A 72,089-nucleotide genomic window follows, 5' to 3' on the forward strand; every position below is an offset into this window, starting at 1 on the left:
ATGCCCTTCGGATTGAAGAATGCGGGAGCAACGTATCAAAGAGCTATGGTGACTTTGTTTCATGACATGATGCATAAGGAGGTTAAAGTCTATGTTGATGATATGGTTGCAAAATCTAGAACTGAAGAAGAGCATGTTCAAGTCTTAAAAAGATTATTTTTTAGATTAAGGAAATTTTAGTTCAAGCTGAACCCAGCAAAATGCATGTTTGGAGTCAGTTCAGGGAAGTTATTAGGCTTCATAGTTAGTGAAAAGGGGATTGAGGTGGACCCGGACAAAGTGAAGGCAATCTGAGACCTACCTCCTCCACACACTCAGAAAGAAGTACGAAGTTTCCTAGGAAGATTGAATTACATTGCTTGATTCATCTCACAATTGACTGAGAAATGTGATCTAGTATTCCGTCTTTTGAAGAAGCATAACCCGGGTGATTAGGATGAGGAATGTCAGGAGGCTTTTGACAAGATAAAGCAATATTTGGCTAATATGCCCGTACTATCACCGCCAAGTCCGGATAGGCCATTGATATTGTATCTAACGGTGTTTGAGAATTCCATGGGATGCGTATTGGGCCAACACGATGAAACGGGAAAGAAAGAAAGGGCAATATACTATCTCAGCAAGAAATTCACTGGCTGTGAAATGAGATACTCATCAATTGAGAAATTGTGTTGTGCTTTAATCTGGGCAACACGAAGATTAAGGCAGTATATGTTGTATCATACGACTTGGTTGATCTCAAAGTTGGATCCTTTAAAATATATGATGGAATCAACTGCTTTAAACGAGAGAATGGCTAGATGACAGATCCTGCTCTCTGAATTTGACATAGTATATGTAAGTTAGAAGGCCATAAAGGGGAGTGCAATAGCTTATTTCCTGGCTAGTAGAGCCTTGGAGGACTATGAGCCTTTAAACTTCGATTTTCCAAACGATGACTTGACGATGTGGCAAACACTGAAGAAAATCCTCAAAGGGATCACGTATGGAGGTTAAATTTCGACAGAACTTCAAATACTACTGGTAATAGAATTGGGGCAGTCTTGGTATCCTCGAGTGGAGATCATTACCCTCTGGCTAGCAAGTTGGACTTTGATTGCACAATTAATATGGCAGAATATGAAGCATGTATTATGGGCATTCATGCAGCCATTGAATGGAACATCAAAATGCTAAGAGTGTATGGGGATTTCGCATTGGTTATATACCAACTCAAAGGGGAATAGGAAACTAGAGACCCAAAGTTAATCAGTTACAGAAAGCTGGTCCTCGAATTGATTGATGAGTTTGACGATATCACCTTCTGTTATCTCCCACGAGAGGAAAACCAAATGGCTAATGCATTGGCTATTCTAGCTTCATTGATTCAGGTGAACAGATTTGAGGTAATGAAGCCTATTCAGATCAGTATCTACGAAACCCCAGCTCATTGCTACAGTATTGAGGAGGAGGGAAAAGATGATCATCCTTGGTATCAGAGTATCCTACAGTATGTGAAGAATCGGGAATACCCTAGTCAAGCAACAGAGAACGACAAGAGAACTCTGAGAAGAATAGCCAGTGAATATGTCTTAGATGGAGAAGTGTTATACAAAAGAAGGAAGGATCAAGTACTGTTAAGATGTGTGGATGCCGTGGAAGCCAAGAAAATTTTGGAGGAAGTCCATGAGGGTATCTGTGGGACGCACGCCAACGGTTTCACCATGGCCATACAGATCATGAGATTTGGATACTATTGGTCCACTATGGAAGGGGATTGCATTAATTATGCCAAGAAATGCCATAAATGTCAGATTTATGGAGACGAAATACATGCACCCCCTTCACCACTTCACGTCATGACCTCTCCGTGGCCGTTTTCTATGTGGGCTATGGATGTTATTGGGCCGATATCACCAAAGGATTCTAATGGGCATCGTTTCATCTTCGTAGTCATTGATTACTTTACCAAATGGGTAGAAGCTACTTCATACGCAAATGTCACAAAGTCAGCAGTCAGCAAGTTCTTGAAAAAGGAGATCATTTGTCGATATGGAATGCCTAAGAAAATCAAATCTGACAATGCGTTGAATTTGAATAATAGCACAATAGCAGAGGTTTACAGCCAATTTAAAATCAAACATCGTAACTCGTCGCCGTATCGTCCAAAAATGAATGGTGCAGTGGAGGCGGCCAATAAGAACATTAAAAGAATCGTGGGGAAAATGACGGAAACTTACAAGGATTGGCATGAGAAATTATCATTTGCTCTCCTTGCTTATCGAACATCCGTTAGAACTTCTACCGGGGTAACACATTTTTCTCTAGTTTATAGAATTGAGGCAGTATTACCCATTGAAGTTGAGATCCCTTCTCTACGGGTGTTATCTGAACTATAGTTGAACGGAGCCGAATGGGTCCAATCTCGGTATGATCAGTTGAACCTAATAGAGGAAAAGAGGTTAAGAGCCATTCGCCATGGGCAAATGTACCAGAAACGAATGATGCGAGCCTATAATAAAAGGGTTCGCCCTAGAGAATTTTACGAAGGAGACTTGGTGCTAAAAAAGATTTTTCCTATGCAAAAAGACTTTAGAGGAAAATGGATGCCAAATTGGGAAGGTCCTTATGTTGTAAAGAAGGCATTTTCCGGTGGAGCTTTGATCCGAAGTGAGATGGATGGTAAAAGTTTACCAAACCCTATGAACGCAGATTCCGTCAAGAAATACTTCACTTGAAAGAAAAGGGGACCAAAGTGAAAACCCCGCAAAGGGAGCTTTGCTTCCTAAAAAAAAGAGAGATTTGGAGAGGCTAAGGTGAAAACCCGCAAAGGGCGCCTTGAGACCAAAGGGGGCTTGAGTCGAAAACCCGAAAAGGGTAACTCAAATATTGATCGAAATGAGGCATGAGGTGATTTGAGCTGCTCAAATTTAACAAGAAAGGGTATGCAACATCTTGGAGCATTGACAGAGTACTGCAGATAACCTAAACACACATCAAACTCAGAATGGTCTTTAGAAAGTTTGTACAGAGAAATTCAAGCTGCGATAACTGGGGCACCTAGTTCTTATTTTATTGAATGTGTTATTCTTGAAAATACCTTTTTCTTTTTTGCTAGGATACACATTCTCAATCAACTTCTTTGTTATTCTTCTTTCACTATCTTCGATATTTTATTTCTTTCAAGTTATGATCAGAACCAACTTTATTCTTATCCATTGTTATGATCTTTTTATAAACATGCTGCATTGGAATAATGATTAATGGACTAATAAAACTTTCACAAAGGAAGTTTTGCATATTACTCTGAAAAAGTTTCTAAATAATACAGTAACCTGAAACAGAGCTATTGTTTAGAACGAACCAGGTTTAAAGGTCAGAAATCTAAGAAAAAAGTCTGATTTTAAACAATCCTTTTTGGATTTTGTTGACAGAAAGCATCAATTGAACGAAATGTCAGCAATAATCATGAGTTAGAAAGAAGATATCTCTTTGGAGGAAAATTTTTCGTGCACAAACATTTGATGTGGCATTTTGAGAATGGTATAAAAACCAAAGATTTACTCGTTTGGTATCCTTCAATTGCGATGAAAAAGATAGAGAAAAGACCAAATCTCCTCATTTTTTGAGTTGCATATCAGACATAACCCAGTGAATCGAACTTGGAGGTTTACAGCGGAGGCAATTAAATTAAGTGTTTCGTTGAAAACACCAGCCAAGAAGGAGGGTGTTAAAGCACGGTTGTTACAAAAGCCTTAATAGATTTTGAGTAATACAGCGGCATCTTGCATTCATGCAAATACCTTTCACTCATGTCTAGTTAGGAGCATTTGATTCATTCTGATCATGTCATCCTAGTCATTAGGCATAATTAGGTTCATTATACATGTCATATTCCCCAGAGAACAGATCAGTAAGGATAGCAGATCTTATCCCCCTAAGCAGTAGTGGAGCAGATCAAAGACGGCAAATCTTATCTTTTCAAGATAGTGGGAAGCAGATTTAGGCCACCAAACCTTGTCTCCCTGAGCAGCAGCGGAGTAGGTTGAAGGTAGCAGATCTTATCTCCCTAAGCAGTAGTGGAGCAGATCAAAGACGGCAAATCTTATCTTTCCAAGATAGTGGGAAGCAGATTTAAGCCTCCGAGTCTTGTCTCCCTGAGCAGCAGCGGAGTAGGTTCAAGATAGCAGATCTTATCTCCCTAAGCAGTAGTGGAGCAGATCAAAGACGGTAAATCTTATCTTTCTAGGATAGTGGGAAGCAGATTTAAGCCACAGAGCCTTGTCTCCCTGAGCAGCAGTGGAGTAGGTTGAAAATTAGAAGTCTTATCTCTCTGAAGTTGCAGTAGAGCAGATGCATCAGACTTATCTTTAAAGTTGCAACAGAATAAGTTAAAGTTACAAGTCCTATCTCCCTGATGTTGCAGTGGAGTGGATTGAAGCATCAATTCCTACACCTCTGAAGAGGCAGTAGGGCTACCAAGGTCCGACACGACCGGGCAAAATTGACCCTTTTTAGTCTTTGCTTCATTCCCGTCACACGACAATGAGCAAAGAGGGGCAGCTGTAATAGGCCCAATCTGCCCGGCCCGTTAGTGAAATAAACCAAATAAACAAATGAATAAAATAAAACCAAATTAAAAATTAAAAGTCCAAAAAGTAACACAGTCCAGTCCTTTACATCAACAAGCCCAAATCCTAGTAGACCCAACTAGCCTAAAGTTTCAGGACCCACTAAGCCCAAACATTACAAGCCCAATACCCAGTCCAAGCACCGGAAACCCTAGCAGCAAAGGATCCTAGCGCCACAGCAGTGACGTCCCCTCGCTCTCCCTCCGCAAGTGACGAGCCCTCGTACGCCCGCGCCTTCGCCTCCGTATGTGCCACGTCCACACCTCAAGACACCTGCACTGCAAGAGACGAGCAAGCAAAGTGAAAACATAACGAACGAAAAGAGGGTAAATCGGAAAAGAGAAAAAAAGAAAAACAAAAAGAAATAGAAATTTGTATTCTTTTCATATTTATTATTTTCGGGATATAAAACCCCAGGGGTGTACCTTTTTTGAGAAAACAGACATATTCAATATACAAAAGAAATCGAGAATACAAAAACAATAGGTGATTTTCTGGGTTTTTGGTTCTTTTTTATTTTTTTTTGTTACTGTTGTTTACCTTTTTCTTTGCGTTCATGAAACGTTTATTAAAGAGGAAATAGAAAGAGAAAAGAAGGTAGGCGTACCTCGCGACTGGACCCTTTGCTCTCTCTCTGTCATCATCGAAGTTTGGGGGCAGGGTTCTAGAGTCTCTGAAGGAGGCGATGAACCGTCGAGCGGCACATGAGGGCCTAGGGTTCTCTTTTTTTTTTCTTTTTTAACTGTTGTTTTGAAAATAAAAGGGGAGGTTGCTGATTAGGTTAATAGGACGTTAAGGCGCGATGAAAAACGGCGTCGTTCGGTGCTGAGACCCGCGCGGTGACTCGACCCGAGGGCAGGATCCAAGTACATGGGTTTTTTCGATTTATTTGCGCAACAAGTCCCCTTCTCTTTTGTGTTGTTTCAATCTGATTTTGTTTTTTTTAAAAAAACTTGCATCACATTTAGTTTCGATTCCATTTTAATCCTTTTTAAAGTGGTGCCGTTTCCTGTGATCTGATTTGATTATGAGTTTGTGCGTTTAATTTCTTTATTAGTCCCTGTGATTTTAAGTGGATTTCAATATGATCTCTTTTATTCCATTTCATTGTGTATTTACTCCCTGACTTTATGTTTCAATTTCAGATTAGCTTTATATATATGTTTATTTATTATTAACTAAATACTTATTATTATTACAATTATATTTTTAATATTACTATCATTATGATTGTCGATAATATTGTTGATACTAATCTACACGTGTTTATTTACTTCTTTATATTTTTCTTGTTATGTATTAACATTAAGTTTTACATTATCACATATTAGTATATTATTTCATTATATTTTTATTTATATTATAAATAACCATTTTAAATTTATTATACATTCGCCTTAAAATCTACTATATGCCATCATTTTAAAATTTATTTTGTATTATAAATTGTTATATATTCATTATCACTTAGATTAACCATTTTCATGAAAATTTGTTATATCATATATACCTTCTTTAATATTTTATTCTATAATATGTTTTTTAATTTCACTCATTACATGCTTTATTTGTATAAAAGCTTTTTTTAATATACTATTATTATATGTATGTACATAATTATTTTAATTACCCTCCACTATTATTATATGTATGTACATAATTATTTTAATTACCCTCCTCTATATTTTATATATTTTAACTTTTACATATTATTATACATATCATTATTTATATTGAGTTTTCACCTTATGCGTACTACTTGTTAAATTAATAAATGTATATTACTCGTTTCAAATTTATTTCAAAAACCACTATTCAATGTTATTATAATTTTATTTCAAATCTATTTTAAGTTTATGTATAAAATTTTTTTAAAAAAACAAAAAAAAAGAACTTTTGTACATAGGATTCATTAAGTATAATTCCCTTTTATTATTTTGGTATATTTTTAGAAGGTTGTTCATTTGATGTTTGACTATTAATATTGGCATTTACATAATATGGCAAAAATTATTGTTGTTTTTCTTGTTTGAATTTATATATTGTCTACCTATTTTTTTGGTGTGTAATTAGATTACAAGTTATCCTATTACATTGTACATTGTAGTTCAATCACTATATTTGTTTGAAAAGTTACTTTTCACTAAAGCATTACAATCTTTTTATTTCATAATTTCCAAAAGAGCTTGGTGTTCATAGTTCTCGAGAGAATTGTGCCTTAACTTACTGGGCTTCAATTTTTCTCGACGAATTTAGATATCCAAGTGTTCATTTTATCGAAACCATACCACTTCTAAAAATAAATTTTTTAAGATTTCAAAATGTTGGATCCTAACTTACTGGATATGACATTTTGTATCTCGATTTAAAAATAATAATAAAGGCAATATTTGGTTTTTAGGAATTTTGAGGAAATCGAACCCTAACTTACTGGATTTTGATTTTCTCATTTGATCCAAATAATCAAATATCCTTCTCAAAATGCATAGCTTTTAAAAGTCAAAGATAAACTTAATTTTGAGGATTTGAAATGTTGCACTTTAACTTATTGAGTGTGATAATTTATTCCTTTGAAATAAGTGAGCCTTATCATCCAATCCATTTTATTCAAGATAAAAGGATCGTATTTTAAAATCTTTTCAAAATTTCGGTGTTAAGACATTAAAAAATCAATTCGGTACCAATTTTAGGCGTCACGAGGGTGCTAACCCTTCCTCGTACGTAACCGACTCCCGAACCTGTTTTCTCAAAATTCGCAGACCAAAAATCATTTTTTAATGGTGAACTGATCACACCTCAATAAAAGATCGGTGGCGACTCCCATTTTATTTTCAAAGTCGATCCCCGTTTTTTTTAACATGAAAAAAATGGTTTCGACAGCATGGATTTTCAAAAAATATATATCTATTCATATTGTATGATTAGCCTCCAATTATAGTAAATATGATATAATAAATAAATCATAGTAAAATATACTTAAGATTATTTAACATCATCATTATTACCTTGGTTGAGTGGTTAAAGGCTCTAATGATTACCTATAGTGCGCATGCCTCAATTAAAATAGCAGTAACTCTAGGAGGCAATCAACAATAGAAAAATTTTGGGATTTTTAGTGACTTATGGAGAAAAACAATTAAAAGAGAATCGTGCTGAAAACGTGTTATAAAATAAAAAGACAGAAAGTGTAACAACCCGTTTTTCAATGGTGGCAGAAATAGTGGCTTCGGGGCCACCAAATCTGGCAAGTAAGTTTGTAAATATTATATTTAATATTTACGAGTTCATTGTGATTTTAAAAAGGTTTTTGATATAATGATTTTTGTTGTATATTTATTTATTAAGTTAAAGTGGTTTTAAAAAATGAGGTGTCGAGACCTCGTTTCTATAAATCGAATAAATATTTATGGAGTGTAATTAAGGTGGTATTAAAATTTTGTTGGAAAATTTTATCGTTTTGATAGTTAATTAAGCAAAAAGGACTAAATCGTGTAAAGTGCAAAAGTTGTGTTCTATAAGCTAAATGTATTAAATAGCTATAGAACTTTAAAGTGGAAGTCCTTACATGGTAAATAGACCATTAAAAGTGTTAGTGGATGTCCATGGCTTGGCGATTGAGTAATTTTTAAAGTTAAGTAAGGGTAATTTTGTAAATAGGTAAAAAGGTGATAAAATAAACAAAAATTAAATGGCTTCACCTTTATTGTTTCTTCACCAACCGAAAATGCAAAGAAAAGAAGCCATGGATGCTGGAAAATTTCATCTAGTCAAATTTCTTGCATGTAAGTCGCTAAGCTATCAGTTTCTTGTAATTTTTATGTTTTTGAGATCGTTGCAACTAGGTCCAGCTAACTCGTACCTTCGATTTTGAAACTGTTAAAGATTTTGAAAGTTGCCATTGATGAATCTTGTGATTTTTGATGTAGATGATGAATTTGGAATGTTAATTTTTATTTAAAAGTATTTTGTTAAGTGATTTTGATGACTTTTTTTCGATTAGGGACTAATTTGTTAAATTAATAAAAGTAAAAGGATTTAATGTGAAATTTTTTCATAAATGGGTTGATTTGGATACCGTGAAAATTTGTATTAGCTCAATTCTAGATAAAAATGGTTAATTTGCATGTTTTGGGCTCGGGGACTAAATTGAATAAAAGTAAAACTTTAGGGGTAATTTTGTAAAAATTTCAAAATTGACCAAATTGTATGAAATAAATTTTTTCATTGTCTAAATTAATATATTGAATGAAATTATTAATTTAGATCGAGATCAGGTGAAAAAATTGAGGAAATAAAAAATTACCAAAATGCCTCTAAACTTTGGCATTTCTGCAATTTAGCCAGGTAAGTTCTTGTGAATTATACTATGTATATTTTTGATTAAATTGAATGTTATTGTATGAATTTTATTGAAAATGAAGTGATATATATGTTATTATACCATCTAAATTATAATGAAACGAGGAAAATTCAACGACGCACGAAGAATACCAAGCCCCGTTTGAACTTTAGGAATTCATAGGATACAAATGACATGCCATTAGGGTTATCGATTCCAGCTCTTATGAGCTTACTAATACTCAGCTCATATAAGCTTACCGTTATTCAGCTCGGAGGAGCTTACCGTTTATAGCTTGTATGAGCATACATGTATAGGAATTGACAAATTACAATTCAGTATACCTCGTGTGTACTACCCGCGTATCTAACGATATTATAAGTGGTTCAACGGGCATAATTCTGTTAAGAGACAATATGAGTTCGATACGAATTAATATAGGTATATACATGAAATATATGGAAATGATGGTACATGATATATTGATATATTGTAATGGATGATATATGTATATGATGAAACGGTAAGATAATGATATGTATCATGACATGTACATATATGAATATCTTTGATATGTTGATACATGGTAATTATGTAAGTTGAGACGAGTAATGAACTCAAGTGTGACATGTTGAGAAAATAAGGTTATCAATGTTGAATTTATATGAAATATGTTCAAGTATGCTAACATGTGTTGTTGTTTGATGCTTAGGCAAGTGCCAAGCTATTGGTTGAATGGTATTATGTTTACTTATAAGTCGTAATGAAATGGTAAGTGCTCAAATGAAAATATACTTGTACTCCTGAATAAGTGGTAAGGTTTAAATTATGCAAATTCTTATGAAATGGTTTATCATGTGATTAACTCTAAAAGAGCTATGTTTAAATGCACTAGCTTGTGGCTATGGTTGATGATAGGCTTGTGTCTTGTGTATTATGCATATGAAATGGAACGATGAGTTAAATTGATGATGTTATTTAAGCTAAATAAAGTAAATGTAATGGAAAGTAATGACATGCAAACGAAAGGAAGAAAATTGAAAGAGATTTAAAGTTTTTTATCAAATCCTACTTTGTTAGGGATGATAGGTATAAGTGATGTTGCGGAATTATTCAATTTGGTTTCAGAATCGTGTGGTATCAATATATGATTATTCCTGATATGTATAAATTTCATATTTGAAATGGATAGATATGATTAAAGTTTATACGAGCTTACTAAGCATTCATTTCTTACGTAGTTATTTTTCTTTACTTTTCAGACTATTGGAAGCTCAATTGGGTTGGAAGCTCGTCGGAGATTTATCACACTATCTAGCAATTATATCGGTAGATTTTGATATCTTGGTTAAGGTTATAATGACATGTATAGGTATTTTGGCTAATGTTAGCCTATGTGTTTTGGTTGTGGAAATGACCATTTGGTTAGTTTGCATCTTGGCCTTGTGTTGGTAAAATGATATATATATATTATAAGGTGTATATAAGTAGCCTTGTAATGGCTGATATATGACTTGTTATGGTTGAATGATGGTAGATAGCAAAGTAGTTGAATGTGCATATTAGATATGACATATAACTTGTTGTGAATTGGTGTTTTGCCATAGTAAGCATATATGTATTTTGATGCTAATGATTATGTGGTACAGTTGGTACCAAATGGTATGTTTTGGTAAGTGATTTACATGTTGTGTAATGATGCAAACTTAGTTTGAAGTTAATCAAATATTTTGGCCAAATTTAGTACATGGTTATACATGTTTTAATGTTGTCATTTGAGGTGCCTTTGGGCATATTGGTTGGATGTTATTGTACCATATGTGTTTGGCTATATTATGCATGGTTTTGGTGCTTTTTAAGGGCTTAGGTCTATGTAAAAGGGATTATAGGTACATATTGAAAAAGGAGAGAAAAATGGCTTGTAAAATAGCTTATTTTCGTCCACATGGGCGTGTGTCTTAGCCGTGTGTGATACACGGCCAGGTAACACGGCTGTGTGTCCCCTGTAGTTTTCAAAGGGTTGCAAGTCAAGTTTTACACGGCCTGGCACATGGGCGTGTGAGGTTATTTTGAAGGGTACACAGCCGTGTGAGTCATACGACCGTTTGACCCCTGCAATTTGTAAATTTTCATCTTTTCCCTGAAATTTCTATATGTTTCTGATTTAGTCTCGATTTGTTGCTAATGTGTTTTTAGAGACTCAAGTGCTCGTATAAGGGACAATATGTATGCTATTGATTGGTTTTGCTATGATTGATGATATGAATTAAATGTTTTAAAATTTTTGATAGTTCTAAAATGTAAACTCCGATAATGCTTCGTAGCCCTATTCTACGACGGATACAAGTTAGGGGTGTTACAGAAAGTAAAGAACAAAGAGAATGAGAGAGCAAAGAGAGATCAATGGGAATATTTTACAATGTTTCTCCAAAGTCTATATTTATAGACATAAGAAGTATAAATGAAGTAGACATTTAATTCTAATGATTATTAGAATTTAAATTACATGAAAACTTATCTTGATCTTGATAGACATCCATTTAATAAGATATTCATAACAAAAATAAAATATTATATATATTTAATTTTGAGATTTTAATAGCTTGTTTACATAAGAATATTTATTTGTTACAAATTTCTAATATTTTAGAAATTATAATTGTGAAAGTAAAAGCATTCTTAGCAAGTTACATATTTAAATTTAAATGTTTAAATAATAATAATAACAATTATAAATTTATGTGAAATTTTTAAAAGCCGACTATTTATCTAATATTTTATAAAAATTAAAACTTTATTTAATTTTAAAATATTTATACCATAATTATTTATTAATATATGATAATTCAATAATATAACATAAAATGTTTTAAAGTAATTTCAAACCATATCATAAGAAAGGCTTAAAAGGAGAAGTTGATAACTAACAACAATTGAAGGCCCGATAGGTTTAATTTTGCAATTGACTTCAGGTTTACTTTTCAAAATTAAATTGAAGCATATCAATATATTGGAGGATCAGACCCCCTAAATTAAACTGGATCCTTCTAGGATCCTTTTATCATGTATATTTAGGTTATGAGTAGGCACTAGAGAATATTTTGTTTATTTGGTTAGGAAATATTTTGTTAGTGCAAAATTTGTAAATAAATCGACTTGTTTTTTCAGTTTACATCTAATCTTTCAGGAGGAAAGTCTTAGAAGGAGACTGATCTAATTTAAAGTTGAAGTTGCAATTTAGGTGAATGAGTTAAACTTAAATCATGTGCTGCATCTATTGTTGATAGTGAATTCCTTTTTAAGTAAGGCATGACAAATGTAAACCTTTTTGAAATTGCATAAGCAATATTTTCATGTTCATCTTTATTTTCTTACTAATAATTACTTCGTCCAATTACAATTGAACAAATAATTAACAGAAAAAATCAATAAATTTTCATACCTAATTATCATTAGAATATAATTCTCATGTACTCTAAAAATTCTATTAACAAATAAAATATAAAAGATCGCATTTATTTCACAAGCCTTCTTTAAGAACTAATTTTATATTAGATATATATATATATAATTATTGATATGGTTTGATTTATTATGACACTTTTCTCCTATCATATCCTTAACAATACCATAAACTTGGAAAATCATGGTTGTATTTTGTGTTTCAAAATTAACCACTTATGTGTTAAGAAAAACTTTTACAGCTTTTAAATTTTGTTTGAACACGTGTATTTAGTTTATAATAGATGCACCTGATTCTTTTAATAATAATTTGATATACTCGTCTTTTTATATTTTTAGTTGAAATTAAACGTAGTGATTATTAGTAGGAAAATGGAGATGAATACTAAAAATTGTCTACACAATAGAGATGAAACTTCTTACTTTTGTAAGGTTTTCTTTAGAGAGTAATCCGCTATAAACAACAAGTACAATATATGATTTAAGTTCAATTCATTAACCAAGTTACTTTTCTCTTATACTTGAATTAGATCATTCTCTCTGAAGCTTTTCCTCTAAAAGTTTAGATGTAAACTATAAACACGAGGCAATTCACTTATATTTTTTATATTAACAAAATAATTCCTAATTGAACAAATCCTAAACAAGCTGTTCAATATATGAGCAAAATAGCCTTGTTTAATTACAATCAATAGCAATCTCTGATTCCCATAAAACAACCATTTAAAAAGGTCTGCAATATCTTGTTATCAAACTCTTTTGAAGACCAAATTTTCTATTTAAGGGGACTTGATTGTATTGAGAATCTGAATTCTAAGCAAAATCTTCGTTAATAAGTTGCTAACAATCCTCAAAGAATAAACAATTAAAGGCTCAAATAACTTTGGTCAAAATATGACAATTAAATTTTGTCAATTTTTTCTTAAGTTGCAATTGACGTTGAAGCTTGTAGTTATATATGATCTTAACGGTTATTATTTCTTCAAAAGAAGAAATAAATTATGATTTGAATATGAAAACTTGGCTCTATTAACATAAATATGAATTGATCCAATCTAACATGAATTTCAATCTAACCCAACATTTGGTTATAAAAACTTAATAATTTAAAGCCTTCCAATCGAACCCAAAATGAATCGAATTTGAAATGAATTTAACTCGAGATGGCTCGTTATGATAAGATTAATTGACAAACTCAAAATGATTCAAACTTGAAATGACACAACTGAAACAACCTAATTTCAAATTGCTCTGAATTTAAAATATTCGAAAAGTTTTAAAATTTATTGGAGAATTAGGAAATGATGAAACTTTTAAAATAAAAAATCATATATATTGAAAGAGTTATATAGGTAAATTAATTTATTTCAAAAATAAATTAAAAAATCTTCTTCTAAGGATTTAAAATTTGGTGAACAACCAACACAATCAAAATCTAATTTAACAAAAATATTCACATTTTTATTGCTTTATCAATAAGAATTACTTTTTATAAAAATCAATAATTCAATTTTATATTATTTTTATGTCTTTTCCTGTGTGAGTGTATTTATAATTTGCCTATATAGAGGAAAAACGGATTTTAATAACTAAGATGTACTAATTGATGGCAAAAAGAAGAAAAAAAAAAATAACAAAGATGAATTGTAATACCCATCAAGACGTTAAAACAATATATATATATATATATATATATATATATATATATATTCGAAACTAAGAGCTCCAATTCATGCCATGAAGTATAAATTGTTGCCGAGAAACCCCATTGACAAGAGATCCAACGATCGTGCCAGTGTTGAATGGAGCGTTCTGAGGCAACTGATGACTGAGCAAAGAAACGAACGATGAGTTGGTATCATCAATGTCAGGGCCAGCAATGGAAATACTATTTAAATCACCATGGAATCTGGGTTTCCCTGATTGTGAACCTGTTGAATTTGGTTCATTATTCCAGTACTGTGGACCTGCTATTGCTTGTTTAACTGGGATTGAATTTGTCGTAGTTGCTGATAAAAACACCATGGAAGACTTTGCTTTGAGCTGGAAGAGACTGCGATTTGTGAAATGGAACTGTTTTGCATGCTGCCTCCTGTTAACATCCCTTCATAGCAATTCTCTTCATGTTCTAGCAATGAACCATGATTTTGATGGCTAAAACTTGGCAAGGCTGAATGGTTTTTATCCCTTTCCATCAATCTTTGGCTATTGTTCTTCTTATAAATCCGGCATAGAACCCAATCATCAAGCTGAAGAGAAGACAAACAAGAAAAAGAAAATGATGAAAGTCTTAAATATATGGGACTGTTAACAGATTATAGATATCTTTGTACGTACCCGTAAAGAAGCTCTCCTGTTGGGTAAGTCAACAATTTGAGCCTTTGAATTAGAATTACTGTCGATGAGTCTATATTCATGCATAATCCAATTCGTTTTGATCCCCTTCGGAGGCTTACCTCCATAGAAAACCAGAGCCTTCTTGACACCAACCTTTTGATTTCCATTCGAAGTTATGATGGGCTTATCGGTCCCCGTGGCCTTCCAATAACCCGAAGTTGTCGCTCTATTAGGCCTTGCTCCGTTCGGATATTTCCTATCTCTTGGACTAAAAAAATACCACTCTTGCTCTCCAAAGCTTGCTTTATCTACAAAATATGCACAATTCAAAGAGTTATGCACCAAGTATTTGACTGAAATATATGATTTGATCAACCAATAAGCATGGTCTAAAATAAAATTTTTGGGCTCTTTATGTACTTGGAAGCTCCCATGGATCGAATTTGTAAAGATCAACTGCTGCTATGATTGTAACTGGTAAAGGAACCGAAGCCACCTTCCTTTTGAGGTAGTGAACCACTAGCTCTTCGTCGGTCGGGTGGAACCGAAACCCTGGTGGGAGCTGCGGGTGCGGCGAGGTGGATGATGAATCCGTACTCTCCATTAGTTTGCAGTATTTAACATTTTCTTTCTAATTTTTCATGAAATCTATAGAGTTCAAAGAATTGGTAACATGGTAGATGAAAGTAATGGACAAAATTTCGGATTACATGTTAGATGTTATAAGGTAAGGGGAGGGGGGAACAATGGGTTGGCTGACACCAATGGTCGGATGGCACGTAGGATGTTTAGTGGTGTGCTGACAGGTTGAGAGCATGGGTTGGTAGGGACCACATAGGCGGACAAAAGGCAAGAAAATTGGGAAGGGACAGGTTTCTGGGATCGTAGGTTTCGAGCTGTCTATACGCTTTCCATGTCATGCTTTTCCTATGTAAGAGCTTCAAGCTTAGTTCAAGAAAAACTAATTTTTCAAGAGAAAAAGAGTGTGAGAGGCGTGCATGCAAGCATGTCTGTTTTTGACCATTCTTCTTCTTCTTCTCCTTCTTTTTTTTTTTTTTTTCTAAATCTAGTTTAATATTTTTTTTGTCATTTTATTGACCGATATAGATTTCACCTATGTAACATGCTTAATTAATAAGGAAGCTTATCTTAAGATTGGGTTGTGAAATTTTTGATTTTTTTTACTTTTATAATACAAAAATAAACAAAAATATATGAAAATGGTATTCCACCCACATTATTTACCAAAATGGTATATTGTGGGTGGTGTAGAGGCGACACCAACCTTATATTTTCAACCCCAATCATTACTTTACTATTTAAAAAAATAATATTTTAAGGGTTGAGGGTGGTGTAGAGGCAGCATTGTTTTATACAGTAAAAGATACAAAATACGATATGAATTTGGCGGTGCCTTCTTGATAGGTAACACAGTTGTACTTTCCTGATAGGCGGTACTAGTCTGATTAGACCCATAAGCACTACATTTTAGGGTTTCACTGGAAAATAGGGTTTTGTAGTTTATAAATAGTTTTAGGGTGTTGAAAAAAAAAGATGTGCTTAGAAGGCTTAGCTTAGTTGAGAAATACAAGGGAAAGAAAATGGTTAAAAAAAAAAAAACAACAACTTAGTAGTAGAGAAGATACAAGAGGAAGAGAAAGGTAATTTTTTTAGTGTAGTGTTTATTGTTATTTTTCAATTTCAATTTTTTATTTTATTTTATTTTTGTTTAAGGAGGAGAGGAAGCAGCACCTAAATTGTTATTTAAAGGTAAATTGATTTTTGTAGTTATTTGTTAATATTTTTGTAATTAATTCTTTTAGTACTAAATATTTGTTTGATTTTGTAGTTTTATTTAGCTTGAAGGTACATTTGTAAATATTTTTATGGAAAAATTTAATATTTGTTTGGATTTGTGGTATTGTGTTTTTATTACTTTGATTTGTAATTTTAATTATTTATTTTATAGTTTTTTTTGAAATTGCATGTTGAGAAATTTAATTATTTTTACAGATTTAGTATTAAAGCAGGATAATTAATTCTTCACATGCGTTTATTTTGATGGAGTAATTTTGACAATAATAGTTGGATGTATATTTGAATGTCACCAAAAAATAGCTCTGAGGTTTAATATAAATGTCTGAGTTGATGAAATGAAAGAAAATGATAAGTGTAAAAATTGTTAGACGTTGTGGGAGAAGGATATTGAAACTATTCTACAAATGTGCAGTTTCATCAGATCCCATCAAATTCACCTAGGGGTGAGCAAAACTCGATTCGACTCGAAACAATCGAAAAAAAATTCAAATTTCGAGTTAAACGAATCGAGTTATTCGAATCAACTCGAATTTTTTTTTCAAATTTCAAGTTCGAATCGAGTTGAGTTTTCGAAGTCGAATAACTCGAATAATTCGAATAATTCGAATATCAAACTATAATATTTTACATTTTTACCCTAAACTCCCAAACCATTTTACTTTTCCCTCAAAACTTTTACTCCTTTCCACTTCCCTCCCAAAACTTTTACTCCCCTCCCCTCCCAACCCCCCAATCTATCCAAAATCCATTTCCCACCAAAATTTTACTCTCCCATTTACTTTTTCTCAAAATTTTACTCCCTAAAACCCTCAAAACCTTTTATTTTTTCCCAAAATTTTTACTCCCTCCCACTTTTCCCCTAAAACTTTTATTTCCTTCCCATCCCACCTCTCATCTACCCCAAACCCTCCCCCCTCCAATTTTTTTTTAATATTTTCCCTCTAAAATTTTACTCCCCCTATTTACTTTCCCTCAAACTTTTATTCCCCAAAACTTTTTATTTTCTCCCTAAACTTTTACTTCTCACCCTTTACTGCCAAATAAAAAATCAAAATTATCCAAAAAAAAATCACTAAACATAAATAGTAATAATTTTATTTATATATACTATTTATATTATTAAATTAAATTTCACATTTTATTATTTATATTATTGAATTGTTAAGTCATATTGAATATTTATATTAAAATTGAATTATTAATTATGCCATAAAATATTAGTGTTAAAATTTTATATTGGTATCAATTTCATATTTTATTTTTAAAATAACTTTTATTAAAAATCATATTTTTACATTTAATATATTTTTAATTCCAAAATACATAGTGACAAGAATCTGAAGATAATTGAAACAACTAAGCAAGCAAAGAAACTAAACAGTATATAAAAAATTAATAAATAAATTATGAGGTGATGAAAGTTAATAAAAATTTTGATTAAGGTGGACAAATTTTATTACGATGGGTGACAGTGGATACAAGGACCCAAAATTATGTTTTAAAATTTAACTCGAACAAATATATTCGATTCGATTCGATTCGAATTTCATCTCACTCGACTCGATTCGAGAAAACTTCAAATAAAGTTAGGATGATAAAATGAGATTCGAAAACTCGATTAACTCGAAAATTTTTTATTTGATTCGATCGAATGCTCACCCCTAAATTCACCGAGATGGAACTTGTAGACGACGAAGATGTGGAGACAATGGTCACTCTTTATTGTCGGAATCGGAGTCATCAAACTAATTCGATTAAGTTGTTTACTGAGTTAGCTGATGTGGCCAGTTGAAGATTTCACTCCATTAAGTGAAGAATATAAAGTTCAAGATCCATGTACGGTGATTTTGATAGCGTTCGTTGATAGGTGAACAACTATACGCAAGATCGACATCGATCTTAATGCTCCACCTGCGTTTGAGAACCTTAAACCGTGTCCCTGTTTACAAATATATTAGTGGTGATTGAGATCGATGCGAATGGTGATGATGGATATGATAATAATGATCTTTTTTTATCATGAGGTTGAAGATTTTAGTGATCCCGATCTAAATGTGGTCCCGGATGATATTGGTGATGAATGTGCGAATGACGATGAAAATGTTAATGCGTCTTTAGTTGGGAGCCTGAATCGAGGCATTGTAATACACAGTGATCTTAGGGCACACATGTGGAACATAGACCTCGATACGACTCATGTATTCGAGTTCCCGGAGGACCCCGATATAGTACCTGCTCACCGGTTGGCCATAGAATCCAGACGTGATGAGGTTTTTGTGGGCCAAAAATTCACAACCAGTGAGGAGTGTGTATTTTCTATTAAGTAGTATAACATGAATTTATTGGTTGACTACAAAGTCATCGTGTATAAACCGACATTGTATATTGGGAAGTGTTGATGGTTAGCAAAAGGTTGCAATTGGTAAGTATGAGCCGCATTATCCAGAAGTCACAAATGTGGGAGATTCAAAAATTTGTTGGGCCTCAGACATGCACTTCAAAACGTATGGCGCAAAGCAACGCAAACTTGATTCCAAAACTATTTGCACATGCATCATGCCAATGGTGAAAAATATGTCGACCATTCCTGTTTAATTATTGATTCTCGAAATGCAAGAATGATTCCAGTACCGAGTGTTATACCAGAAAGCATTGATAGCTAAACAGATGGCCGTGAAACAGTTCTACGGAGATTGGGATGTATTGTACAATGAGCTACATGGGTGGATAGTCGCTTTGCGAGAGTACGTGCCAGGGATTGTCATTAAGTTGGAGACACGACCTTATTACAGCCCGAACGACAAACTACAATCGGGAAGAAGAGTTTTCCATCGGATATTCTAGACGTTCGATCCACGCGTACGAGTATTTCCCCATTGCAAGTTGAATGTGCAAGTTGATGGGACATGGCTATACGAAAAATATACACAGATCATACCTATTACAGTTGTTAAAGATGGGAACAGGAACATGCTCTCGATAGAATTTGCCATCATGGACAAGGAGAATATGAAATCATGAGAATTCCTCCTAACAAACTTGCAGACGTATGTTGTTTGGAACGACAATATTTGCATCATATCCGATAAAGGTAAAGGAATAATTACTGCAATTAGGCATTCCGGTATTCCATGGAGATCCCGTTACTGCATCTAGCAAATCATGGCTATCTTTCACTAAGACTACAAGAATGCAGACTGGTGGAGACAACATGTGAAAATGGGTAAAATTTATTTTTAACATATGTTTTAAATGTTCTTGATACTTCAACAAACTAATTTGAGACCGTAACTTGTCTTTTCTTAATATATACACAGTGTACGAGCTAGAACCACACATTTTCAGGCAAAGGATGACCAGACTTATGGGTGGCATACAAGGTGAAACGAATATTCTTTTTCGAGTATGGTTGGGATCTATGGAGTCGTGGCAATAGACTCAAAGTTTCGATGATGGGGCTCGATATGTTCAAATGACCACCAGCCTAGAAGAGGCAGTTAACTCCATGTTAATGCGAACACGACATCTTCCAATTTCATTTGTATTCTTAGCTATATTCTACAGGCTGACAACCTTGATGCCAATAATGGGGTTGAAAAAAGCAATCAGATGGACGCAAGACACGTGTTTGTTGAAGATGCTAGGAAGACAATGGATACGAACTGTCGAAGATCGAGATCAATGATTGTAGAAATATATTCTTGACAGTTCGAAACTTTTCGAGTTACAGAGCTCATCGATCGTCGACCACGTATCCCACCTAGGTTCTACGGAGTTAATTTTTGAAACAAACGGTGCGATTGCGGGAGGTTCTAGTTACTTCGTTACCCCTGTGCGCACGTCATTGCTACTTGTGTTCAGGCCTCGATCAATGCTGAACAATATATTGAATAACTTATTAGTGTCGAAACCATTTTTTCAAATTTTGAAAAATGTGGATCGACTTTTAAAATAAAACGGGAGTCGCCACCGATCTTTTATTGTGGTGTGATCGGATCACCTTGAAAATAATTTTAGGTCTGCGAATTTTGAGAAAGCAGGTTGGAGTCGATTACATACGAGGAAGGGTTAGCACCCTCGTGGCGCCCAAAATTGGTACCGAATTGATTGTTTAATGTCTTAATGTCGAAATTTTGAAAAGATTTTAAAATACGATCCTTTGAAAAGAAAATTTTAATAATTGAATTTAAAATAAGACTTACCCACTTTAAAGAAATAAACAGTCACACTCAGTGAGTTAGAGCGTAACAATTTAATCTTCGAAGTTAGATTCATCCTTTCTAAAAAAAATACATTTTGAGAAGGATATTTGGTTATTTAGATCATTTGAGAAACCAAAACCCAATAAGTTAGGTTCAATTTCCTTAAAATTCCTAAACACCAAATATTTTTTTATTTAAAAGCGAGATAACAAAATGTCATATCCAGTAAGTTAGGATCCAACATTTTGAAATCTAAATAATTTTGTTTTTAAAAATATACGTCTTAGAAATAGATACTTGATGATATAAATTCATCGAGAAGAATTGAAGCCCAGTAAGTTAAGGCACAATTCTCTCGAGAATTATTTAACACCAAACCCTTTTGAATTTTGAAATGAAACGATTGGATAACGATACATATGATGTAAAAGAAGAAATACAATCTACGTTTAAACTAAGAAACAATTAAATAAGTGTTATACCAATACCAATATTAAATTTAACAACATCATATAAACTTGAACACTAATAAATACGCGATTAATAAATCCAATAAAATAAAAATGTTTAAACAATTAAATGATTATGTTTAAAACCATGTAAAAGAAAAAGGTTCGAAGTTAATACCACGCTTGAATACTAAATGTTTGCATATGAATTATATATATATATTTACAAAAGAATCATATAATTTTATAATGAAAATAAGATTTAAGTTATTCTAAAATTCCTCATTTAAAGAGATAAAGTAACTAATAGATATATTAGAAAAAACTATGGAAACAATTATAATACTAAATTTGAAAATAAAGTATACAATAAAATTTTGAAATAATATTTAATGAGCTTAATATTTTCAAAATAATAATTTGCAAGGATTTGTGTATTATTTTCTAAAATTATGCTAATAAAAGGAAATTTGAAAACAATATTAAGCTAAATATCAAAATAATGTTAAAAGATTAAAAATGAGAATTAATTTGCTTAAAAATATTTTTGAAGATGAATTTAAATATGATAAAACAATTTTAAGAATGATACAATAATTATAATAAAACATCAAAAAGTAGAATTTAAATAGAATTTGACATAAAAAAACTAAATTTAATAGATAAAATTATCAAGTTCCACCTAATAGTGTATAATGGATTTGAAAGTATTGATGATAAATCAAAATAATAATTTACTAAATTTTAAAACTATGGTAACAATATATTTAAAATATTATTAAGAGTTAAATATCAAAACATATGTCAAATTTTATAATAAATGAAAGTAAAACTGATTCTATTTTTTAGAAAAAATTGTTGAAGTTAGAAAGGAAAATTTGATTTGTATTAAATTGAAATCGATTTTAAAATTAAGGGACTAATCAGGCAATTAATCACAAGCATCAAAATAGTTTCAATCATCCACAAAATGGTGCCGTTCAAATCTGGACCTAAATGAACACGGAAACAAATATATGGTACAAATTACAAATAAATAAAAAAATCAAATTACAAATGCAGTAAACGCAGAGGGACCCGTCGCATAAATAAACCAAACGCTTCATAATCCCGCGGATCCTTCCCGGACCGGGTCACCGCTTGGGTCGGGCCATCGAACGATGCCATTTCAGTGCCATTGTTTGGGCTCTGAACAGCGTCGTCTGAATCCTATACTTAAGTCTAAGTAAACCTTAAAAGAGTGTTGTCTACATTAAACAACCTAAACTAAAGCAAAAAACTCTGCGCCGTTTTGACGAAGCCACGCCTTGGGCCTTTACCCACCATCCAACTCCGATTGCGACGGAGCAGAAGGAAGATCGGGCACCAGGTAAGGTTTCTGAACCCTCCCCCTCTGTTATTCCCTCCTTACTAATAATCAGCGAAACCAAAACGAAAAAGAAGAACGAAACAAACTGTGAATGAAAAAAAAAGAGAAGAACCCAGAAAAATCACCTCTTTTCGAATTTTTCTCTGTATTTTAATCGCATAAGTAGTAGTACCAATCCTCCTTTTGGTTCTTATATCCTCTTTTTTAACCGAAAAATCGTCGAATAAAATTGAAGAAAATAAAAAATAAAAAATAAAATAGAAAATCCCCTTCATTCGTTCCTCTTTGTTGTATTGTCTTCATTTTGTTTGCAGGTGAAATCGTATAGGGGTGTGTACGGAAGCCAGCTAGGAGACGCACACGCACCTGGTGGCACAGCATGCGGGGGGGGAGTTTGGCCGTTGCGGCGTTGGGAGCCAAAGCTGCTGAAGGTTAGGGTTTTTAGATTTTAGTTTTTAGGGCTTAGGTGTTTATTTTCTCTGTTTTGGGCTGTGAGTATTTGGGCTTGGTTTTTGGGTTTAGGCTAGTTGGGTTTGGGTTAAAGCTGTTTAGGCTAATTGGGTTTAGGTTAAAGTTGTTTTTTTTTTGGATAGTGGATTTGGGCCATTAGGCCTGCTATAATGGACTGTGGACATTTTAAGATTTTGGGTTTATTTTATTTGGTTTATTTTTGTTTATTTATTTCTAATTTGGGCCAGGCAAATTTGGGTTATTACAGCTGCCCCTCTTTGCTCATTGTCGTGTAACAGAAATGAAGCAAAGACTAAAAAATGGTCAAAATTACCCGGTTGTGCTGGCCCTTTGGTGCTCTTTTTCTACAAGTTGCCTCGTTCCAACCTACTGCATCTTCAGAGGTATGGGAATTAGTGTTTTGATCCACTCCACTGTAATATCAGGGAGATAGGATTCGTAACTCGTAACCTTAATCTGCTTAATTGTGAGGTTGGGGCGGTGAGATTTGCTGTTGTAGCTTCAATCTGATGCGATCTACTCTACTGTAACTTTAGAGAGATAAGATCCTTTGTTTTAATCCGCTCCACTGTAATCTCAGGGAGATAGGATTACTAGCTTCAATCTGCTCTGCTGTAATCTCAGGGAGATAAGATTTCTGGCTTCAATATGATGCGATCTACTCTACTGTAACTTCAGAGAGATAAGATCCTTTATTTTAATCCGCTCCACTGTAATCTCAGGGAGATAGGATTACTAGCTTCAATCTGCTTAGCTGTAATATCAGGGAGATAAGATTTCTGGCTTCAATCCGGTGCGATCTATTCTACTGTAACTTCAGAGAGATAAGATCCTTTATTTTAATCCGCTCCACTGTAATCTCAGAGAGATAGGATTACTAGCTTCAATCTGCTCCGCTGTAATCTCAGGGAGATAAGATTTCTGGCTTTAATCTGATGCAATCTACTCTACTATAACTTTAGAGAGATAAGATCCTTTTATTTTAATCCGCTCCACTGTAATCTCAGGGAGATAGGATTTCTTCTATCTGCTCCACTACTGCTTAGGGAGATAAGACTTGTAATTTCCAACCTATTCCACTGCTGGTTAGGGACATAGGATTTGTAATATTCGATCTGCTTCACTATCGACGTAGGAGGGCAAGATTTGCTATCTTTAACCAGCTCTACTGTAACTGATGGAGGCAAGGCTTTGTTTTCGATCTGCTTCGCTGTCAATGCAGGAAGGCAAGATCTGCTATCTTCACTGATCTGTTCTCTGGGGAACATGACCGGTATAATGAACCTAATTATGCCTAATGATTAGGACGGTATGATCAAAATGAACCAAATGCTCCTAACTAGACATGTGTGAATAGTGTTTGCATGAATGCAGAATTTTATTATTATTTTTTTGAAAATGATCCCGCTTAGGTTGTCATTACTTTGAATTTATCAAGGCATTAACATTGACGTGCTATAACACCTCCTCGCTTGACCGACTTCTTCAAAGAATCACTTAGTCAGATTGCCCCATTGTAAACCGAAAAAGTTCAATCCATTGAGGCGCAAGATTTGTACCATCATTCTCCCACTGCAATCCAAGAGTAGAAATAGGTGTCTTTTCCTCAAACCTCTCTTATCATGACTCAAGGATATAGGATCTGAAACGTTCTAGTTTCTTACACCATTCTTAGGGTGTCTTACCAAAAGGCTCATGCGCAAGTGAAGGTTCTCTTCTCCAAGGTAACCTCTTCCCATTTCCTGATGATCATTGCTTACTCGTTTATTTAAGCTTTATCATTAATATGACATCTTGTTGTTTTGTTCAATCAATGCATTTGACAACAAAATCTAAAGAGAAAGTCTAAATTTAGACTCTTCTTTCTCAAATTTCCAACATTTAAACTTGGTGTGTTCTAAACAATAGTCCTGTTTCAGGCTCCTATATTATTTAGAAACTTTTCAGAGTAATATGCAAAACTTCCTTTGTGAAAGTTTTATTAGTCCATTAATCATTATTCCAATGCAACATGTTTGCACAAGGTCATAACAATGGATAAGAATAAAGTTGGTTCTGAGCATAACTCAAAATGAATAAGTTATCACAAATAGTAAAGAAGGATAATAAAGAAATTGATTGGGAATGTATATCTTGGAAAAGAAAAAATATTCCAAGAATCAACAAAATTCAATATAAAAAATAGGGAAATTAAGTCCCCCAGATATCGCAGCTTGAATTTCTCTGTACAAACTTTCTAAAGGTCATTCTAAGTTTGACATGTGTTTAGGAGATCTTCAATGCTTTGTCGATGCCCCAAGACGTCGCCTATCCCTTCCTGTTAATTCAGGCATAGCAAGATTGCCACACATCTTGATCTGATCAAGATACCAGCTGCTCTAAACATTTGATGTCTCATTCTGATCAATATTTGAGCCGCCCCTTTCGGGTTTTCAACTCAAATCCCCTTTGGCCTAAGGTGCCCTTTGCAGGTTTTCCCCTTAGCCTCTCCATTTTAATCATCATTTTTTCTTTTTTTTTAGAGGAATCAAAGTGCCCTTTTTGGATTTTCACTTTGATCCCTTTCCTTCAAGTGAAGTATTTCTTGACTGGGTCTGAGTTTACAGGATTTGTCAAGTCTTTTCCATCCATCTCACTTAGAATCAAAGCTCCACCAGAAAAAGCCTTCTTTACGATATAAGGACCCTCCCAATTTGGCATCCATTTTCCTCTAAAGTCTTTTAGTATAAGGAGAATTTTCTTCAATACCAGATCCCCTTCGTAGAATTCTCTGGGACGAACCTTTTTGTTATAGGCTCGCATCATCCGTTTCTGATACATATGACCATGTTGGATGGCTCTCAACCTTTTCCCTTCTATTAAGTTCAACTAGTCGTATCGAGACTGAACCCATTCTGCTTCATCCAATTTCAATTCGGCTAATACCCGAAGAGATGGAATTTCCACTTCGATGGGTAAAATAGCTTCCATCCCATAAACTAGGGAAAAGGGGGTTGCCCCAGTAGAGGTCCTAACAGATGTTCGGTAAGCTAAGAGAGTGAAAGATAGCTTTTCATGCCAATCCTTGTAGGTTTCAGTCATTTTTCCCACAATTCTCTTAATATTCTTATTGGTCGCCTCCACTGCACCTTTCATTTTTGGGCAATATGGGGACGAGTTATGGTGACTGATCTTGAACTGACTACAAACCTCTGCTATTGTGTTATTATTCAAATTCAATGCATTGTCGGATATGATTCTTTCAGGCATTCCATATCGACAAATGATCTCCTTTTTCAAGAATTTACTAACTACCGATTTCGTGACATTTGCATATGAAGCGGCTTCCACCCATTTGGTAAAGTAATCAAAAACCACAAAGATGAAACGGTGCCCATTCGAAGCCTTTGGTGATATCGGCCCAATAACATCCATGCCCCACATAGAGAACGGCCACGGAGCAGTCATAGCATGCAGAGGTGAGGGAGGTACATGTATCTTATCTTCATAAATCTGACATTTATGACACTTCTTGGCATAGCTAACGCAGTCCCCTTCCATAGTAGACCAATAGTAACCAAATCTCATGATCTATCTGGCCATTGTAAAACCATTTGCATGGGTTCCGCAAATGCCCTCATGGACTTCCTCCAGGATCTTTCTAGCCTCTATGGCATCTACACATCTTAACAGCACTTGATCTTTCCCTCTTTTGTACAACACTTCCCCATCTAGGACATACCCAATGGCTATTCTTCTCAGCGTTCTCTTGTCGTTTTCTGTCACTTGATCAGGGTATCTTCGATTCTTCACATACTGTAGTATACTCTGATACCAAGGATGATCATCTTTCCCCTCTTCTTTAATGCTGCAGCAATGAGATGAAGCTTCGTATATGCTCATCTGAATAGGCTTTATGATTTCTAACTTGTTCACCTTAATCATCGAGGCTAGAGTAGCCAATGTGTCAACCATTTGGTTTTCCTCTCGTGGGAGATAACAGAATGTAATGTTATCAAATTCGTCAATCAATTCAAGAACCAGCTCTTTATAACTGATCAACTTAGGGTCTCTGGTTTCCCACTCTCCTTTGAGTTGGTATATCACCAACGCGGAATCTCCATACACTTTAAGCACTTTGATTTTACGTTCAATGGCTGCACGAATACCCATAATACATGCTTCATATTCTACCATGTTATTTGTGCAATCGAAGTCCAACTTGCTAGCGACAAGATAATGATCTCCACTTGGGGATACCAAGACTGCCCCAATTCCGTTACCTGTAGCATTTGAAGCTCCATCAAAATTTAACTTCCAGATGTGGTCTAATCGAGGGTTTTCTTCAGTGTTTGCCACGTACAATAAGTCCTCGTTTGGAAAATCAAAGTTCAAAGGCTCATAGTCTTCCAAGGCTCTGCTGGCTAGAAAATCGGCTATTGCACTTCCTTTTATAGCCTTCTGACTTACATACACTATGTCAAATTCAGAGAGCAGAATTTGCCATCTAGCCATTCTCCCATTTAAAGTAGTTGATTCCATAATGTACTTTAAAGGATCCAACCTTAAAATTAGCCAAGTCGTATGATATAACATGTATTGCCTTAGTCTTCGGGTTGTCCAAATTAAAGGACAACACAACTTTTCAATAGACGACTACCTCATTTCACAATCAGTGAATTTCTTGCTGAGATAGTATATTGCTCTTTCTTTCTTCCCTGTTTCGTCATGTTGGCCCAAGACGCATCCCATGGAATTGTTAAACAGCGTTAGATATAATATCAATAACCTATATGGACTAGGCGGTGATAGTATTGGAGCATTAGCCAAGTATTGTTTTATTTTGTGAAAAGCTTTCTGACATTCCTCATCCCATTCCCCCGGATTATGCTTCTTCAGAAGGCGAAACACTGGATCGCATTTCTCAGTCAATTGTGAAATGAACTGAGCAATGTAGTTCAACCTTCCTAGGAACCCTCGAACCTATTTTTGGGTGTTTGGAGGAGGCAAATCTCGTACTGCTTTAACTTTATTCGGGTCAATCTCAATCCCCTTCCTACTGACTATGAAGCTTAACAACTTTCCTGATCTGGCTCCAAATATGCACTTTGCTGGGTTGAGTTTGAGCTGAAATTTTTTCAGTCTTGAGAACAATTTCCTCAAGACTCGGAGATGATCCTCTTCAGTTCTAGATTTTTCAATCATATCATCAACATAAATCTTAATTTCTTTGTGCATCATGTCATGAAACAGGGTGACCATTGCCCTTTGATACGTTGCTCCTGCATTCTTTAATCCAAAGGGCATTACTTTATAACAAAATGTTCCCCATAGGGTAATGAAAGTGGTTTTCCTCATGTCCTCCGGGTGCATCCTTATTTGATTGTATCTAAAAAAGCCGTCCATGAAAGAAAATAATGAGTAGCCAGCCGTGTTATCTACCAAGGTGTCAATGTGCGGCAGCGAAAAATTGTCTTTTGGACTCGTCTTATTCAGGTCCCTATAATCTACACACATCCGTACCTTTCCATCCTTTTTGGGAATAGAGACGATATTTGCTACCCATTTTGAGTACTTTACCTCCTTTAAGAACCCAGCATCGAACTACTTTTTGACCTCCTATTTTATTTTCAGCACAATATCAGGTCTCATTCTTCTGAGCTTCTACTGAACGGGTTTGCAATCCTCTTTTATAGGTAAACGATGTACCATAATGCTAGTATTTAGCATTGGCATATCCTGGTAGTACCATGCAAAAACATATTTGAACTCTCGGAGTAACTCAATGAGGTCATATTTCGTCTTTGCGGTGATATCAGTTTTGACTTTCACCTCTTTTCCTTCCTCTAGGCTCACAATTTCTAATGATTCCTTATGAGGTAGGATTTGCTTATCCTCTTGCTCCACCATTCTCAACAAGTCCAGAGATACACCACGGTCTTCGTCATTTTCAAAGTCATGAGATCCTTCCAAACACATGTCTTGCTCAAAAAGAGACTCCGTGTTTGAGACAACATCATTCATGTCATTGATATCTGAGGACCTATGGGGATACACCAAAGAATATACAAAGTATAAATTTATGAATAATTATTTGCATGATTAGGTTATAAATGAAAAAATACTTGGAAAACAATTAATCAAATGGAAGATATTTACTTGCTTGGAAAGAATAAAAGAATAATTGCTCGAAGTGAATGTAAAGATGTATTTTATTAGGATAAAGATATTCAGACTTAAGCCTACTTCACAAAGGATTTCTTGTCATTCTTAGGCTAAAAACAACAATAATGTTTTGAACATTACTCTGCATAAGCTCTAAAGACTACAGGTATTTCTTCCGTAGTCCAATTGTTTAGCTCACTCCCAGGTTCGTATGGGCCGATCTCCAGCAAGGACCTTCTTTCAGTTGTCTCTATAGCATTGATATGAACTTTCTCCAACATCTCTTCAATGCCTTCACTTTTGGACACCCCTCGCTCAGGGTAAATAAACCCACCTGAGACAAAGGATTTAGATATGTGAGGGAAGGTCAAAGGCTCCCACTTGACTTCCTCTCCGCTTAGTCGTGCCCTTCTTCTCTCCTACCTTTTCTCCACTTCTTTTCTCCTTTGTTTCATATCTGTCCTGTAGCCTAAGCCAAAACGATCAAACTTTCCCTTCATCATGGGTGCCTCAACCCTTCCCTGAAGGTACTTTCCCAACCCTTTTCCTGGCGAAGCTCCTCTTCCAACCATCAACTGTAGACCCATCTCAGTAGTCTTGGATAACTTTGGTACTGTTATCCTATTTCCTTCAGTGATAAACATTGCATTCACAAATTCCAAGGACCGGAAAGAACATTCCACTGCCTCATTATTGGTCTCTACATAAGGCGCATCACCCGTTACCATTGCGATAATATCCTCCTCCTCACTTATTGTCACCCGTTACCATTACTAAAAAGTCCACCTCATAAGTAATTGGGCCAATTCTTAACATTATTTCAATTCTTCCTACAACTCTTCTTTCTGTTCCATCAAATACCCTTACTATATTCTGGCAGGGTTTCATATGTGAACTGTCCACAGGTAATCGATTAAGAGTGGACAAAGGCAATACGTTCAATGCAGATCCATTATCAATCAAAACCCCCGATAATGTGTCCCCCTGACATCGGGTGGTAATGTGTAGAGCCTTAGTAGAACCCCTACCTCCAGACAGTATTTCATCATCGTTGAAGAAGATAAAATTGTCAGCACTTATATTGTTGACCAAACGATCCAATTTATTGATTGAGATATCCTCGGCCACGTATGTTTCGTTTAGTACCTTCATCAGCACATTTCGATGTAGTTTCGAACTTAGAAGTAAAGCTAATACCGAAATACGGGCCGGTTGTTTGTGCAGTTGCTCCACAACACTGTATCCATTATGTTTTAAAAACTTTAAAAACTCATTTGCTTCCTCTTCTTTTATTGGTTCATTTACCAATGGCTCAGATTCCACTGCCTTCCATTTCCTCTGTTCAACCATCAGAGTCCTTTCTCTTTGTAGTTCTACTCGAGTGTCATAACGTTTCCCATTACGTGTATAGGAACCCCTTTCCTGGTATTATTTTACCATATTGCCCTCAACTTCTTTTCCTGAGATTGTCACATTGCATCCGTAATTCCACGGGACCATTTTGTCATCCTTATATGTGAAACTTGACGGTTTCGTGATTACAATTTTTGGTGTTACCTGAGCCCTAGCCTCATTACTCTTAGGGAGTGAGATAATAACTACAGGATGATTTATTTTCGGGGTCCCTGTTCCCGACTCTATCGCGCTTATGCTCCTCCTTTCTTCCGCATCCTCATAGAACCTCATCTCCTTATTATCCATCATGCTTTGAACCAAAGCCCTGAATCCTTCACATTCTTGGATTTTGTACCCTGTTTTACGGTGGAAATCACAACAATTTCCCATCTCATACCTTTCCTCTAAATCTGAAATAACTAACCCTCTTTTTGCCATCTCTTTCCATACCCGTTTCAATGGAGTTCTTACTTCAGCGATGTCAGTCTTGGCTCCTTCCCCCGTACCCTCGCTCAACATATTCACTCCCTTATCATCATGATTGGGCAATGGACCTTCTGTGCTGGGTGAGTCATCAAATTTGACAACACCCAATTTTATAAGTCCTTCTACGACCTTCTTGAAAGCGGTACAATTTTCTATTGAGTGTCCTGAAATCCCCGTACGGTAGTTACATTGAGTGTTCATGTCATACCATTTTGGATACGAGGGTTGTAGAGGACTCAGGTAACGAGGGGCAACAACATGTGCATTAAATAACTTCTGATACAACTCTTTATATGTCATTGGAATGGGAGTGAATTGGGGCTTCTCGGTATTTTACCTCATTCCAGATTCTTGTTTCAATGAGCCTTGTTGATGAGCAACCATCTTCCCTGATTGATTCACCGTAATTGATTTGTTGTATGTGTTCACATTGTTTACTTCACATTCTCTTTTCTTTAAAGCTGACCTTCGATTATTCTACCTACCCTTTATTTTTCCACTTTTAATAGCATGTTCAATCATTTCGCCATTCATGATTATATCCGCGAAACTCTTCGAGGCACTTCCTAGCATGTGTGTGATAAACGGCGCCTTCAATGTGTTGATGAAAAGCATCGTCATTTTTTTTCCAAAAGTGGTGGCTGAACTTGAACCGCAATCTCTCTCCACCTCTATGCATACTGTCTAAAACTTTCGTTTGATTTCTTTTCCAAGTTCTGCAAAGTAATTCTGTCAGGCATTATTTCAGATACATGACTGTATTGTCTCATAAAAGCCTACGCCAAATCCTTCCAAGTGTTGATTTTGGCCCGGCTCAACTGGTTATACCATTTAGACGCCGCTCCTGTAAGACTTTCCTGGAAACAAAATATTAATAATTGATCATTATTAATATACCCCGTCATTCTCCTGCAGAACATAGTGATATGGGCCTCGGGGCAACTGGTCCCACTATATTTCTCAAATTCCGGCATCTTAAATTTGTAAGGAAGCACCAAGTCTGGGAGCAGACTCAGATCTTTTACATCTATTCCATGATAGCTTTCAGTGTTTTCTATCGCCTTAAACTTCTCTTCAATCCATTTCCATTTCTCCTTAAACTATTTTGGTAATTCTTCTTTTTCTTTATCTTTCTCAGCTACTTCATCGAAGTCCGAGACAGCAAGGTTAACTGGGTTTTCACCAGGGTTAGAACCTGATCCAGCTTGGGAGTTCATTGGTATTGGAGTATCGGCCTGAAACCGTTGAGGCTTTATTGAAACAGAGGATCTACGCGGCGGTATCTCAGTCTGAACCTGCGCATGCGGAGGTGTAAAGCCTGGAGGATAGGTGGGTCTAATCCTGTCTTCTTCTTCATCATTGATCATAGGGCCTTTCCCCTTATTTAATCCTTTTAATAATTGCGTCAGCTCAGTCATCATATCCTTTTGAGTCTCCAGCATCTTTTCTGTCATGTCCTGTTGAATTTTTTCCAATTGTTCCTTTATTTGTATCTGAAACTGATCTTGCATTTCCTTTTGAAGTCGCTCCAACTTTTCCAATCGTTGATCCATAATTTTTGACTTTGCACGGGTACCGTAGCGGTGTTTGGTTGATGAGTTTCTGTCGGTTTCTAGATTAACTGAAGTACAATTTTAACCAATTAAAACCCCTTTTAATAATCTTAAATGCATATGATGTGATGCAGATGCATGAAATGAATGCAAAAAGGAGCATCAATTCCGATTCAATTTCTTTTTAGAAAACTTTATAGATAAACAAAATTCTTTACATAAAATGGATTACAGATATCGCTTTGCCCTAATGCTCAGAGCTCTAACTTCTTTCAACAATGAAGCTAACTCTTGACCCCGATCCGATTCTAGTTCGTACTTTACACTTAAAACATTAGCCTGAACCGCTATTGTTTGCAAATGATCAGCTCCCGAACCTCAGCAATATCTCTGCCCATAATGTAATCCCTGTTCTGAATTTGATTCTGCGAATGATGAAGTTGCTCCCTCCAACGCTCTTCATTTCCTTCTAAAGATTCGATCTGTTGCCTACAGCCTTGTAATGTGTACTCCAATTCTTCTATCCTCTTATTCAATTCGTCAATCTTGCAAAGACTTGTCCTTAATTCCACTACAGAATTACGACCTCTATACACAGCAAGCGACTTCTCGAGTTCCGGTATTCTAGCTTTCAGGTCCGCTTGATAATTTTGAGTTTCTAAAAACTGTTACTCTAAGGCCTCTCTCTGAACTTGAGTCTCCTGGGACTTTCTTTCCCACCGATCGGCTTTGCTTCTTTCTTCCTGGATCTCCTGTCGCCATTGCTCTGAAGTCTTTCCCAGCCTGGCAGTTCTCATTGATACTCGTAATTTCTTGTAGTCCGTCTTCAAGCTATCGAGATCCTCCTCTACTTTATTCTTCCCCTTCTTTAACTTTTCAGCTTCTAATTTTTGGACATCGACGTCTAGCCTCAAGTGCATCTTCTCTTCTTCCAACTGTTCTATTTTCTTTTCAAGCTCTAAATTCCTCTTTTCAAAATATTGTTTTATAATCTCTAACTCTGATGGGATCACTTGTAGATACTCTTCCATTGGTCGAGCACTCTCCAAGTTTAACTCCGGGATGTTATCATTAATTCTTTTACGTCGCCACTCACCATACTCTAGAGTTGTCATCGAACCTACAGCTAGCCTTTTCATCCTGTGAACCTGATTCCAAGCCTGAGAAATTTCCTTCACCTTTTTCTTGTAATTGTCTCCTCGGTACGAGAACTCACATTGAGCTAAACCATATGTTGCCGGCACAAACTGTCTCGAATTGTATTGTCTTAGGACCAGCAAAGGTGAATATCCGACGGCTCCCTAAATCCCGAGCAACGGAACCCAGTCGAAGCTTTCACAGCGGTAGAGAATTCCATCAGGAATCAACCAAGGAGCTCTCCATTCCACATCATCCTCTTGAAGATTTTGCAGAATTGCTATCCAATTTTTTTCTGGGGGTAGCCACTATTTCCTTTAACGGGGAATAATGCTGAGAAAAAACCCGATACGAAACTTTGTCCACCTTCTAGAAATGACTATGGAACCAGGCTATCAACAGTTGCGCACAACCTATAAATCTACCTTCACCAGCTCGCCTACACGCATTCAAAGATCTAAACATTTCAGCCAAAATCGCAGGAACAGGTGTGACCCCTTTACCCAACCGATTAACAAGATCTGAAACAGCTTCGTCAACATGCCCCAGTGCCCTCGGGAAAATCACTAATCCGTAGATACTCAAAGCGAACACATCAACCTTCTTTTTTTCATCAGGATGTGCTAGGATCAAGTCTCGCAAATTCCTCCATAGGATACATTTACACTCGCCCTTCTGTTTAATCTTGGCCATGATCCATTGTTCACTCATTCCCGTAATACTCATTAATTTATTCCAAAATGTTGGGACATACGCGGCTTTGGAATATGCTTTATCAACCTGAAGCCTAGGGCAGTGGAGTAAAGCCGTATATTCCTCTACTGTATATTCCCAAAAGTAAAAAAACTATATACAGGATTCCAATATTGAGCAAGAGCGTGAAACAGTCATTCATCCACCTTGATGCTAAGTAAATACGGCAAGTCCCCATAATTAGAGTAGAACAACTGCTTAGTTTCATCATCCCACCGATCCCCAATCTCACTCAACTCCTGAAGGATATTTTGTGTCACACTAATACGAGTGTAGTCCCAAAGCTCTGACATATAATCCTTAGCTAGACTGTCTCCCTTTTCCAATTGCATTTTCTCTGACCATATACGGATAATGGCATTGTCTTCCACTTTATCAAGAAAATCTTTTTCCATGACAATTTTCTAATTTGGTAACCGAACTCGAATCGACACTCCTTGAAATATGCAATGACATACAACATATCAACAAAACGAAAACAAGTCAGTATAACACCACAACAATTCAAAGCAAGTACAAGAAAACCAAGCACCTATCCAGGTAACTGCTAGAGGTTGGAACAATTCTAACCAGGTTGGTTTCTTAAGTCAACTACATGAGGTTTGGTTCTAGAGTCAAGGTACCTGAACCAGCAGATTCCTCGATCTTCACCCATTATAGGCTCATATAGACCGAGTTCAGTTCAGGGGAATACATTTCCCTATGGCTGCACGGAGATGAAAATCTCACGAAGACATAGGTACGGATGTATCCCGAAAGCGATTCACTATCCTGTACGGAGGTGAAAACCTCACGAAGGAGTAGCTTCTCACTCCTACTTAAAATGACAAGACTAAACAGTCTTATGCAATATGATGCGAAAATATACAACTCAATTTACAATAATCATGCAAGAAAATGCAAAAATTGTAATTTTTCAAATCAATTTTCGACAATAAGACAGAAAACAATCAATTTTAAGGTTTGACTCTCTTGGTTTCCCCAGCGGAGTCGCCAAGCAGTCGAAACCATTTTTTCAAATTTTGAAAAATGTGGATCGACTTTTAAAATAAAACGGGAGTCGCCACCGATATTTTATTGTGGTGTGATCATCACCTTGAAAATAATTTTAGGTCTGCAAATTTTGAGAAAACAGGTTCAGGAGTCGGTTACGCACGAGGAAGGGTTAGCACCCTCGTGACGCCCAAAATTGGTACCGAATTGATTGTTTAATGTCTTAATGTCGAAATTTTGAAAAGATTTTAAAATACGATCCTTTGAAAAGAAAATTTTAATAATTGAATTTAAAATAAGACTTACCCACTTTAAAGAAATAAACCGTCACACTCAGTGAGTTAGAGCGGAACAATTCAATCTTCGAAGTTAGATTCATCCTTTCTAAAAAAAATACATCTTGAGAAGGATATTTGGTTATTTAGATCATTCGAGAAACCAAAACCCAGTAAGTTAGGGTTCAATTTCCTTAAAATTCCTAAACACCAAATATTTCTTTTATTTAAAAACGAGATAACAAAATGTCATATCCAGTAAGTTAGGATCCAACATTTTGAAATCTAAATAATTTTGTTTTTAAAAATGTACGTCTTAGAAATAGATACTTGATGATATAAATTCATCGAGAAGAATTGAAGCCTAGAAGTTAAGGCACAATTCTCTCGAGGATTATTTAACACCAAGCCCATTTTTGAATTTTGAAATGAAACGATTGGATAACGATACATATGATGTAAAAGAAGAAATACAATCTACGTTTAAACTAAGAAACAATTAAATAAGTGTTATACCAATACCAATATTAAATTTAACAACATCAGATAAACTTGAACACTAATAAATACACGATTAATAAATCCAATAAAATAAAAATGTTTAAACAACTAAATGATTATGTTTAAAACCATGTAAAAGAAAAAGGTTTGAAGTTAATACCACGCTTGAATACTAAATGTTTGCATATGAAATATATATATATTTACAAAAGAATCATATAATTTTATAATGAAAATAAGATTTAAGTTATTCTAAAATTCCTCATTTAAAGAGATAAAGTAACTAATAGATATATTAGAAAAACTATGGAAACAATTATAATACTAAATTTGAAAATAAAGTATACAATAAAATTTTGAAATAATATTTAATGAACTTAATATTTTCAAAATAATAATTTGCAAGGATTTGTGTATTATTTTCTAAAATTATGCTAATAAAAGGAAATTTGAAAACAATATTAAGCTAAATATCAAAATAATGTTAAAAGATTAAAAATGAGAATTAATTTGCTTAAAAAATATTTTTGAAGATGAATTTAAATATGATAAAACAATTTTAAGAATGATACAATAATTATAATAAAACATCAAAAGTAGAATTTAAATAGAATTTGACATAAAAACACTAAATTTAATAGATAAAATTAACAAGTTCCAACTAATAGTGTATAATGGATTTGAAAGTATTGATGATAAATCAAAATAATAATTTACTAAATTTTAAAACTATGGTAACAATATATTTAAAATATTATTAAGAGTTAAATATCAAAACATATGTCAAATTTTATAATAAATGAAAGTAAAACTGATTCTATTTTTTAGAAAAAATTGTTGAAGTTAGAAAGGAAAATTTGATTTGTATTAAATTGAAATCGATTTTAAAATTAAGGGACTAATCAGGCAATTAAACACAAGCATCAAAATAGTTTCAATCATCCACAAAACGGTGCCGTTCAAATCTGGACCTAAATGAACACCGAAACAAATATATGGTACAAATTACAAATAAATAAAAAAATCAAATTACAAATGCAGTAAACGCAGAGGGACCCGTCGCATAAATAAACCAAACGCTCATAATCGCACGGATCCTTCCCGGACCGGGTCACCGTTTGGTTCGGGCCATCGAACGATGCCGTTTCAATGCCATTGTTTGGGCTCTGAACGGCGTCGTCTGAATCCTATACTTAAGGCTAAGTAAACCTTAAAGGAGTGTCGTCTACATTAAACAACCTAAACTAAAGCAAAAAACTCTGCGCCGTTTTGACGAAGTGACGCCTCGGGCCTTTACCCATTCTCCAACTCCGATTGCGACGGAGCATAAGGAAGATCGACCACCAGGTAAGGTTTCTGAACCCCCCCCTCTGTTATTCCCTCCTTACTAATAATCAGCGAAACCAAAACGAAAAAAGAAGAACGAAACAAACTGTGAATGAAAAAAAAGAAGAAAAACCCAGAAAAATCACCTCTTTTCGAATTTTTCTCTGTATTTCAATCGCGTAAGTAGTAGTACCAATCCTCCTTTCGGTTCTTATATCCTCTTTTTTAACCGAAAAATCGTCGAATACAATTGAAAAAAATAAAAAAATAAAAAAAATAGAAAATCCCCCCATTCGTTCCTCTTTGCTGTGTTGTCTTCATTTTGTTTGCAGGTGAAATCGTACGGGGGCATGTACGGAGGCCAGCTAGGAGACGCACAAGCGCGTGGTGGCACAAAGACGCTTGGGGAAGCTTGGCCATTCTTGCTACTGGAGCCAAAGTCTTTGAAGGCTAGGGTTTTCAGATTTTAGTCTTTAGGGCTTAGGTGTTGATTTTCTCTGTTTTGGGCTGCGAGTATTTGGGCTTGGTTTTTGGGTTTAGGCTAGCTAGGTTTGGGTTAAAGCTGTTTAGGCTAATCGGGTTTGAGTTAAAGCTGTTTTTTTTTTGGATAGTGGATTTGGGCCATTAGGCCTGCTGTAATGGACTGTGGACATTTTAAGATTTTGGGTTTTTTTATTATTTATTTCTAATTTAGGCCGGGTAAATTTGGGTTATTACAATTAGCATAATAATTTTATTTTAAATTAATTTAATAATATTAATATATACTGAATTTTACCTTGTTATGAGTTGGAATGTATATGGATAGTCCACTCGATGACGTAAAAATAGAAGGTGGTACCGAGCCCATGATGTAGTAGTAAAAGGCAACCACCAATTTTAATTTTTTTGGTTTCATCGCCTGACACATCTCCTGGTACAATGTCGCCAACACTGCGAACCCTCAACTGAATTCGTCAGCCTGTTTAAAATCAACGAGTTTCAGCAGTCACTTTAGATGTACAAGGTTTCGTGACTTATCAGACATCAAAATACCTCAAATTATCTGAAGGATGTACGCCCGAGCGTGTCATACTCTTCTCTCTTCAGTAGAATCCTCCGCCAGCTCCGCGAAATTATTTCGTAACCAGGCCATTTCAATCCGAACCTCCAATAATCATCTCCAGTACCACACCCAAAAGTTTGAAATAGATGGTCCCCCAATTAGTAGACTGAACAGACCCAATGACTATTGATCTGTCCACATGTAGCCCCAACTGTAACTGCACGTCCTCTAGAATGATAGTACGCTCATCGCATGGAAGATGAAATGTGTGTGTATCTAGTCTCCACCTCTCCACCAATGCACTTATGAGTTTTGGGTCCAACTTACACCTTCAGCCTAAGTAGGCCACGTGGAAAAAATTAACTTCCCTCAAGTATGTTTCGATAAATGGTGATGGACGACCGGATAGATTACGAATAAGACATTGCAAAATTTGATCTTCCACCTATTTACATAATAAAAATAAAAATATTAAGTTCAATTATAACTATGAAATAAAAAAATAAAAAAAAGTAAATTTTTTAAAAATTTATACTTACCATTTGCAATTGATTGATGGAGATGTACTTGTCATCAAGACAGATTAAAGATCTGGCCATTACTAAATTGAACATGAATAAATTTTTAATAAAAATACTATTTATTGGAATTACTAATAAAAAAATATTAACTTAGATAAAAATAAAATTTAGGATAATAATTTGAGAGTTTTTTGAGAATTGTGAGAAATTTGAGAAATTAGGAGAGAATTTGTGAGAATTGTGTGAAAATTGTTGGGGGTTTATACTTTTTTTTTGGACCGTTGAGGATTCAATGGCTAGTTCAAATAGTTGTTGGAGTTGATTGTTGGAGCACGGGCAAAAGGCTACCCACGTGGACGCTTTTTACAAAAACGCTTCCACATAAGTGTGTTTTACCTGACATCAGCGGAAAAAAAAGGCTGAACTAGACGTGCTTTTTTGCGTTTCCCCTGAAAGCGACACCAGCTCAGCGCGTTTTTATGAAAACAGACCATTCCAGTCAATTTTGAAAAAATTGGCCCATTTCTGTAATTTTTGTGAAAAAAGGACATTTTCTTGACAATTGATCTATCTCATTACCTTAATTAATATTAGTGTTAAAGAAACTGTTAAAATTTACATTAATATCATTTTTAACCAATAGCATGCTATTCCGTGTCAAGAAAAAGTTAAAAAATCAAAAATAAAAAATATATTAAAAATCTAAAATATCCAACTTCCCATTTTAGAACTTAGAAAACTATAAAAATGAAAAGAATTCATAACATATTTTTGAAAATTATAAAGATATTTTTAAATTAATGTAAAAATAAAATTTCCTTTAAATAGAAAAAAATCATTAATAATGGAACCCTCCTAAAATTTCATTAAATCAATTTTAGTTTTTTTTTAGAATTTTATGAATTCTTTGAAATTTTAGGGTTTTCTTCAATTTTTAATGAAAATTTTAAATTTAAGGAATTTTATTTTTACAATAATTTTTGTTAATTTTAAAAAATATGTTATGATTTTTTAGTTTCAGTTTTGTAATTTTCTAAGTTTTAATGAAATTAGTGTGTGATTGGATTCATATTTCATGATTGAGATGCAAAGCCTCTTAAGTCAATATGTGTTTACAATTTGATTTTAAGGTTTGTGAAATCAAAGAAATTTTTAGATGCAAACCCTTTCCCAATCCACGTCCAGGGAGGATTATAGCGATTGGATTCTCAGTCGCTTTCCATAAAACATGTTTCTTTCGATTTTTGAATAAAGCTGTATTCATACTGTAGTATTACTTTTGACTTCGCCTACGAAGAATAAACTTTTTTTTACTATTTATAATTTGTTTGAAAATAATAATATTTTGAAGGATGAGTCATATAGTTTCAGAAGTGCGTCATTACTTTACGAGGTAGTCACTTATGACTCTTAAATAGGGGTAAGTAAAACTCGATTCGATTTGAAAAAATCGAAAAAAATTCGAATTTTCAGTTAAATGAATTGAGTTGTTCGAGCCAACTCAATTTTTTTTGAATTTCGAGTTCAAATCGAGTTGATTTTTCGAATTCAAATAACTCGAATAATTCGAATAAATCGAATATCAAACTATAATATTTTACATTTTACCCCAAATTCCCAAACCTTTTTATTTTTCCCTCAAAACTTTTACTCCTTCCCACTTTCTCCCCAAAACTTTTACTTCTCTCCCATCCCAACCTCCTATCTACCCAAAATCCATTTCCCACCAAAGTTTTACTCTCCCATTTACTTTTCCTCAAAATTTTACTCCCCAAAACCCTCAAAACATTTTATTTTTCCCCCAAATTTTTATTCTCTCCCACTTTCCCCCTAAAACTTTTACTCCCTTCCCATCCCACCACCCAATTTTTTTTAATATTTTCCCTCCAAAATTTAACCCCCTATTTACTTTTCCTCAAACTATTACTCCCCAAAACTTTTTATTTTACCTCTAAACTTTTACTTCTCACCCTTTACTCCCAAATAAAAATCAAAATTATTTAAAAAAATTCCTAAACATAAAATAGTAATAATTTTATTTATATCTACTATTTATATTATTAAATTAAATTTCACATTTCACATTATTTATATTATTGAATTTTTAGTCATATTGAATATTTATATTAAATTTGAATTTTAATGATGCCATAAATTATTCTTGTTAAAATTTTATATTGGTATCAATTTCACATTTTATCTTTAAAATAACTTTTATTAAAAAAATCACATTTTACATTTAATATATATTTTAATTCCAAAATACATAGTGACAAGAATCTGAAGATAATTGAAACAACTAAGCACGCAAAGAAGTTAACCCGTATAAAAAATATTAATAAATAAATTATAAGGTGATGAAAGTTAATAAAAAAAATTGATTACGGTGGACAAATTTTATTACGGTGGGTGACAGTGGTTACAAGGACCCAAAATTATTTTTTAAAATTTAACTCGAACAAATATATTTGATTCGATTCGATTCGAATTCCATCTCACTCAACTCGATTCGAGAAAATTTCAAATCAAATTAGGATAATAAAATATGATTCGTCAACTCGATTAACTCAAAATTTTTTCATTCGATTCGATCGAAAGCTCACCCCTACCCTTAAATAATACTTTACAATCTTTTGTTATACTAATACTTTTTTTCTTCATCCCTTTTAAACCTTTTAGTTTTTAATTCAATAAAAGTTATATTTTCCCTCTAAAAGCAATAATATAATTTAATCCTTTTTTATTTTCTTCTTTCAAAATTTTATAATTTTATCTCAATCCAATTTCATCCTTAAAATGACCAAATTTTAAATAATGTTGATATAATCTCTCTCAATCGAATTTGTAAGTGATATATGTGTACCATTTAATATTTTAACAATTCAACTGTTGAATTTATCAAAATATTTATATTTATTATGCATGTAATTTTTTAATCAATCCAATATCTATATAATATTGATCTAAAATATTGTCTAAATTAATATATAATTAATAGTTGAAAGTTTTTTTACATAAAATGAATAATTAGAAAATTTTAATTTATACCAAACTGATTTACATTACTAGAGCATGAAATATAACAATTAAATTAATAAAATATTAAATATATAAAAATTACGAAAAATATAAAACCATTAAATTTCAAAATTTTACATCACATAAATGATAAAAGCATGTGTAATTTGATCTATTACAAGAAACAAGGGAAGAATATAAAATCTAACACCAAAGCTTCTCTCGGAAATATCCTATAATTTCTTAGCTATTAAATCAGTGGTCAACGCCTATAGATGAGATCTGACCATTCCATTAACATTTAAAAGTATTGTGTCAAATTCATAAATATTTAATAGAATATATAAATCAGTCCAAATTTTATAGACTTTAATTTATTACTTTTAATTGGATTAGTATTTAGTATATTGATATTATATTGTTTTTTTTAAATTGATGTATAATTTTTTAAATATTTATTTGTTTGATATTTTATAAGACATTATCAAATTCTTTTCTTTTTAATTTTCAATGTTTTTATAAGTGGAAAAAGAAAATTAAGATCAGAATTAAAATATAGAAACGGCCCAATTGGAATGCTGGAATTAAAATATTTAATTAGTGATTTTAATTTCTTTATAAATGGATTTTAAACATGGAATTCCACAAAATTTCTTCCAGTTTTCCTTTCTCCAATTTTTCTATCCATCTTTATACATACAAAGCTTTTTACATACCGAATTAACTAACTCTTTAATTACAGCATCATCTACCTATTATCTTCCCTAAACAAAATCCAATATTTAATTAATGTGTCACATAGTCTAGAACGTAATTCAGATTTTCAGTAGAATCGCACGATATCTTGAATCAGATAAGCTATAAATATAGATTTCAATTAATTATTTAAGACCCTTATAATAATGATTACGTTCATCCTCAGTGGACTTTGCTAGCTTTGGTTTTTGCTTCTCAAGTATAACAGATTTTCTATACGTCTCACACGTTATAATTATAATTATAAATTCCCGCCCAAAACACTCTCTCTCGAGAGAGAGATAGGACGAAAATTTTCACGAAAGGGCGATGATCGACCGATGCAAGGTCTGGGAAACTTTCAAATGTGAAAGTAACTAAATCAAATTTCCCAGAATCTAAACAAATGTGATCGATGGATGCGAGGTCTGAGAAATTTTCAAATGTGAAACTTCGCCCCCTTTCTTCCAAAGTCATCAGTCGTGAAGAAAGACTGAAATATGAGAAGTGGCGAAGAATTAAAATCTGAAATATTAAAAAACTGAACATTTATTGAATCTTCAACTTATTACAAAAGAATATTGTTTGTATATGTTACAACAGGTTTCCAATTTTACCTGCCGTTTAATTACTTATTGTCAAAGTGAGTAGACCATTTTGGTTTTCTTACAAAGAAATGATTCCATTTGGAAGAACAAAAAAAAATTTGTGGTTGAAGGCATCGAGTTATGCCTTAAAGAATGAAGGTATCTTCATACTTCTATACTATATTTATTCACGACCCTGAAGAATATATGTACTTCTCCTGTTTGCACTCTCAGCTTCCAGCTCCACTAAGTTCTTAAAGACAGCTTCAGTTGCAGAATTCAAGAACTCCGACCAGTCCCTACATGCCCAAAAATGGAAAAAAAAGAAGAAGCAAATTTAGATATTCATTCAATGATTATATAATAAGAGAACAATATTTCATTTAATCGTTCATAGTTCATAGTTCATACCCTTTTGAAGTGTCAAATGTAAGTCCGACCGTATATTTGGCCTCCTCAAGAGCCCGTTTAAACATTTGCAGTTGCTCACCTGAACGTATTCCATAATCCATAACCTGAAGCTGAGAAGGTTTCACATCACAAAATATTGGAATAACCCTTTTCTTATTCTCCATTAGAAGGGCGAGCTCTTGAAGGCAAAAGTAGGACTCGCAATAATTGGGCGAGAAGATTGCTACACCTAGTTTACAATCCCCAATAGCCGGCTTTATTTTCCCGAATAACCGATCACCAGGCTTCATGTTCCTACTATCCAAAAAAGGTCTTAAACCCAGCCTGAATAAATGATCATGAAGCAAACCGGCAATGGTTCTTTTGGTATCGATTCCTCGGTGGTTAATAAAGATGTCGCAAAGGGGTCGAGTCTTTGCCGCTGCTTGGATTGAATTTCGGGTTCGAACTTGAACGAGTTTACGGCACAAGTTCTTGGCAGATGAAGAACAGCTCTGCTGCATTTGAGGAGAGGAGTTAATGATATAAATGATAACAATAATATGTTTGTTTCAAAGGGAAAATAGCTTTGATTCAAATCTGTATAAATGGTGAGAGATTAGAGAGAGACAAAAGACGTCCGTGAGATTTAAGGTATTTATAGGGTTTAAAACAAAACCAAATAATCTGATAAAATATTTGTTGAATGGGCTAAATTTCGATTTTCAATCGAAGAATAGTATAAATTCTATGGGTTTTTGTTTGACATCATACTGAGTTAAAAAACGAAAGCATTCAATCACTTGACCTCTCAACCAATTTCGTCCGTCTTGGTATAATCCTTCAAACACGTTTAATATATAATTTTTTATCGTGTTCTCGGCTTATTGACACAGTCTCTCTTATCAAAGATCGCATTAGTATAATTAATATATTTTAATTGGACCAAAAATACTAAAAGATGGAATTCACCTTTTTCTTTTGGGCCCTTCCAGAGGTCATTAAAAATTGACATGCTGTAGGGTATTGGCTCTTTTTTCTTTTCCTTTTTATCCTCTGTCTAATTAAAACCAATTTTTGGTAATACACAAAAGTGATCAAATCAAATAATAGTGATAATGACTACCTCGGGGTGATACTCAAGTGAGGATTGGATCTTTGATCATTGATTAAGGTCGGAAAGATTTTTACCATCTCACTTAATCTCTTGTTTATAATTTACAAAGTAATGATTAATGAGTTAACTAATGTATTTGTTGTGTAATCAACAAGTGTTTAGTGTAATAGTAAGTCGCATTATACTTGAGGTGCAAGTTCGATTCAAGGGTGAGTATTTGATCGAATCGAATCAAATTGAGTGAAAAATTTCGAGTTAGTCGAGTTGACGGATTTTATTTTATTATTCTAACACGATTTATAATTTTTTTTATAATTGAGTCTAGTAAATTGAGATTCTAATTGACTCAAGTTGAATAAATCTTTTCGAGTTAAATTAAAAAAATCATCCATATTGAAATCTTATTGACAATATGACTAAATTTCAAGTTAGAAAACATAAATACCATGTTTTTGAAAGCTCTTTTAAAACAAAATAAAAGAAAAACAATTAGTATGAAAAATTTGATTTTATGATTTTACTTCTTCAAAGCCTCAAATTTATCGTTTTGGATTTAAAAAATATTATTTAGCATTTATATATTTAAAATTTTTAGTAATTTTAAATTTTGAATATTTATTTATAAAATTTTGGAAAAAATATTTTATAATATTTTTTTACGATTATTTTGAATTTTTGTAATTTTTTAGAAGAACCAATTTGCATATTTTCAAAATTGAAAGGGATCCAAGAGGTATATACTTCAATCTGTTATCTGAGTTGTAAAATTCAACTCGACTTAAACTCAAAAAACCGAATTACTTATTCAAGTTGATTTGAAAAAAAATGAATAACTCTATTCAATTAACTCAAAATTCAAAAAAAGAAAAAAAAAGAAAATCAAATTTTTTGAATCGAATCAAGTTTTGTTCACTGTTAGTTTGAACCTTGAATATGACATTGTTGGGAGGTACAGTCATGGTCCCGAACATGGACCATAAAACGAACATGTAAAATACAAAAAAAAAAGTGATGTGATGCCCTTTATCTTTCTAAACAATATTTTGTTTTTGATTTTATTTATTCTCAACCATAATAAAATTTTATTAAACCTAAGCAATTTAACTAACCAATAGTAGAAATGCTAAAACAAGCACATCTAACAAACTATAAAATACCTCAATTCAAAAGACACACACCTAAGCAAGCAAAAAAAAAAAAAAAAAAAGAAGAAAAGAAATGCAAGTTCTACCTAAATGTAAACAACTTATAAACTCCTAAAAGCAACGAAGCACTGCAACAAGAACACTCCATAAAAGCACCTAAGGTTTAATTACACAATAGCTAAACTAAGTAAGAGAGCAAAACAAAACAACATGAAAACCATAAATCAAGCACACTCTTTAGCATCATCAATATTTGCAACTATGAATCTCCTTGGCAAACTCCAAACATCATGACATTGGTAAATGCTACTATTTGGCATATATTTTAAATCCCTTCAAGGCATAAGCATGCAGAAATAAGATGATCTTGAAATTCCTCACTGAGCAGTTTCCCACACCATCACCTACTCACCTAGAAATTACTTCAAGTCTTTATAGATTTCCTACTCAATTAATATTTTCCAGTCTCGCAACTACCTCTTATTCCGCCCTAGTTGCACTATTTTTTTTTCTTTGAGCTCATATTTCTCCAGCCTCCTTGTTGATGTCCTAATTCCAATATGTAAGTGTCAACCTCTTCAATATTTCTTAAATCTCTAACATCATCCTCCGTTGAAATAGATTTATTGGTAAACTCTAACACATTTTTCCCTATTGAGCCATTAGCCTTTGCCTTTCCTTCTAATTTGTTTTTATTTTATTTTTTCTTTCGTTGCTTTTTTTTTTTGAAATCTTTAAGTTTTGTAAACCACACAACATTATTGTCCAACCCTTTTTATTTGATCCAACTAATCTCTCTACCAACTTCATTTTCAATCCCCAAGGTTGTATTAAAGGTACCCTAACACCATTTCATTAGACTTTGAGTGGTTGCCTTATCACCTATTATGTTGTCTCCATTAGGCATGTCATTTACCTCATAATTCATTTCAAGCTACCTATTAAAGGTATCCACATAAACTAATTTATCTTGGCTATCACACCTTACATGAAAGTTGTCTATGCGTTATGAACATAAATGAAGTCAATTTTCATAAATTGAACTTTGTACATATTGTTGCCACACAATAATATAATGCATTCACCAATTTTGGCTAAGCGCTTTATTTTAACAACCATAAAGGCTTAGCTCATATCATTGGAATTTCACATATCCACATATACATAAATGAGATCTCCTAATAATGAACTAATTGAGCATGGTATGATGGTTCAAAGCATGAGCTAGGATCCCAAAACAAACTAAACTAACAATTTTGCATTCCAATACAAAATCCATCGACCAAAGGTAGAAATCAAATAATCATTGACCAAGCCAAGACTACCCTTCCTCTTTCATATTCTTCAAAGTATCATAGTCATCAAATTGTTGGTGCTAGTTTTATCTCTCAACTACAACGCCAATTGCAACTTAACGAATAACTAGTAGTAAAATAAAACTTTCCTTTTATGGATTGTCATATTTTTTACTCAAACTTCTTGGACCTTTTATTTAATGGATCTTAAAGTGTGTTTACATCCCATTAGTGAAGCTTAGAAAATTGGTTATGAGGTGATTATATTGAAATGATCTCCTCAATGTTAACATTCATAATAATTAGTCTTCTATACAAGGGAATTTGGATTGTATTGAAAGTCTTTGATTTGAATGTTAACCTAAGAACCTTATAAGGTGATTACAACATTAGAAAATAGAATTATTTAGTAATTTATTAAATATATTATTATGTATATCACAAGGACTACATTGCAAGGTGATTAGAATTTATTAAGGAATTAAACAAGTCTTAATGAGAAATTTAACCGAGGACTTAAGTGCTAATAAACTATGATAAATTTGGTTAGTGGACTAATATAATCAAGTCCGTCAATCTCCACTAATATTATTATGCTTTAATTTATGGCTATTAGATATTGGTTGTTTAAGTTTAATTAAAATACTATTTAAGTTAATATATGTGTGTGTTGGTAAGTGGAAAATAAAAGGGTCATCTCATTTATTCATCTCCTTTCCCCTCAATTGAACCAAGAAAAAAGAAAAAAAAGGTTAAAGTCCATCACCATTACCAACCAAAATCTCCAAGGTAAGAAGCTTTCCTCTAATAAATTTCATGAATTTCTTAACTTGGGAAGCTTGAAAAGTGGACCTATTAGTTAGATACCTCAATTGTTGAAGTTAACTTGGTTCACCATTGTTGAAAAATTAGATATTAAGAGCTTAAATCCAAGAATATTGGTGTCAAGCTTGAACCATGGTAGAATCATGCTAGAAATTTAGTGGAAAGTGTTGAATCAAAGCTTGGCTAGGTTTTATTATTATAGCCATTAATGAATGTTTGAAGTTGGAAAGAGAAAGATGTTGAGAAATTTAGAGGAAAATGGTGTATATTGATAGTTTGAGGCCCCTAGGGTATAGTTACAAATTTAGATTTTGAATTGATTGAGAGGATTGAGAGATAAAATAATTTTGGACATTAGGGTTAAATTACATGATATGTCCATGTAACATCCTAAAAATCGGGGGTTAGTAGAATCGAGTTTGTGAATCGAGAGAGAGTGGTCATGTCTTAATTTTTGAGATTATATATGTATTTTTAGGAAATAAATGAGGTATTGGTTTGATGGTTAAGTGTTAGTGTAACATTTCTTGAAACCCAAGTTCAAATCTCTTCACTCGCATCATTTTTATTGTTTTGCAAATTTTGCCTTAAACCCTAGTATGTGACATGCCTTGTTTTCTAAAATAAATATTTCAAATTATATCAAGAATGAGTTATTGGTTTGATGGTTAAACATTACTGAATTTATCCTTGAGGTCCTAACTTCAATTTTCTTCCCACGCAAATAATTTAATTTTTTGACAAAAACCCCTTGTTTTAATGTGTGGGCCATCCAAGCCTAGTTAACCTAGGTATAAATATTAATTTTTCACTAATAATCAGCCTTTAATGCACCTCCTCATTTCCCTAGCCGTTCCTCTCCTCCTCTCCTTCTCTTTGATTTTATTTTTTTCCCTTTCCTCCATTGTTGTCGTCGCCTACACCTAGTTTTACCATCTCTTTCTCTTTTTTTTTCTTTTTCTTTTTGGCACAAGATTTGTTAACATATTCTCCACCATATTACTGTCATTTTTCCTCATTAAAATCAGCCCCAAATCTGAAATCTTGAACTCCAAGATTGATCCCGAACATTGCCAAGAAAGTGCCATTGTCGTTTCTCTCGACTAGCTTGGGTAAGGTCTCTTCTCTCTTCAATTTCTTAATTAATTTTGTCCATTAAAAAACTAAATTTCCAGATCTGGAAGATGGGAGGTTTTAAGTGATTTCAAATGTATTTTTCCAGATTTTAATGAAATATCAAACTATTTTAAAATCCAGCCCCAATTTTGGCCACCATGGGTGGTGGTGCGTGTGCCTGTGTGCAAGAAAGGGGGATGTTTTGTTTCTTGGGTCTTGCCCATATTTTTCCAACATTAAATTGTGTTTTTGAACCCTCCTAATTAGCTTTTAATCACATGTCAATTAGGGAGAGACGTTCTTGATCAATTAGCCAATCAAATCCCACAAATCATGAAGCATAAGTGCAATTAAGGGTAACTAGTTTGTTTTTTCGACATAGTTGTTGGGTAAAGGTTATGAATTGATTAAATGAAGGAATTTAATCATTAACTAGCTACTGATTTTCCAGTATATTATTGAATTAGGTGCTGACCCAAGCACTCCAAATCATCTGTAAAGGCTAAGAACGATTGTACGTACAGTTCGCATCGATACAGTGTAAGGAATCTGACTAGTTTGGATTCCAAAAATAATTATAATTTCAATGATTGGTTTGAACTCATAAGTGGGTGTTTGGGAGCTGGTTTAATGGTAAATTTATTAATTTTATACTAAATTTTAGTTTAGGTTCGTTTAAGGAATTATTAAGGAAAATTGGAAGATTCCCTAGTATGCTGCGATGAAGCGAAAAAAGAAAAAAGAAAAAAGAAGGTATGGGTCCTAAACTCATAAAATTGTTTGAAAATATTAGATATCATGTTATATTTGAGAAATTAACTTGCTGATTGGATTGACTTAATAGCCAAATTATTGATTTTGTGATTGGCCGAACCAGGTATGTTTCGATCTTTAAAAGATTGACATGTTGGCAAAATTGCTAGTTTGATAGTAGGAATGTTTGATTAAGTTTGTAATTGCATATTTTTTATGAGATATGAGAATGTTTGACTGAATGATATAATGTGTTGAGATATTATGCTTCTCTATGATTTAAACGCGTGAGATATTTGTTATATTGTGTGCTGAAAAGGGTGTTATATTGTGTGCACAATAAAAATCCGTAAAGTATGTGAAATTGAATGATATTGATTGATACCAAGAAAATGGTAATTTGAAATATTAGGACACTGTTTCCATTTACTGAAAGTTTGTGATTATTGAGGACATGCTGAGCATGTCAAATGAATATTAAAGGTATTGATATATGATTATGTATGAGATTGTGTGACATATTACATATGCATTGGGTTGGGATTTTGTCGTTGACGGAGGAGTTCTGTGGAGTACCGGCGGTATATTAAGTCTTCATTATTCGTAGTCAGTGAACTGCACTTGGAGTACCGAGGGGAATGGCGATTTATCGCATTTTTACTAACAGCTTGTGTGCATTATTACTGGTAGAGTTTTTTGCATATTGTTATCTGTAGTTTTAACCATAACAGGCTTAAGCCCATAATGTTTTGGAGTTCGGATGATGGGTTCTGGGGAACTCGTGGTGTGTAGCAGATGGTATGGGTAGAAACCTTTTTGCATTACATCATGCTCACAACATATTCGAATCTTATTTATTTCTGATATGTGTTGTATTGTGTTGTATTGAATGGTATCAAAATTAATGATTGTTACTCGAATGAATGATGTCCCATGCTCATACACCATTTGACATCAATTTGATAATGGCTATGTAATGATATGAAATTCCTATGATGGTTATGTTTTCTTCTGTTAAAGCTAATCTGTTTCACTGTATTCGATATTTATGTTTTTTTAAATAATTGTTTGACTCACACTGAGCTTTTCATAAGCTCACCCCCTAATAGTGTTTAAATTTTCAAGTAAACCTCAAAATTAGGACAGGACTCGGCATTCAAATAATCACCTTAGACCTCAGATTATTTTTCTTAATATGTATTATTAAGTCTTTATTGGTTTTGGTTTGTTATTTTTAATTATTTTTGGTCTATGGCTTGGTAACTTTTCTTTTCGGGATTCTTGCATGCATGGATTACTCAAGCATATTAACTGGATAATGCATGATATCAGGCTTAAGTAAAATTTGATATTGTTCCCTAGTTTCTGCTGCATTGCAAAGGAACCGTTTTTGAAAAACAAATCGATAAAGCAACTAAGTTTCTAAAATGACTTGAAAAATGGTTTTTCCGCTGCATTAGTTTAACATCGAGTTTTTTTTCTTAAAAAAGAGTGACAAGCAAACTATTTTTCTAAAACAACACTATTAACAATAAAAATAATCCTAAATATACACGATCTAATGATTGAATGCTTCTAAGCTAACTCAAAGTACAATTATGATTTTCTTTAAAATGAGTTTATTTTAGGTCTTCAAAAGTAACGTAAGTTAGCTTAGCCATTTCGGTGGCTAATGTAGCCTTCTAAATCTAGCCATAATGTCTAGGTCGGGTTTGGAAGGTTACAGTCCATTTATCCCGAGATTACTGTTGCAAGTTCCATTGGTACAGAAATGATTCAAAATTGTGATTATATCCTCAAAAACAGAAATGGGTCAAGCAAAATGTCGAGCAACACACGAAGGCCCTAAAAGATGTTAGAGATGAACAACTTGAGGGAGGAGATACCTAAATCGAGCACGAATAAGCGACAAATCCTTCTGAGGCCCAAGGCAATGTAGTTGATGCGTCGACTTTAGCTCCACCCTTTTATCCTCACACTTTGGCCTTCCTCACTGCAATTAATAGCTTGTTCAATTGAGTGAATTCACTTTCTCAAAAACTTAGTTCACACTTTACAAGTTTGGAGAGCAAATTGGCACTTCTTATGTCACGGTTTCCTCCAGCTCCATCACCTCCCTTAAATGAGTGAGTTGATTATCTTTTGTATAGTTGGGACTTATTAGATGCTTAATCTTGTTTTAAGCCTCTGTTGGTTTTCTTTGTTGATATTTGGTTGATAGGCCTACCTTTTGAATGGTATATTTTGTTGTTGATACTTACATTTTGGACCTTAAAATGTTACTTTTTATGCATTTTATAACATGTTCCTATTTTCTTTATTTGATTTTTATTTCATGTGGTATTTATAGTTCGCTTCTCTCTCTTTTTTATTCTCTTGTGTGGTTTCTCCTTTACACTTTAGTTTTCAAATGAAAAATGTTTTCAATATACCAAAAGGAGGAGAAGTATTTTAAAAATTACAAATTCATTAACTTAATAGGTAATGGAAATACAAAAAATCAATTTTAAAACATTTCTAATAAGCTAAGAAAATTGAATTTCAAAGCTTCATTATACTTTTCATCTTATTATGGAATTCAAGCAAATTATTTAAAATTGTTTTCAAAACAAAGTCATTATAAAGTATTTTAAATAAATGGAGTCTGATTGAAAATAATGTTTGATTTACGGAGAGTTTACCAAGCAAATTTTTCTAAGGTTTTATTATATAAAACAGGGGAGATTGCTAGCTTTGATTTTCAACTGTTTTGACATAACAAAATAAATTCCAAAATTCTTTTAATCAAAATTTGTAAAACCATTTTGGTCTCTTTTAAAATATATTTTCAAGTGTTACAACTCAAAAACAATCTCTCTAAATGCCTTCACAAAAAATTAACTACCCTAAACCTTTAAAATTGTTTCTAAGACAAAATACTGTAGTTTTCCATTAATGTCTTGAGACATAGGATTATATGTCTCTAGACATGAAAGTTTGAAAGTAAAAATTCGCTTCAAGGGAGAGAAATCTCAAGACTTTCCCTAAAAAGTCTCGATACATTTATCCATGTCTCGAGACATAAAATTTTGAAGCTAATGTAATGCCTCGAAAATTTTTATGACACGTGACTTAATTTCAGGCTCAATATCGAGAAATTGTGAGAAAATTTATGGAACTAAATTGTATAAGATATTTTATGAAATAAATTTGATATTGGTGATGGATATATATGAAAAGAGTTGTGAAAGTGATGATTTGACAAACAAAGATGAAATAATTTTTTGAAAAGTATGAGGACTAATGTGCAAAATTATATTAATATGAAAATATTGATTCTTTGTATTATTTGACATGAGATGGATTGAAATGTGATTTAGTGCGATGAAAATCACTTTTGGGACTAAATTAGAAAATTTGAATAGTACAATGATTAAATTATAAAATTCCCATTTTATCGAGAAAAGAGCCAAAGTGAGATTTTAGACTAAATTAGAAAATTTGAATAGTACAATGATTAAATTGTAAAATTCCCATTTTATCTAGAAAATAGCCAAACTGAGATTTTAATTACTCATGAAGTTATAATAAAGATTTATGATGAATTATGAACTTGATTTGGTCTAAATATCAAATTTTGAGAAGAAATCGCTAAAAAGACAAAAAGGGAGAAAATAATATTTTTGCATAAAAGGGTAATTTAGTCAAATCCCAAGAATCTTATGATAGAAATAATGTTAAAATATGGTATTTGATATCCAAAATTATTTTGGGCAGTTGGAACCTCGTATTAAGGAAATGGGCTTCAAATGGACAAATTTGAACTTAAGTTGTTAAACATGGCCCCATGCTCACATGTTGATATTTCTTTAGAGTATGAGAACCTTCATATGTCATATTTCCCTCTCTTTTCCAGTAGCAGTAGAAGTCATCGCTACCATTTTTTCTTCTTCAATTTTTTTTTACTTATTTATTCAATTTCTCTCAAAATTTCCACTATCCACCTTATGATTTTGTTAAAATCTTCATGTAAACAACCTCCTAAGTTGAATTCCTTCATTAATTTCAACTTAAGGTTTGTGAAGTTCTTAAGAGAGAACTTGATATTAGAGAGAAAATGCTTCAACAAGGCAATAAATGGCTTTCTACATCTCCTCTAAATTGAATTTTGTTAAAGATTGTGTTGAGAAAACATAAAAAGAATTTATATTCATTATTGGTTATATTTTTGGTTTATGGAAAATGAGGAAATAGTGACTAGTGGATGTTCAAGTTTGATTTATGGTGGAAAAAAGCTTGTGGAGGCTTAATTTAGTGTTGTAGAGTAGAGCATCCGTTGAGGTAAGTACCATGGATACCCATACTTACCCTAAGTTAGTAAGCTTATGAATCATGAAATTAATGTTGTAATTAGGTGTTTAATTGTGTTAGTATGTGTTTGAAATTTTATGGAAAAATGTGATGTGAGAAGTTATTAAATGTTGGAAAACAATCCTATTTGAAAGCGTTTTTTGTCACAGCAAAATAATAAAATTTTAAAAATCGAGCCGATTTGTGATATTTATAGCAATAAAATTTTCCCGAAAAGTACTTATGCTGTAGCACCCCTAACCCGTCTCTTTCTTCTGATTAGGGCTATAGAGTATTACGGTACATATCAAAATAATTTACATTATAAAATCATTCATTTATTAATTTAAATAACAAAGATTCAAATCTAAATATCATTCATGGTATAAATATGCTTATGAGCCTTATATCGAGCTTACATAGCCTAAAAACCAATTCGGGAACATTCAGGGACTTATTTGAAACAAAATAGAAAAATGTAGAAAAACTTGAAAATAGGGGACACAAGACTGTGTGGCCCAGGAACATGGTCGTGTGGCCAAACCATGTACAATTCGAAGTTTGGGTCACACGATCATGTCGCGGCCGTGTGCCCGCCTGTGTGCAAATTGAAATAGGGTGACATGGTCGTGTTGTAGGTCGTGCCAGATCGTGTATGATTCGAAGTAGGGTCAGATGCCCATGTCTCCAAACCGTGTAACAACCTGATGTCATGTTGAAAAACCTACAGTTTAAAATCAATAAGACATACAGTCATGTGAGGAGGCTGTGTGTGACACATGGCCGTGTGACAGCCTGTGTCCCAAGTCGTGCGTACCTAAAATGACTTCCAAATCAAACAAAAATAATGACCATTCTTTGGGTGCCAAGTCACATCAAATTTAATCACTCATATACCTTCAAAACACATTCTAATAAGCCTAAAACATACCAAAACATTCAACCTAAGTGCCTAACCAATGTACCCTCATTGGTACCACAATTTAAACATCCAACAATCACACGCTCTACAATCACAAGTTTATACCTTAAACATTTAATTAACATACCTAAATCATTCATTTCATCACATATATTTTACCACATTTCAAGTTATCTTCATAAGGCATAAACTAAATGACCAAAAGCATTTATAATCACATCCTTAAGCCAAAGATACCAAACATATTTACATATCTACAAAGATTTTTCCAAACCAAAGTTCAAACATTATCAACATGAACAAACTAACCAAAAAGGCTCCTAGTACATGCCATTTATAACCAACATCAAAATGACCAAATCTTCTACTGTGATCAAGGATAGATAGTGCGTATGTGCTCTAACTTGATTCTAATTGATCGAGCTTTCCGATGATCTACAAGAGAGTAAAACAACTAACGTAAGCAGCCAATGCTTAGTAAGCTCGTACAAATTTAAACATATATTACCAAATAAGAATCAAATTATACAATTCATGCACCATTTATAATATGCTCATATAACCATTCAATTTCTTATACACACCACAAATATCACTAGTTGGCATGTTTATATACATATAAACATATAATCATATCAAGGTATTAACATTCATCATTAACCTATACAAATCAAAGCATTCATCTTATAGTCATAACTTAGGATACATATCTCACTCGAAACATATTACTTGAGCAGCAATTGGTGGAAGAATGCCATAGCGTCTTTCAACCATGGTCTTATTTATTTTTGACCTGATGCCATAGTGTCTTTCAACTATGGACATATTCGTTTCCGTTATAGTGCCATAGTATCTTTCAACTATGGTCTTGCATGTTTGAATCATGATGCCGTCTTTTAGCTATAGTCTTACTCATTTTTCAACTAACAAACTCGATCATCACATATATATATTTAGGCATTAAATTACGGACTTACCTAAACAAAATGATTGTAGAAACAAAACTGATGACTATTCCGCTACTTTAGCTTTTTCGTGATCTTTGTCTGACAAATTTGTTTCTTGATCTAAACAATAAATTTAACTCAATTAACCGATTCAATTAGTTTAAACAAATCCCATTTATGCATAAAATCTCTTTTTATTATCAATTTACAAAATACCCTAAAATTTACATTTTATGCAATTTAGTCCCTAAACCCGAAACTTACAAATTATTCACATTTAAGCAAAAATACAAATAGTCAATTTCTATATTGTCCATTTTTAGCCCACATTTATCAAAATTCACAACAATTCCAAGAAGTTTTACTCATTTAAGAATTTAATCCTTTAATATTGAATTTATTAAAAATCACTTTACAAAATAGCCTTATTTATCAACCATGCTTAATAATCTACCACAAAGCTTCACAAACACCTCAAACACATCAATGCATAATCCAAAATGTTTAACAATTTTACTAATTAACTCTCAGGTTAGCTAGATTAAGCTAAAATGATCATAAAAACATAAAAATCACTAGAAACAGGAAAAAATTGCATACCATGCAAGTGAACCAAGCTTAGTCGAATACTAAGCTCATCCCATGGTCTTTTTTTTTCTTCTTAGAAAATCGGTAATACCTAAGGAAGATGACAACTTCCTATTTTGTTTAATTTGTTTTTAGTTTTAATTATTTAATTACCTTTTTAACCTTAAAAATCTTATTAATAATTTACAAAACATTATCCATAATTGTCCACTAACTATCTATATGGTTTGTTTACCATTTAAGTCCATAATTTTTCATTTTCATAGCTATTTAACACATTTAGCTAATAGAAACTAACTTTTGTAGCTTTTATGATTTAGTCCTTTTTATTTAATTAACTATCTAAACGTTAAAATTTCTTAACCAAAATTTAATACGACCCTATAATATCTCTATAAAAATTAATTAACTAATAAAAAATGACTCACTTTTTGAAATTGTGGTCCCAAAACCACTGTTTCCAACACCACTAAAAATGGGTTGTTACATATGCTTTGTGCGAGATAGACCATTGTCGTTCCCCTCTTTCAACTAAGTGACCTTCTCTACTATTCTCATACCATGAATCGCTTCAAGTGTGGGATTGAACAATTTTGAATCAAACACAAAAACATTATCTCTCTATAGAAACATGTAGAATTGTTATTCTTGGAAAATAGAATTTATACTTAGAAATAAATTCTAACTATTTTCGGGCAGAATAATAATATTGAAAACTTATGTGTAAATAACTCATTCAGTGCCCTCTATTTATAGGGAGAGATAGAAGAATCCTAGTTGAATTAGAAAAATACAAATAATATTTATCTGATAGAAAAAAGTCCCTTAGTTTTACTAGGAGAAAGGGCCAACTAACCCTAGTTAATTAACTAAGGTTGTCGTCCCAGTAAATGTTTTTTTATTTTTCCCAAATTAAATGTTATTTGATCAATTTTAAATAATTTTTTCAACCCAATTCTAACTCTGTTAAAATCACGACAACTTTACCGTAAAAAATATATGAGAAAATATATTTAATTTTTCTACATTGAATTGGATTCACAATTACACATTAATTTAAATCCATTTTGAACTTCAATTAAATAATTAATTAATTAATAATTCAAATTCTCAGGTCATTTACATACTTAGTGAGAAAACCACATTCTTTTCCGAATGTAACCAATTTCTCTAACTTTATCATTTCTATCAATTTTTGTTCATTTGATTCATCCTGCAATTTATTTTTTATTTCAATGAGTTAATAGAGGGATCAATTGGACATATGCAATTGAGGCTCAAATGATTTATATTTAAGTTCCAACTTTTCACCTATTAATTACAAACTCATTTAGTCACGAAGTCATTCCACTATAGTATCATGATTGATTTACTCGATCAGTGCTCATATAATGACCTTGTCATGAGTGTGTTACCCTCATAGGATATCCTTAATTTTTTTGCGATAAATTTGTTCTCCCAATATGATCCTATTTTATCTCATGGTAACCATTGCATCTTCCTTCATGAAAAGTTAATTACTATCAAATAGTAATTAAGTAATTCATCATAAAGAAATATGACATGTGACCATATTTACTTTTCATCTATCATGTAATGCTAATGAGCAGATATCATTTACCCATTCCTTAGGCTATGAATTCCTCTATTGTGAATCATGCTGCATACTGCAGAAGTCATATCCCCAATGCATCAACTCTAAGTTTCTTATCTATTTGAACTCAAGCTTTTACTTATATAAAATTATATGAGTCACGCATACATAGTCGACCGTACACTTAGGACTAAGGTATGCCACACTATGAATGTCACAAGTGAATAAAGTCATAAACAAATTCAGGATATGTTGTTCTTAGGTTCTATCCGATGTATTGTCAATCCAGTCAGTCACATCTATATCTCTATCTTCTGGAAGTCATTTGCTCCAATGCTCAAGACAAAGCATCTCCCCAATTAGATGTGATAGACGACATATTAGTCTTTCAATCGGTTTACTTATTTCTGATTAGACTAAGGAAATGTTTAGGTTCATCTACTAATATAATTTTTCTTTCTGTATTACAATTCGACCACGTAATACCGCTTAGTATTATTTAAATATTAGATATGTAAAATCCCAAAAATGGCAGATCCAAAAAGACGAGTAAGACATGCATGTTAAGCAAAAAATAATGGATCTAAAAAGGTGAGTCAGACATGTATGTTAACTATTTTGGTGCACCATGGTAGCATAATTCACCACTCTGTTGGCTTGTCGATGAGTTGGAGTATGGGCACATACTAGCGTTAAGGTATCCGTCCACTAGCAATATCTAAGGCTTTAATTATAAGGCGTCTTCAACTGAAGAAAGAATATGCCTAATAAAGAATACGCCTAAGGAAGAGTATGCCCAAGAGTTTTAGCTAAGCACAAACAAACTACCAAGTGTATGAGAAAGTTGTAGGAGACTTAATTGTCTCTAAAACCATGCTATAGGTGAGTCACCGCTAAGGTATAGTACGCTTGGTTTACATGAGCACTATTTAAGTTGGTTCTTGTAACAAGATTGGTTGAAAGTTAATTTGATTAATTTAAACTTCCTCAAGACTGGTTAAACAGTAGTGTAGATCTTCATTGAATTTTCTTTTACCTACCCCGAATTTGGTAAGGAAATAAGAGGGACCGAAAGTATATAAAATGAAGGGAAGAGGAAATTCTAGATGGTTTTTCTTTCTGCTTGAAATTCTGATATTTCTTTCTAACCTAAATGTTCTCTTCTTCCTTGTTAAGCTAGAGCTAAGATTTTGTTTAATCAATGGATGATTCAACATTTTGGTAAGTCTTATAGCTCTGTATGTTATGATTGTTGAGGAGTAAGGATGTTAAAATATGTAAGAATAATAGGGTGTGAGTGGAAGACCCTGCTTGAGGATTGCATGTAGCTGAAACATTAGTAAACTCTATGTAAGTGGGGATTCTAATGGAAATTTCATGATCTTTTAATTAGTTGTTGCTATTGGATTGGGAAGGACAATTGAAACATAAGCTCCAGACCAAGGTAAAGGTAGGTCTTTGGTGAGTCTCTAGACCCGTCTCATGCACATTACCTTATAATGATTCTTTTTATGGGTGATGTCCATATAGATGAGCATACCTTTTTGAGGAGTTGTAGTATGTATGTATGCCTGTGTGTTTTCTATAAAGCAACTGTATGTATGTACTGAAGTGCACGATGTGTTGCATGAAAATGATAATGTATAGTAAGCATGTATAGGAAATTATTTGTTGGAAAGTATGATTCTGTTAAGGGTATGAGTAAAATCTGTGTAAATGTGTCCATTATGTTAATTGACTAATGCATGAAAAGTATGGTTGGTCATAAGGCTGTTCGGACGGAGTGTTAGAAAAATATGTGATATGATAATGTACCCCGTGGTGGAGCTTTGCTGACTTCCACTGGGACAGTAAACACGAAGGCCAATATGGCGAGGCTGTAGTACGTCAGGACCGTAAACACGAAAAAAGGTTTCTGTGTGTCCTAGAACAATAATGGGCAAACCTCAGGTGACGCTGAGTTTAGGAAAATCTATATCGCTAAACATGAAAGTTTTATGTGGTGCCTTTGTGGAAAACCAGACCTAGCCTTTGTAGCGAGTTATTTGTAAGGCTTTTATGAAAAATTATTTGTAAAGCCCTTATGGTAAATTATCTAAAAGGCCTATGTGGCGTATTGTTCGAAAAACCTTAGTGGCAAAGTTATCTAGGAAGCCCTTTTTGGCAAGTCATCTAGAAAGCCTGTATGGTGAATTCTGTAACGCCTAAGTGCGAGATGTTAGTCCACTTTTATGGAAAGAAATATGCCTTTACGACATTTTCTGAAAGAGTTCTCAGTAGTATACCAGACTGATGAATCTACCATAGTAACCCGCCAGGACAAGGAGATTGGTATGTTCAAAATTATAGTTAGAAGTAAGTGTCCGCCAAAATTTGGAATTCTCACATTATATTGATGTTATATAAGATTTTAATGGATGTTCTAAAATATTGCATTCATTGTAATGAGTTCATTGTCTAGATCGACTTAACAGTACGTAGTGATTGGCCTTCTGATAACTGACAACTGCCAGTCTAAGAACCATTATGTATATTATAATGAGAAATATATCCAACTTCTATCTTCAAAGAGATTGTAAAAGAAGATATGCAATAAGGTGCGAAGTTTGTGATCCACCAATCAATGGAATGTGCATAAATGGGTCAAGTGTAGAGGTTGGCGTATAATTAACTACCAGGAATTAGAAAAGTATCCACCAAGGTTTGAAAGGAAGCCCAAAATCCTTGAGTCGAGGAATTCAACAACATCATTTAAAGGTAATATTGGTTGAGACTCACTAAGTTCCATTGAACTTACAAGCATCTATTTGTTATGTAGGATCTTGGAATTGAACTAGTGCGTCAAGAGGGACCAAGCCAAGAATGCACCAGGGTGGCAGTTCGAAAAACGATATTATGCATACAGACGGCATTTTTGGATATAAGGCGAAGAATACTCTACGCCAAGATTAAGTGGGTTTTAAAAAAGTTTTAAGTTGTAATATATTAAACTACTTTTGAGAATCTTTTGTATTTAGTAAATGCCTCTTTTAAGATCTTTTAACTTAGAAAGAATATAAATAAATAAGAAGTATGTTCAATATCATTTTCCTTGTTGTATAATTTTTGTGAAGTATTTTTGTATTGTGACATCTTGTATCTGGGTCTGGTAAATCGAGTCGGGTATAGGGAGTTACAAGATAACTAGTGAGCTAATATTTGATTTTATTTTGCTTTGCATACAAAAACCATTTAGGATAGCAAACAAGGGTATTAATGTAATTCAGGGATAATTGTATTAAACCAAACTGTTTGAAAAAATATAAGCATACAAAAGAATACACTACACTTAGGATACTAGTTCCAACATTAAAATATGGTAGAAAATGTTATTAAACTCGTCCTTTGTATCCCTTCTTTATTTTTCTAGGCTTACTAAATGTTAAATTTAAATTAATTTTTCATTGTATGAATGAATTCTTGAAATTATTAGATGTTATTGTTTACTTATGATTATTATGGAACTAAATTGGTTTTGTTGTTTGAATTGTTAAATAGATGCTATTAACACTAATTTTAAATGCTTTATAAATCATTGGACGAAGTTTAAATTTCTGTTTAAATGGATATTATATGTAAAAAAAATGGAATGGAAAAGTAAGCCTTTGAGAAAGTGGTGTAATAAAACATCTAAACAAATTGTGGTTGTAACACCTCTTACCCGTATTCGACACCGGAATAGGGTACGAGGCATTATCAGAACACATACACTTATAAACATGTTAAACCGAGTTATAAAATTTCATTCAAATTTAAACTCTTCAAATTTTTAACATGCTTTTATAAATCTTTACGTTACAACTTCAAAATACTATATTTGTAACAAATAGGGCTTCTGAGACCCAATACATACTCATGCAATTCAATACTTCATTTCCATTTCATTTAATTCATGATTCTCATGTTCACGATTCAATTCAATTTCTCAATCCAATATACATTTCAATACCACAATAATTCAATTAATTCAAATCATATCATTTGCAATTTCCATTTAATTCACGTACAGTTCAATTTCATTAAGTTCAATACTAATACATATTTATTGTTTAACTTAACGTCCCCTTTTTGGGTCAATTTACACTTCAAGCATGAACTTAGTATTTCATTTCCTTTCCACTCCCGTTTCCTATGCATATCACACAAGATATAAACATTACACTCAACCATAGTCGCAAGCTAGTTTTTTTTGAAGACTAACCTCATGATAAACTATTTTAATAAAGATTACAAACTTTAAACCTTACCACCCTTTTGTGATCACAAGCATATCTCCATCTAGGCATTTACCATCTCAATGCATAATTTTATAAATTTAATGTGGCGTAATCCAGCAACAACTTGGCCAAAGCCTAAGCATACACACCAAACATGCTAGCCAAATAAACATATGGTATAAGCATTATAAGCATGGATAAGCACGAATTTATTTATGTATCAAACTTATCAACATGAGTTAATTCATAAACCATTTCTGACATTGCTACATACCAAATCATATACCAAGTATACCACATACACATACTATGAAACTTTATTTTCTCACATGAACTTTAACTATAACTAATAATGAACAATTATAAACATCATTTCTTTTTAATCGTTTATCGATTATAATCGAGCATATGACCAATTATAAACCAATCATTCATATGTTCTTCCAATTTTCCTCCTCCTCCTCTCCATTCCACATCCTTAATGTACATAACACTCTTAGAAATAACATTTTCTATAGTTTCACTATTCACTTACATGTATACTTAAAATTGTCTCTCCGAGTCAGAGTCACTAAATTATTTTTACCTAGAGATACAGAGCTCCAAATTAAGAAACATTAATTTTCCCCGAAACTAGATTCACATAAATTCTTACCATAAAATTTTCAGAATTTTTGGTTAACTCAAATAGTACAGTTTATTCTTTAACATTTCCCCTATTTCACTGCACGATAGTTCTGACCTCTCCTTACTGAAAATTAATTATCTCATTATATAGAATTCAGATATTTTTTTTGTTTATTTCTTTTGAAAAAATATTCACTAAATATTCTAAACATATAAAATTTATCCCATAATTATTTTTTCACAATTTTTGACAATTTTCCAATGTCAAAATAGGGGATTCTAAAATCATTCTGACTCTGTCTAACTAAACTTCAAATATCTCAAAGTATATAACTCTTTTCCTTGATTTGTTTCTTTTATGTGAAAATAGACTCATTCAGCTTGAATTTCATATATTATTCAGCCTCTAATTCAATCTCCACCATTTTTGGTGATTTTCCAAAGTCACACAACTGTTGCTGTCTAAACTGTTTTATTGCTAAATGTACTCTTTCATAATTTCACTTTTTCACTTTCAATCACAATTCAACTCAAAATTCACTTTTCCATTTCTAAGTTGATATTCAATTCAATTCCACACCTATATTCATTATTCAATTACACTTAGTCAATTTCCCGATGAACACTTCGAAATAATAACAGATACTCATTGGATTCAGCACATAGCAACCACCTTATTAATCAATGATGTCCAGTGGAATCAGCACATATTAACCACCTTACTAATCAATGATGTTCGGTTCACATAGTAGCCTGCACATAGTACTACACATGTGACCATTACCATCCAATACACGTAGTAGTCTGCACGTAGTACTACATACGTGATCGAAACTATCCGGTACGCATAGTAGCCTGCAGATAGTACTACACACGTAACCATCACTTTCACTTTTACATAGTGGCCTACACACAATCCGTGCCACACATGTGATCATTTTTGTCACTTCATTCGTATCCCTTTTTATTCCAAAGGTTCATTCATGAATTTTTCACTTTTCTTTTTATCGATCAATTTCAATTTCTCGTCTTTCTTGATTTATAACAATACATTTAACTTATATAACATTCACACTATTCATTCCAGTCCAAAAATTATACTTTGGAAAAATTACATTTTTGCCCCTAAAGTTTCACAAAATTATGATTTTGCCCCTAAGCTCGTAAAATAATTTTTATTCAATTTCCTTGTATTTTAGGCCTAGCTGAACCATTTTCATAACTATAGCAGTCCACAATACTCACTTATTCACACACTTGTGACATATTTTATAACTTTTACAATTTAATCCTTTTAGGCAATTTCATCAAAAATTACTTAGTACAACTCGTTTATCACACTCCAAACATTCATATTTTTTCATATAATATCAAAATACATGCATATTATCCATGGGAAAATTTTTAAACATCAACTCTAGCTCAAATAAATGGTAGAAATAGGGAAATCATATTACGGTAATCTCAAAAACGTAAAAATCATTAAAAACGGGGCAATGATGGACTTACTATTGAGCTTGGAAGCTTGAAAACCCTAACCGTGACTTCCCCCTTGCTAAAATTCGGCCTCATGGAGAAGATGGACAGAAATTGGCTTTTAATTTTGTTTTTAATTCATTTTAATAACTAAAAGACCAAAATGCCCTTAATGAAAAACTTTGGAAACATGCCTAACCATACCCATTTTTGTCCACCAACTTAACCAATGGTCTAATTACCATATAAAGACCTCCAATTTAAAATTTCATAACAATTGGACACCTCTAACATATAGAACTCAACTTTTGCACTTTTTACAATTTAGTCCTTTTGACTAAATTGAGTGCCCAAACGTCAAAAATTTTCGAACAAAATTTTCACGAAATCATTTTTTGAAATCGTAGACCATAAAAATATAATGAAAATAATTTTTTTCTCATCAAATTTGTGGTCCCGAAACCAATATTCCAACTAGCCCCAAATTTAGGATGTTACAACTCTAATTAAAACCCTCAATACGTTATTAAGGTGAGTTAATAATTGTGTAAGTCCTTAGGGATGAAATTGAAACTGAAACATAGGATTCTTAAATGCACCAAATACTAAAACTGGGAAGGCATGCATAATGGGAATTGTTAATAAATCCTCAAACTATAAGTTGATGCTTAATTTGTATATTCATAGGAAGGGGGGTTAAAATTGTGACAATGTAGCTTAAATAAACTTAAAATGATGATTCTTATGAAGGGAATTAAGGTTAATAAATAATTAGGATAGAGTTTTATTATCCTTGTTACTTACTAAGCTTTAGAGCTTACATGTTAGTTATTTAAAACGTGTAGATACAGATTTGCTAAGTAGTTACAATGATAGCTAGGAAGTATTGCATCACCTGGCGATTCTTTAATGTTTTTTTTCAAATGTTAAAGTGTAATTTGTAATAGGTTAGTGGCATGTATACTAAGTCCAATATTGAATATAACAATTGTAATGTGAATGACATGTTTTAGCTTCTTTTTTTAAAAATTTTGTTTAGCAAAATTTTATGCCATTCAGATTTGAATGTGTTTACGCCATGTTTTTATGCTCAAATGAGTTTAAAATTTGATTTATAATATTTTGATTTATTTTGGAATGATTTGATATTGTTTTGGATTCAAACAAGGGTGTTTCAGGACTATTTTTACCCTTAGGGCAGACGTATCGATACCTAGCCTTAAAGGTACTACACCCCATTTGTAACACCCTATACTCAGTCCGGTCACCCGACCCAAGCTATAAGATATTACAACTATAAAATGTTAACAGTGTTCACCAACCAATCAAACATAGCCAAAAAGATCAATTCATAACAAATTACAATCATTTTCATGTTTTTCAATCATATTGGGACCCCAAACGAGCTTACGAAACAGTTAAAAAAATCAAAATCAAACTTGAATTAATTTGAAACTTTTTAGAAAATATAGGTAAATATTGAAAATAAAGGTCACACGACCGTGTGGCTAGGCTGTGTGACAGGGCAGGGACCATATAGTGCAGGGACATGGTTGTGTGGCCAAACCATGTGGCAAAGCTTAGACCATGCGGAAGGAGACACACGGTCGTGCCTTTAGAGTGGGTATCTAATTGTTGCCGTGTAGACCTAAAATATCAAAATCTAAACAGAGCACACAATCGTGTTACAAACTGTGTAGAGCACACGGTCGTGTGGTAGACCGTGTCACAAGCGGCATGTACCTAAAATACCTTCACCCTCAAGAAATGTCATCTATCCTTTCTTAGAAACCAAGATATACCATTTATGTAACATCCCTGACCCATCTCCGTCACCAGATTAGGGTTACGAAGTATTACAGAACAATTTAGAACATTTAATTTCAAATAGAAACAATTATACAAATGATCTCCTAACATTCAATAATTCCTATGAATCAAGGTAGAAATACATTTATGGGCCTTAAATCAAGCCTACGGGGCCTTAAAAATAATTTGAAAATAATCAGGGGTCATTTTGAAACAAAATAGAAAAATATAGGAAAATTGAAAAACAGGGGTCACATGACCATGTGGCCAGGTCGTGTGACATAGCTCAGACCGTTTGGGTACTTAAAGTATGGACACATGGCCGTGTCCTAGCTCGTGTTTTCGCTCGTGTGAATATTTGAAATCAGGCCATACAGTCGTGCCACAGGTTGTGTGCTAAACCGTGTGTATATTCGAATTATGGAAACACGACCGTGTCTCAGACCGTGTGAAACATGCTCTCAAAACAACAATGACACATGGTCGTGTATGGCACACGGACGTGTGACGACCCGTGTCCCAAGCCGTATGCTCCAAAATATACCTTCAACTATAAATTTACCAAAACATGCCTACTTTGACAACAAGTAACCCAATTACCATCAATTAAACCTACTCAAAACATGATTAAACAAGCTCAAAACATATTAAAACATCCATCTTAAGTGCCTAACCAATGAGTCTTCATTGACACCACAATTCAATAAGAACAAAACAAACCATCCAATTCCAACTATTACAATGTTGTATTATCTATACATTCATCATATCAACCACATTCCTTTCACTAAAACAAATTCATATTAAGAATATTCATCATCGCTTCTCATATGTGAACATAACTAGCATTCAACTTACCAAAACTATCATATAACTTACTTTTATACAACATCCATATAAGTATATCCAAATGAACTTTATAAGTTCAAAACTAAACACTTATTTACATTACACCTATTACATGCCATATAACCGAAAGTAAATGTTCAAAACTACCCAAAGATATTCAGATAGTGTGATTTCTTTGACTTGATCCGATCGTCTAATTTCCAGGAAACCTTATCTACAAGAAAATAAGACGAATAACACGAGTAAGATTTTATAAAGTTTAGTAAGTTCGAATAACACGAGTAAGCTTTTATAAAGCTTAGTAAGTTCGATGATTAAAACAATAAAACTTACCAAAATAACATGAAAACTTAATTAACAAGATAAATAATTAGTGTATCGCCCCAAAATTTTAATTTTGAGTATTGTGAATGTGTGCCACAAATATCTGTCAGCTTTAGTGGTTATCTGTTCTGGGAGTGTTTGAGAGGCCCCAAGTTCAAGTCATGCCTTTGGCAAAATTTTTTGGATTTTTTTGAGTAAAGCCTTAACTTTGTCCAATAGGCTTTTATTTAAATGTTTGTAAGTAGACAACAAAATGGGCTTATTGGTCTAGTGGTTAATTGGAGTGTTAGTGTGCTGGAAGGCAGGGGTTCGAATCTTTGTGCGGGCAAGGGAGAGTTATTTTTGCTTGGCTTAGTAACTGAGAGTTTGAGTTATAATTGATAACTAAATAGTGGGTATTTGAGATAATGTGGGTAGTGAGATTGAGTGAATCAGATTCCCCAAAAGTCCTCTTTGTAACCGACGTCTAACTCCATCCTCTGCCGATTTTTTTCTTTGCTTTTTTATCCTTCATCTTTTGTCTCTATACCCGAATTTTCTTCTCTTTCCCCATCCTTTTTGTTTTCTTTATTTTTGCAAATCGTCTCTTTGGGTACAACCATTTTTATTTTCATCAGTTTCGGTAAGTTAGGTAACGTGTTTTAGTTTCGATATCCTTGAATCGGTAATTAATGGAATTATTTCATGTTTAGCAGACCCTTAGGCGGCTGTGGATTCCAATCGGTGCTGAGAAAGTACGATTTCGTTATTGTGCGTTCAAGGTATGAGTTGTCGGATATATTTAGGGATGGTCTATTCTTAATAATTCAGTTTGGTATCGATTTAAGTGACTGGAATTTGTTTTTGGATGGTTGAAAATAGGTTTTGGAGTGCTCAGGGATCTTTTTAGCTTCAATTGAAACCAAGTGTGTACTCGAAACACAAAAAAAAGGGATTCGACGAAAAGCCGAAATTGCTTGCTGTTTGGATAATAGCAGTAGGCTAACTTTGAAAAATCACCATAAATTGTGGAAATTGAATTAGAGGATGAAAAAAATATAGAATTAAAGCTTATTGAGTCTAGTTTCTCATCGAAGAAATGGTGTAAGTAATGGAATTTTAAATAGTGAGATAGAAGGGTTCCCCAATTCTAACTTTGGAAAATTATCAAAAATTGGAGAAAAATAATTAGGGGTTAAAATTTACATGTTTAAATTATTAATGAGACTATTTTCAATAGGAATAAATGGAAACATCATCCAAATTTTTTACTAAGAGATAATTAATTTTTAGCAAAGAAGGGTCGAAGCTGTCAAACAGCAGAACAGGGGTAAGTTTGAAGATTTTACTGTAAGTATTGACTGAACCAAAAATTCTAAAAATTTTATGTTAGAAAGATATTTGAGTCTAATTTCAAAGACATCAAGTGGATCTTAATTCAGGATTTTATAGATCAGGATATAAATAATTTAGTAACAATAACTCAAGTAGACAGCTTTGAAGGAACATATAAGTAAATGGTGAAAACATATATGAATAATTAACTAACACGGGTTACATTAAAAATGGATCACGTGGCCAAGGCCAAGTTTGGCCGAGTGGGCCACATGTGTGAGTGAAACCATTTTTTTGAAAAGTTCTGTAAGGTTGCACGGGTCACCCAAGTTGACTGTAGACCTACTGTAGGGTCGGTAAGCTTTACTTAGACCCCTATATGTGTGATATGCCTGTCTGACTTTTATACCGAGCATGACTTATGATATCTAAATGTATGTACCATTGATTGCATAATGGCATGATACATTTTGTATGTTACATTACATCGGGGTGGGTTGATGATATTTGGAGGAAGTGTCTGAAAGGCTATTAAGCCTGTTATCTGGCAGCTTAGCTGCAACCTTCCGAATATGTGCCGCATTTCGGTATAGTATGGTGTGTAGGGATGGGTGGGTTCATTTAATCCCCACATGGTGTCTTGGATTGGACAGAGATGGTGTGCAGAGGCTAGTGGGTAAGATTCTGATTTACTGTATCTGCATTCTGTATCTGATATGGGCCAAGGCCCTAATGTATTTCTGAGACTGTATCTGAATGGGCTAAGACCCAAACTAATTCTGTGATGGGCTATGGCCCTAATGCATATTTGAAATTGATTCTGTGATGGGCTAAAGCCCTACTGCATATATGGGCTACGCCCTACTGCATATTTGATACTGTTACTGTGATGGGCTAAGGCCCAAACTGCTACTGATACTGAAAAAGGGCTTAGGCCAAGTACTGCTTTAACTGTGCACTGTGATTTGCTATTGTTTGTTTTCCATGTGGATTACACACTGAGTTTTCGTAAAGTCACCCCTTTTGTTTAAATGTGCACAGGTAATTTCCAGATCTAGACGGATCGATACGGTGGAGGACTCGGCGGTGACCACGATTTTGAGACATTCATGGTTTTTAAATCATATTGAAGAGAATTGGTTTTACTTCTATTCTAGTTTTATTGGCTAAGTTTTGGGGTTGTAATTGGACTTTTGGACTTTGGTTTTGGGTTTTAATTATCTTTACCTTATGGATTACAACTGCTAGTAGTAGGAAACCTCAGTTTTCAAAAGAAACAAATGTTTTTCCTTTACGCATGATTGTTTAATATGTTTTAAAAGCTTCCACAAACGAATAACATTTTGAAACTACCGATTAAATGAGCAACACATTTTTGGAACTAATAAGATATTAAGATAAGGAATTCAATGGAAATGGTTTTAACGCGACGATAAGATTTTCAAACACCCTATCGCGTGACATCGCTAGATCTTGTCATAACGTCTGAGTCAGGTTTGGGGTGTTACATTTAGTGGTATCTGAGACAGGTTACAAAACTCGAATATGGATTATGGGTTTTATAAAAATTGGACATTCCAAAAATTGATTGATTTCCAAATAATTTGAAATGTTTTTACTGAACAAGTATTCTGAATTGTAATTTATTTCAAACTGAAACTATTATGGATAGTATATTCTAAAACTACTATAGGTAGTAAACTATACTGAAAACACTTTACCTAGTGTATATTGAAAATATTAGCGAAACTGAAAGCCGTAGTAAGACTACGATTCGTGATGACAAACTCTAAACTTCTGATACTATTTTGCATAAAATATCTACTAATAGATATCGAAACTGTAACTGATTCATAAAACAGGTAACATAGATAAGCTACGAATTTTGCGATGAGTGCACGAGGTATCCGCAGAAGGGGTACTAGAGGCCGAAGTAGAGGCCGTAGAGGGGATCGAACTGAGTCCTCGTCGTTAGGCAGCATGCTAAATCTGTATAAGAGTGAGATGCCAGTTTCACTTGCTACAGAGACTGGGTCTCATGATCGCATGGCCGGGGACGACGCCTTATCCAAGGCTATGTTGAGGATAGTAGAGAGGGTCGCTGAGCCCAACACTGGATCTAGAGGCCAAGGGTCGGTTACGAAAAGACTCCGGTCCAATGGGGCTGAGCTACTCACGAGTGTCACTGGAGTTGCCCCAAGCATGGCCGAGTACTGGATGGACGCCACAGAAAGAATCATGGACGATCTGGACTTTAGCTCAGGACAGAAATTGAAATGGGCTATTTCCTTGCTTCGTGATGAAGCATACCAATGGTGGCTGACCATTAAGGAGGGCACTCAGCCCGAACGACTGACGTGGGAATTCTATAAGTCTGCTTGTCAAGGTAAATATATGGGGACAAGTTACATTGACACTAGAAGACATGAGTTTCTAAATCTCACACAAGGGGATCGTTTAGTGGCCGAGTATGAGGTCAAGTTTTTAAGATTGAGCCACTATGCACGAGGCATGGTGGCGACTGATTATGAGCATTGTGTCTACTTTGAGGATAACCTCAGAGATAATTTGAGAGTTTTAATAGCCCCGTAGAGGGAGTGAGATCTTGCTGCCCTGGTCGAGAAGGCGAAAATCGTCGAGGAGGATATGGAGGTAGTCATGATTAGAAAACGTCGAAATAACTTATCTAATGTGATCTCTGCACTAGTGGTAGAGAAGTTGGTTCATAAGGTATGTGAGACATTCTTGGCCTATGTAAGTGTTTTGGATTCTAGGGACTCTATAGTTAAGCATATCAAAATGGTAAAGGATATTCCCGACGTATTTCTTGAGGAGCTATCAGGTTTATCTTTGAATTGTGAAGTGGAGTTTGGGATAGAGCTCCTTC

General features: G+C 33.5%; 2 protein-coding genes and 1 pseudogene across 2 annotated transcripts; all 3 read right to left on the minus strand.

Annotated features, from left to right (window-relative positions):
* Positions 1 to 14,127: 14,127 nt before the first annotated feature.
* Positions 14,128 to 15,370, minus strand: LOC105772253 (NAC transcription factor 25-like; annotated as a pseudogene).
* An 11,257-nt stretch (positions 15,371 to 26,627) lies between these two features.
* On the minus strand, positions 26,628 to 29,929 carry LOC128041735 (uncharacterized). Its single transcript, XM_052632037.1, has 3 exons — positions 29,683 to 29,929; positions 29,401 to 29,535; positions 26,628 to 27,511 (listed from the first exon to the last, which is right to left on the minus strand). Exons 1-3 carry the CDS (start codon positions 29,927 to 29,929, stop codon positions 26,628 to 26,630), a joined length of 1,266 nt encoding a protein of 421 aa, XP_052487997.1.
* A 13,609-nt stretch (positions 29,930 to 43,538) lies between these two features.
* LOC105772414 (TIR-only protein) lies at positions 43,539 to 44,690 on the minus strand. Its single transcript, XM_012593686.2, has 2 exons — positions 43,938 to 44,690; positions 43,539 to 43,825 (listed from the first exon to the last, which is right to left on the minus strand). The coding sequence occupies exons 1-2, from the start codon at positions 44,438 to 44,440 to the stop codon at positions 43,711 to 43,713; spliced, it is 618 nt and encodes a 205-aa protein (XP_012449140.1). The 5' UTR covers positions 44,441 to 44,690; the 3' UTR covers positions 43,539 to 43,710.
* Between the last annotated feature and the right edge of the window lie 27,399 nt (positions 44,691 to 72,089).

Source organism: Gossypium raimondii, chromosome 6, assembly GCF_025698545.1.
Source record: "Gossypium raimondii isolate GPD5lz chromosome 6, ASM2569854v1, whole genome shotgun sequence".
Lineage (NCBI taxonomy): Eukaryota > Viridiplantae > Streptophyta > Magnoliopsida > Malvales > Malvaceae > Gossypium > Gossypium raimondii.

Bases quoted from the DNA above. Each gene is read 5' to 3' on its own strand.
- LOC128041735 (XM_052632037.1), bottom strand. From the start codon at position 29,929: ATGGTAACGGGTGATGCGCCTTATGTAGAGACCAATAATGAGGCAGTG. The intron at 29,536-29,682 runs GTTTTGGCTTAG...CCTTTGTCTCAG, and splicing joins GATGAAGGGAAAGTTTGATC to GTGGGTTTATTTACCCTGAG. The intron at 27,512-29,400 runs GTGAGCTAAACA...AATTTGACATAG, and splicing joins CGGCCCATACGAACCTGGGA to TGTATGTAAGTCAGAAGGCT.
- LOC105772414 (XM_012593686.2), bottom strand. From the start codon at position 44,440: ATGCAGCAGAGCTGTTCTTCATCTGCCAAGAACTTGTGCCGTAAACTC. The intron at 43,826-43,937 runs GTATGAACTATG...TTGGGCATGTAG, and splicing joins ACATTTGACACTTCAAAAGG to GGACTGGTCGGAGTTCTTGA.